Genomic DNA, 60,948 nt, shown 5'->3' with positions numbered 1-60,948 from the left:
AGTGATTGAGCGTGGATCTGTGAACCAGAGGATCGAGGTTCAATTCCCAGTCAGGGCACATGCCTGGGTTGCAGGCCAGTTCCCAGCTGGGGACACACGAAAGGCAGCCATACATTGATATTTCTCTCCCTTTCTCCTTCCCTTCCCCTCTAAAGATAAATAAAATCTTTAAAAAGAAACCCTTTCAAGTCAGTCAGCCAAGTTCAAATCTAGATTCTCCTTATCAGCTATTATTGAGTGCTCTGAATTTTCTCATCTGTAAAATGAGGGCGAATACCAGCTTTGTGGGCTATCTTATTTGATGTTCATAAAACTCAGCGAGTCCAACTGTGGCTCGTTTATGGTGTGCAACAGATGTCAGTTCCGCTCCCGTCCTACCCCCTCAGTTCAGCAATGATGTTGATCCATTTAAATGTCTCCGTGGATGTGAAAGCGAAGCCTCGCAAGTGTTTTATTTTGTTGCCCATTTGTTTCAGTGGAGCTTGATCGCCCCTTGGCATGGACTTGAGGCCCCTTTCCCTGATGAGTCGGAGGTTTTTTAACCCACAGAGTTTTGATTCCAAAAGAAGAAAGCTTTCTGATGGGATATTCAGATTCACCTGACGAAGGGTGAAAGGGAGCCTGTTTGGGGCCGAAGTCCTCACTCTGCCCCAGGGACACTGCTGTTTCTTGAACATCTGAGGCACACGCTCCCTGTGGGGACCTGGCAGCTACTGTTCCCCTGCCTGGGAAGAGAGCTCTTCCCCAGAGGAGCTGTGGGATTTGTTCCTCCTGTTCTTGGTCTTTGCTCCAACGTTCAAATGTTGTTTTCTCAGTGAGACCTTGCTTTACCCTCCCATCTAAAATTTCAATTCTCCCCTCAATAGTACTTCCTGTCCCTTCCCTGTTTTGTCTTATACCACTCGATATATTGAATATTTCATTCATTTATTGTTCCTTTTTCCCACTAAAATGTAAGCTCCATGAGGGCAGGGTTTTTTTTTTAAACCGAGGTATTCCCAGCATAGGGTGGTTCCTGGAGCACCGTAACTACCCCCTGTGTATGTCGCTGTCTTGTATTTGTGCAGCTGAATAGACACTCTGTTCCTAACCCCTTCAGCTGGCCATGTGGAAGGCACCCGCCACTGCAGAATGAGGCGGGCAGTCATTTTGCATCAGTTTCTTTTCTTCATCTGGATTCAGAGAAACTGAGAAGAAAATGTAGAGGAAGAAGAAGTAAATCCCCCCAAATCGGAGCCACCTAGGAGACTTCAGTTATCCTAAAAGGGAGCAGCTAGTTGCGTGAGTATTTAAACCACTGCTCTAAGAGTTGTGAAAGATCTCCGTTTAGCAAGTTTTAATTTGAGACAAGTGTCTTAAACTATTCTTTTAATTCCATTTGGTACACGCAATTTTTACTATTTTTCCTCTTATTTTTTCTCACTGGTGGGTTGCAAGCCCAGAGAAGAAGGCAGCGTTGGGACGGGGATGCTGGCTGTTGATGCACGTGCTCTGCCCCACCTTTGGTGGTGCTCTCCCAACGCCGACGGGGAAACTGGTCCTGGTGCCAGTTATGGTGGAGAAGAGACTGTGCTCCTGACACACTGTCCAGGAAGCTGACACTTACTGTCTTTATGGAGTGATCACTTTCAAACGATACTTTCTATGGAGAGACATTTAAAATGATTTGATTAGAGATGAAGACACACTGAGGGACCTGAGGGCATAAACACCAAAAGCCTTGTTTCAGGATAGAAGAGGAAGCAAGCTGAAAATATGTCAAAGGGGCAAAGAAACTCATGAAAGTTACCCAACTGCTACAATTATATGGGTAGTGTCCCATACCATATTTGTGTGTAGTGGGGAAGCGAAATGAGAATGAAGATTTGCCAAGCGAGCTCTGTATATTGGTTACCTATGTGTCACCTCTTTCAAACATCTACAGTCAGTCAATGTGGATAAGAACTGAGCACTGATGGTCAAAGTTATAAAGCCACACACACACATACACAGACCTAGATTTCAATCTGCCAATTTCCAGGCATGTGGTCTCCAGGCAAAGTTCTCTCACTCTCTAGGCCTCAGTTTCTTCATATGTGAATAAAGATGATAATGTCTGTCCTACACTGGTGTTATGAATAAAGGATTAAGATATGAAATGTACAATACTTACCATATAATAGCTTATCAATATGTGTAATTATCTTCCTTCCTAAACATGCTCATCTTAAATATTTAAAAAGTAATTCACCTTGTGCCTGTGTCCTCCAACCATACTTCCCCGTGTTCCCTTCCTTCATGGTCACACCCCTTGTTCTCCTTTTCCTCACTTCACATGCACTCACACTCACTAATATGCGTATACGATACCCTCCCCACCCATGGCTCTGCTCCCACGAATGCCACCAACCACCTCTTTGTTGCTATCCAATTGCCCTTTTTAGTTCTTATCTCACTTGTTCTTTAACGTAACTAGAGGATTATACATACACACCTGCCTTCACTTCTTTAAGTCACTCCTACAAAATGGTGCAGAATTTCTTCCTCTAAATGTTAGCAGGGTACAAAATGCCCAAAGACTAAACTATGCTGTAAACATTTTAGCTATAACAATGGTGTGCTAAAACAAGAATAAAAATTCAAATACCTACAGTATACAAATCAGATTGGCACTTTGAAAAACAATTACTTGGGAATATTTTTGTTACTTTTACCTCAGTTACCTTACAACCTATTTTGAAGATGGCAGAAATTCATCAAGGAATACAGAATCAGCAAAACAGTGCAGATTGAGATATCAGAGGTGCAGTGAAGTCATGTAGATGTTTCACGAAAGAAGGTAAACAGTTACTTTCACTCCATTCATTTACTTGGTATATACATCCCATTATTTACCAGGCATTTGTGCAGCTGCTGCGGTTATAATGGTGAAAAAGACAAAGTCCTGCTTCGGGGAGGTTACATTTTCTGACGAGAAGGGAGAAGATAAAAAGTACAACTAGTCAGCCCTGGCTGGTGTAGCTCAGTGGATTAAAGGGTGGCAGGTTTCATTCCCAGCCAGGGCACAGGCCGGGGTTGTGGGCCATGTACCCAGTAGGGGGCATGCGAAAGGCAACCACACACTGATGTTTCTCTCCCTCTCTTTCTCTTCCCCACCTCTCTAAAAATAAATAAAGTCTTTTAAAAGAAGTACAAGTAGTTTAATAAGAGCGTTAGGTAGTGATATGTGTTATAAAGAACATACTGATAAAAAGCACCTGGAAGGACTATGAGTATGGATCTGGAGCTATCATGTCCGTGCACAAACCCGGGCTCTCCCACTCAGCAGGCGTATGATGCTATATTTATTTTTAGAGAGAGGGGACGGGAGGGAGAAAGAGAGGAAGAGAAACAATGATATGTGATCAGTTGCAATCCCCCAACCAGGGGCCTGGCCCACAGCCTAGGTATGTGTCCTGACTAGGGATTGAACCCGTGGCCTTTTGGCTTGTGGGAGGACACCCAACCCATTGAGGTGGCTATGGGTTTTCAAATACTGTTTTCCCCTCTAAGAAACTCACATGGAGCTAAGACCTAAATATCAGGAAGGAGTTCAAACTAATAGGGATAAATTAAAACAACTCTGGCCCAAATAAAGAAGAATTAGACTGAAATGCAGCTCTGTTCTTTGTATTTCCATGTCACACAGTAAAAGAAATATGTGAAGATTGGACCACAGCAGCACCTTTCGTCACCCGTCTTCACATTCATCCGAGCTTCCTTCACTTAGCTCCTCGCTGCTTTCTCCTTCACTCTCACCGCTGCTGTCCTCTTCACTATCTCTATCATCTTCCTCAACATTTGGAGACTTCTCTGCCACGGAAAAAGAGAAAATTGCTTGATATGTTTCTTAATATTTCCACCCTTTGAAAAGTTATAATTCTCCTTGCTTCCCCCTCCACCAAGAAATACATATTTTTGGAATAAGAGAACTGAGCTGAACTTTGTTAACTGTGTATGAGTTTAAATTAGTAGTACAAACAAAAACATCTTACTGGCATAAAGATGTTTGAGAATTTAAAGTAAACTTAAAACTAGGTCTGTGAAAATATTTTTATTATTGTGAATGTAATTCTTAAATAGAATAAGTAAATTCTTAATAGAATAGGATAATTTAGAGGGTACTGGCTTTCCCTGGAATTGTGGGATAGACCCTTAACACGGGACAATTAGCATGTTCTGTTCCCTCCGAAGACTGTGGTACACGTCCAGGAAGCCTGCTTTGTTTGGGCAGTTCCACCCCACAGAGGACAGGAAGTCATCTTGACCATCCACGAAGGAAAAGCTGGTTTCATTAAACCATCCAAGATAACCACTTAGGCTTTTCTTAACCACTTCCTGAGGATGTACTTTGCCAATCTCCTGGGATAATGGGTTTTTAAATAGTGACTGCTCATAGTTCTGTGAGAAAGAAGGAATTCCAATTTTTAAATTTACCCATCAGCAACATTTCTTCAATAAGTGACAAAAACTCCTTGGCCTCAGGGTTTTCTGGTTCATAAATTAGGACTGAAAATGAACAACAGAAGGTGTGTTATTAACGTTCAAAGTGTTTCAGCCAACAGGCTCCTCAGAATGAGGTTGAAACTGCCAATCAGAGTAAGTGAAAATGCACAAAGCAATAAACATCAACAATTATACCATGGGTATATTTAAGTGCAAAGAGAAAATGCTCTACTTACCTTAGGTACTTTGTAAGAGAAATCTCATTCTATTTTTCTCATTCTATTTTCTATCTCCTGTCCAAAGAATCAACCTGTCACTATGAGGCTTCCCTCACAGGCCTGAAACCAAGCTGTTTCATAACTAATTCCACAAACAAGGCACACATACGGCAAAATATGGACACTTTGCTACTAAGGATGTGTGCCTAGAGTCTGTTAATCCCTCATTCACCTCAGCCTCCCAAAGTCTGCATGACATCCTTTACTAAAGATCTCATGGGAACACCCTGAAGACAAAGGAACAGAGTTGGTTTTGTTTCATTTTTTGTTTTTGTTTTTTAGTGCAAGCTCTTCCAAAGTAGAGATGCCATTTCTAAAAACCCATCTTTCAAACAGGAAAACTGATGTTTCTTATCTTTCCTCCTTAAAACGTTTACCCCAGTTTGCACCCCGGTCATTGCCTCCCCTGTTCATCAGACCCATTGTTTTCCGCACTGTTTATTCCCTTTTGTTGGTCCTTTATGTGAATGTGTCTGTGAATGTGAATGTGTATGTGAATGTGAATGTGTCTGTGAATGTGAATGTGTCATCTTCCCTTTGGACTATACCAACAGATTTTTTTAAGCCTTGTTGGTGTGTTACCAGTGTCCTACAGAGGAGGATGATTTACACCTTTTGTTTGAGAGTTTTCTGGACTATTTTATTTTTTAGATCTCTCTCTACTGTCTTCCCGCCTACCTTGAGTAGTCAAAATTCTGCATCATCTATTTCATGCTGTGGCTCCTGTGCAATATCTCGATGGCACCCAGGGGGCACTGAAGCATCAAGTGTGCTATCGGCCTGGCTACCAGTGAGAGAACTGTGGATGGTCAGCCAGGCCGCCCCCACCTCTTCCCCGCCCCCAGGACCAGCCCCCATGGCTTTCGTCCTGACACACCAAACCAGTGTCTTTATTTCCTAATCCACTACCACAATGCTCTACCAATCTGCGATAGCAGGCTGTACACATGCTCACAGCTGCTTCTGAGGATCCCACAGGTATTTATACATCTTTTAAGGTTTCTAATAAAAGTAACTTTTTATACATTTTAACTTGGAGTAAATCTTTCTCTGAGGCTAACCTTCTTTCTAGAGAGGGGGTTCTCCAACTCGCTCCTTGAGAGACTAGTTCCTTAAGATGTGAATACATACTTGGAAAACTAGGTTAAATAAAATTAACCAGGGAACAGTTACAGTAAGAGGCAGTTGAAGGATTTTATGAAACATAAACATGCTCATAACTATTTTGAATCTTAGAGAAGCAAATGTGGTTTCCCCAATTTATTATTCCTATGGGATCCTTTTTGGTAGGACATTTATTAATATTATTAATTTTCTAGTAACACACTTTAGAAAATTTCTTATTGCAATTAGGATTATTCCATGGGGTTAGAGTATGACACCAGGTACTCGCGTGGTTTAACAAAAACCGCTGGCAGCTGTTAATTTTCACAGTGAGAGAAAGGTGTCTGCATTGAAGCTTAGCCCAGCAGTATCCATTCCAGGTGATGAATCGAACATTCTTCTTACTCTTGGACAAGTTAGTAGAGTTTGAAAAAAAAGTAAGAGAAGCTTCTAGCACATGTAGATGGTATTCTGGGGGCTGTTTCCCAACCTGGGCAAATAAGCAGGGCCCAGTGTGGGCCATGAAGAATGTCAGATGTGAATCCAGGTTCTGCCACTGTCTAGCTGTGTTACCTTGCAAAAAGTATTTAAAATCTTGCATTGCAGTTCTTTCATCTGTAGTAATACTATTGGCCCCCCTGGGCTACTTTAATGAATCAATGAGATAATGTAGATTAAGTATTTAGTCCAGACCTTGGTGCACGATAAGTGTTGGACAAATGTTGATTATAATTTATTAGTTTTCCTGGAATGGTCTGGGCCTAGGGAAAGACTTGGTTCCTTCCTAAGAATTCAATGGATACTTTCTTCTGGCTGAAGCTAGGGCAGGGAGCCGGGGGTTCTGCTGCCCGTGGGGTTCTAAGTCTCTCAGGCCACAGGCTGTTCTAGGGTCGAATGTTGGTCTTGTTCACTGTTTACATCCCTACAGTTCCCAGAACAGAGCTGTAGCCCTCAAAACACTAATAAATGAAATAAATGAATAGAGACAACTGAATAGAAAGCAGTCCTTTTTTGCCTAGATAAAATGATATCTAGGCTAATAGGACAGAATGATTTATTTTCTACTGAAAAAGAAAAAAAGTTATAGGAACTATGTTTTCTGAAAATACATCTGTATTTGTGTTAGACTGACAATGATGAGAGCCATTGTGGTTTTCAGGCCACTTTCCTTGAACATTTACAGGCATCGCAGCAGATGGAACAGGTGCTCCAGGCTGACAGAACCCAGGGCTGCCTGGGAGCCGAAGTGTGGTGCCGAGAAGACCGAGCTGCAGACCCCTTCTTACAGGTGCAAAGACCAAGCAATAGGAAGACTGGCACAAAATCTCACAGTCATTCAAGAGATGAACTAAGATAAGTGCCTGGGACTCTTGACTTTCAGCTCCACTTAAAAATCACATTTCCAGGCTGCCGCTAATGCCTGGCAGGAAATGGCAGGAGCAGAGATACCAGTTCTGCATGAGACAGCAGAAAAATGGCTGAAGAAATATTAGGACCACATAAAAACTCAGTGTGGACGACATAAAATTCAAGCCTTCACCAACAGGTAAAATTTCTTGGGGGGAATGCAATACAAATTTTTCAAAGGCAGGACAGAAAAAGAACCCATGGGTGCGTGGGATGCCAGACCGGAAGCCCTGCAGCCAAACAAGATGTAAATGACTGCTGAAATCAGACAAGAAGAAAACACGCCAGGAGCCCGAGGCTTTGTTCAAGAAAATAAATTTGTAAAACATTTCTGAAGGGACAAGCTGCATTATTTCATATAAATTATTTCACACAATAAGTACATTTACTAATAAAATAAATATATTAGTCAACCATAAGAGCCATTTTAAACCTGATTGGTCCATAACAGTGTCTCTTTTCCAAGTCTTTGCCTATTTGACCAGAAATACAAGCTTATTAATAAAATGAGAAAGTGGAAATATAGTAGGAAATCACGGGCTTTCAACCCAGACCTGGGATCTCAACCAAACTTTACCACTCAGCAGCTGTGTGCCTTTGTGTGACCTAGTTCTCTTTGCTAGCCTCAGTTTCCTCATCTGTAAAGAAGGTTTAATAATACCAGCCTCACAGAAGTATTTGAAGAATTAAACAATGTAATATGAATGCTTCCCTAGTGGATGCTCAATCCATACATACATAAATATGTAAATACATAATCTATGTTTACATACATAAATATATAAATATCTAGAGAGAGAAAGGGGGAATGTCTAGAAAAGAGCTAGAAGCAGGAAAAAGGAGACAAAAGACTAACACTGTAAAACTGTACATTATATTTTGAGATCCATGCTACATGAAAAATTCCATTTGTCTGTTACTGTGAACACAGAGAGGGACTTTGGCAGCCCTCAGCCAAGTGTTCCTTTGGCACCGCAGCACTGGTACTTCCTTCTCCCTGAGGCAGAGTCTGCCTTCAGCTCTCCTTCTCCCTTGAACTTGCTTGGTGTTGCTAAACCTGGGCCTCTGTACCTTCATATCAACAGCTACTTCCTGCCCCAAACCCCCACCTCTGGGCCTCTTTCCCGTGTTTCCACCAGCCTCTTCTTTCTTTTGGGAGCAGTATTCTTTCCCAACTTGCTCCCTGGACCATGGTGCCTATGTTAAGGCCCTCCATAACTCCTTTTTCTAAAGCCTAGTCCTTAGTTTTAGAGGCCCATATTTTGACATAGAAAAATAGTGCACAGTGTTACTAGATGAGCCAGTAGAGGTGAAAACCAAACCAAATCTTGTCTATGTCAATCCCAAAGGGTTTTGAGCATGTGGGCTCTAATTTCTGCTTTCTTTGTAACTCCTGGCATAACTTCTGGTACAGATATGGTGGTTAGTATGTATTTGTTGGAAGGAAGATGGGAGTGAGTAACTTTAAAGGGGTATAACCCCATTAAGATAGATCATTTTGACTTTTCATCCCCATTCACCTGGCACTTAATGTGTATTCACTGGCTGGAGTCAGGTCAATAAGCATTTTATTAAGCACCTGCTGTTTATGCATCACACTGCAGGGCTGACAGCCAAAACTGACCGAGAGATGGGATTATCAGTGCATATATTTTGTAAGCCTCAGCCAGAGGCCTTCTAAAACTAATTGATGAATACTGAAAGATGCTATATAAATTTTCCCACAACTAGGCTCCACAGGAAACTCAGAGAACCAGGAGCTAGAGCTACAGTCCCTCACTTCTACCCTAGCCCCACAAAGAAAGGGGTTGTGGGGGGAAGAGGCTTGTGTTCCAGGCCATGACACCCACTCCCTGAGTGGGGCTGATGAGGCTGCTTAACCTCTCTCTGCTTCGGTTTCATTATTTATAAGAATAGAGGATAAATCCTTAGATGATTTATTCTAAGGATTCCTTCTGATCAAAAATTCTATGTATGGGCCACCAAAAATAGTTTTGAACAAAATATTTTATTTAGTGGCTTGTCCAAAGTGTAGGATAAAATAGGTAGTATTAAAGCATTCAAGAAACCCATTTTAAAAATTAGCCAGTGAGCCCTGGCTGGGTGGCTCAGCTGGCTGGAGCATCATTCCATACACCAAACGGTTTCAGGTTTGAACCCTGGCCAGGACACATACCTAGGTTGCAGGGTCCCTATCTCTGGTTGGGAATGTAGGAGAGGCAACCAGTTGATGTTTCTCTCCTCTCCTTCTCGCTCTAAAAATCAACAAACATTTTCTCAGGTGAGAATTTTTTTAAAAATTGCCAATGATTTCAGAAGTACTGTATCTATAGTGGGGACTCTGTGAGGCAAAAGCGAGTAGATGCTCACAATTCCTATACTACATATTCAGTTCATGGACTTTTACCATGAGACTGCAGTTTAACACCAGTTAATATTTTGAGTCCTGTTATTAATAAAGTTTATTGGAGAGTTGCCATTTCATTTTGAAAATTACTGAGACGTATTAGAGAAAAAGACAGGTAAAATAGTTGAAAACATTGTGGACTTCAACTGAGAGTGGGAATCTTTCAAAGTTGTGTAATGGACTTTCTAAAACTGAAAAATACAATCTTTGAAATTAAGAATTCAATGGATAGCAGTAAAAAAAAAAAACCTCACCGGATAGTTTTAACAGGCAATGAGACACAGCAGAGGATAGGATAAGTCAACTCAAGTACATACAAATAGAAACTATCCCAACTGAAGCAGAGAAATAATAAAAAAAGGAAAAAACCCAATACTGACTATCAGATATACATGGGACACCATGAAAAAAAGTCTAGTTTATGTGTAACTGAAGATCCAGGAAGAAAAGAGAGAAAGAGAATGGGGTACAAGTGACATTTGAAAAGGTAATGGCCAATAATTGTTTGAAGTTGATGAAAACAACAACCCACAGAATTAAGAAACCCTGCAAACCTCTCAAATCTCCCTTTGTATAAAGACAAAGAAAATCACAAGTATGTTGAACATCAGGTCAAACCACTATAAGTCAAAGATAGAAAGGAAATCAGTAGGATTATATTCTTCTACTCAAAAGCATCCAGCAGTTTCCCACTCAGAAACTCTAAGTGAAGACCCTTAAAGTGTGGAAAGGTGCAACGCAATCTGCACAACCCCAACTCAAAACCTGTGACCTCATGTCCTATCACACTTCCCATCGCTTATTCTGCTCCAATTACACTGCTGTCCTTGTTCATCAGGCACACTCTCATCTCAGCATATTTGCTATTAGTCCTCCCTGGAACTCACTTCTCCCAGATACCCACCTGCCTAGTTCCTCAACCTCAAGTCTTTGCTCAAGTCTTTTCATGAGGCTTCTGGGACCATCTTACCTGAAGTGCTTTGCCTCCTCCCAGTAATTCCTATTCTTTCTTTCCTACTTTATTTCCCCAAATAGCACCTATCTCTATATATGTTTATTATCTGTCTGACACTAGATATAAAGGCAGAATCATTATGTCTTGTTGGCTGCTGTATTTCCAGTGTCTAGAACAGTGCCCGACACATTTAGGCACTCAAATACCTTTGGAACAACTGCATGTTAAGTAAGGGTTGTTGCACGACCTGACACGTCTCTAAAACTAAAGGCACAGATCCTTATCATAAAGGTAAGGATTTTGACTTACCTTCATGGTAATTAGTGGTAATTAATTAGTCTCTTTCACTTGATTTCACTCAAAGTTAGTCTAGAAGTCTAAATTTGTCCTTATACTAATCAACCTAATTTACTTTCAAGAAATCACTGGGACACTATCAGGGAAATTCACTGGAGTTATGAACACCAAACCATCTTGTATACTATGGAATGTACTTAGAAACAAAGAGAAGATTGGAAAACAAAGTATTTTGTACTTACTCATCTGACATAATTTTTTAGCCAAACGGTAGTCTTGGCACATTTCTGCTCTTAAGAACTGGAAAACATTAAAACATAAAATTTTACAGAGAATTTAAGTGTCAATTATAAACTTTCAAGAAAATATTACATTCATGATTATTTTGCTTTTAACATTACACATATTTTTCCAGGAATGAATCTGTCAATCTCAATTCAGAATATTTAAGGACTTTTCATGGCAAGGCAACATATATGATATTTCTACTTTGCTGCTGCCACACGATATATATACTATGGAACAAGTTAAGAATACATAGGTTGATTCAACTGGCAGAGATGGTGAAGACATTAGCCATTTTAATATACTTTTGATTCAGATTCAGTTCTATGTGTGAGCCTCATCCATAATTACCCGATAATACTTAGTTAAAAATGTAGATTTACAATTTACATATGTATGTTCACTATTTTCCAGTATTACTCTCATACCATCCTTTTACAATTTACATATGTATATTCATATTTTCCAGTATTGCTCTCATACCATCCTTTTACTATTCCTCTTACATTTTTCTTATACAAAGTAATACATGTCTTTGTACATAGAAAATTTAAAAGCTAAATAGCTCTGTCCTGAATTTAAAGGGCTCTGTATGTCCACTATCCAGACATGTTTATTATTACATCTTCATGTACAGTTTCCATAAATGACCACATATATATACAAAAACTAGGATTGTTCAGTAACATTTTTAAAAATAAAAATCGTGTTCATGTTTACATATCATAATTTTCTCCCATGGAATTAACTATCCTTATATATATTTCTTTATCTAGGCTGCAGTTTACCAAACTAATATTTTATTATTTAAACTATGATTCCATTGCAAAAATTAGCCTACATTTAGATGATTGTTTTTGCTTGTGTGACATATTCTGAAACATATGTAGAGACACTAGTTCCATATGTGTATTCTCCAAGAGACATGAGCAGTGGGTCATATACAACAACAACAAAAAAAACAAACAAACAACACTTCTCACACATTTCCAGATATTTGATAAACACCCAGGGGCCATTTTAAAAAGCAGTTCCTTACCAGCTTTCTAAACTTTTCACATGGGTATTAGATTACTTAGTTTTCTAATGTAAATAAAACTCTTCTAGAGATATTTCTGTAAATAATTAATTTCATCACAATTCTCATTTATTCACACATTAATAATTCTCTTGTATTTAAAAAATATATTCTTGTCTAAGGTTAATTCTTATTTGTAGATTTCTTCCATTTAATTATCTCTGATTGATCTACATCATTTTTCAAATATCTAACTTAAACTGATATATTAATTTGATTTTATGTTGAATTATTAATTTGTTCCTTTAATTCTTTGTACTTTCCTTATGCTTATTTTACTCTTCTGGTTTCTGGCACTAATATTACATCCATTAACTGTTATTCTTTCTTGAATCATCATCATCATCAAAGCATTTGAAATTAAACACTTTTTAAATGTTTTCTTATTTAGTGTTATGGTTATAACTACTTTCTAAATAAGTTATAAGTTTAGATTTTTATTTTTAATTCATGAGTTACCTAGAAGACTATCTTTTAGCTTTAAGTAATTTTGTTAGTTCACTTATTATCTTTATATCTTTAAAGTTTTTATGGAAAATTTAAATTTAAACATGAGAAAATTGTAAAAGAAATACATGCCCCCAGTTCTCACCTTTAAAAATTAACATTTTACCAATCTGGTTTTATCAATATCACCACAAACTTTTGCCCCCTCTGCCTAGACTATTTAAAACCAGTTTATATATATGTCACCTCATTTTACTTTAAATTAAAAACCCAATCACATTATTGCTATCACACCTAACAAAATTAACAAGAATTTCTTAACATCAACTAGTATCTAGTCTTTTAAATGAAGTATTATATTAATAATACTAATCTCCTAAAATGAAATGGTGCATAGAATCCATTTCAAAGGCTCCTGCACACTGACCTATTTTTTATTTGCATTGATCTATTTTATGTTGTTAACATAAAATATATTTTCTCTCAATAGTTGAAAAGCCAGTGAAATTAAGCAGTTTGCACAATGGATATTTGACTAAAGACTTTCATGAAAATTACTTAAGGCTTCAAAATTAAGCTGAAGGCAAGTCTTTTAAAAATTGGTGTTGTATTAAATTACTTGTGACATCCAAAATAATGCTCAAAAACTAAACTCAAAACGTGAATTTCGACAGGATCTTGACTGGAAAATAATTCAGTTATAAGTCATTTTAAAGACAAATTGGGAAGTCTCAATTTTAGCATACTGTATTACAAAACTGTTGTTAATTTTCTTAGATGTGATAAGGGTATGATGTTACTTTAAAGAATGAACTTATGAGACCCATGCTCAAATTTTAGGGGTGAAGTTTTATGATGTCTGCAACTCACTTTCAAATGTTCCTTCTACTTCCACTTTGCTGAGAGTTTTTATCATAAATGGGTGCTGGATTTTATCAAATTCTTCTATATCTCCTGTTATGATCATGTGGTTTTTATTTTTCATTTGGTCGGGAATCATTTATTTTTTGTGAATATTGTGCTTACCTTGCATCACAATGAATCTCAGTTAATCATGGTATATGATCTCTTTGATGTATTGCTGTATTCAATTTTAATATTTTTTAAAGATTTAATTATTATTTTTTTTAGAGAGAAGGGAAGGAAGAAAGAGGAGAAACATCAATGTGTGGATGCCTTTCATGGGACCCTTACTGGGCACCTGGACCCCAATCCAGGCATGTGCCCTGACTGGGGACTGAACTGGCACCATTTGGTTTGCAGGCTGGTGCTCAATCCACTGAGCCACACCAGCCAGGGCAGACCCAGCTCTTGAATTCATTGATTTTTTTGTATTTTTTTTTTAGACTGTATGTCATTTATTTCTCTTCTGATCTTTATTAATTCCTTCCTTCTGCTCACTTTAGGCTTTGTTTGTTGTTGTTTTTCAAGATTGTTTAAGTGTAAAGTTAGATTTTTTGTTGTCTTTTTGCTTTTTTAAAATATTTTTTTATATAACCATTGTCCAACTCTTTTTCCCATTTGACACCTCCACTTAGTACCACACATTCCCTTTGGCTTCCTCCTCTCCTTGCTTAGTTCATGTCCATAGGTAATGGATATGTTCTTCTTTTTTTAAGGTTTTATTTATTTGTAGACAGAGGGGAAGGAAAGGAGAAAGAAGGAGAGAAACATCCATGTGTGGTTGCCTCTTGTGTCCCCATAATGGGGACCTGGCCCAAAACCCAGGCATGTGCTTTGACTGGGAACAGAACCCACAACCCTTTGGTTTGCAGGCCAATACTCAATCCACTGAGCCATGCCAGCCAAGGCTGCATATGAATTCTTTAGCTACTCCATTTCCCGTACTGTTCTTAACATCATTGTCTATTCTGTACCTACCAATTGGTTCTTCTTAATCCCTGCATCTTTCCCCCCATCTTCCCCTTCCCCTCCTAATTGATAACCCTCCAAATGATCTCCATATTTATGTTTAGGTTTCATTTTTGCTTGTTTGCTTAGTTTTTTAGATTAAATTGTTAACAATTTTGAGCTGATTACCATTTTAATGTTCATAGTTTTTATCTTCTTTTTCTTAAATAAGTCCCTTTAACCTTTCATATAAAAATGGCTTGGTGACGATGAACTCCTTTAACTTTACTTTGTCTAGGAAGCACTTTATTTGTCCTTCAATTCTAAATGATAGCTTTGCTGGACAGAGTAATCTGGGTTGTAGGTCCTTGCTTTTCATTACTTTGAATACTTCTTGTCAGTCCCTTCTAGCCTGCAAATTTTTTTTGAGAAATCAGCTGACAGTCTTATGGGAACTCCTTTACAGGTAACTCTGCTTTTCTCTTGCTGCTGTTAAGATTCTTTATCTTTAACCTTCGATGTTTTAATTATGATGTGTCTTGGTGTGATTCTCTTTGTGTCCATATCATTTGGGACTTTCTGTGCTTCCTGGACTTCTATTTCCTTCACCAAATTAGGAGTTTTCTTTCATTATTTTTTTAAAATACATTTAAAATTTCTTGCTCTTTTTCTTCTTCTTCTGGCACCCCAATGGTTTGAATGTTGGTATGTTTGAAGTTGTCCCAGGGGCTCCTTAGCCTATCCTTATTTCTTTTTCTTTTTTTGTATTCTTTTCTCTTCTTGTTCTTCTGATTGAATGTTTTGTATCTGCCTTGTGTTCTATATCATTGATTTGATTTCTCAGCTTCATCCACTCCACTGTTGATTCCCTGTACTTAATGTAACCTTCATTTCTCCCTGCGTCTTTTTTATGCTGTTGAAGTACCTAATGAGTTCCTTTAGCATCCTATGTTTCTTTACTCTGCTTCTGATAGATTGCTTATCTCCATTTTGTTTGTTTTTCTGGAGTTCTGTTCTGTTCTTTAATTTGGGCCATGTTTCTTTATCTCTTCATTTTGGCAGCCTCCCTGTGTTTTTTTCTTTGTATTAGGCAAAGCTGCTTTGGTTCCATCTTAGGAATGTGGCCTACTGTAGAAAAGTGCACCCATAACTTGGATGGGGTGGAGCCTTAGGTAATCTTAGTTGGTCAACCATATGAACGAGGGTGATGGAGTCTCAGATATGATGTCATGCTCTGTGGCTCTGTGTGGTGAAGGGCTCAGAAAAGGGACAAGGGCTGCTGCCTGGCCTCTGGAGTTTTGTCCTGGAGAAAGCTGTCCCTTGGCACTAGCCCTGATGCCAGACACTTCTGTTTCTTCCCATATGACACTGGAGTGCACAGGGAGTGAGTCTGTGCAATTCTAATATGGTTGTGGGCCCTTTAAGTGACGCCTGAGAATTCCACAGATTCTTCTGACCCCCTCCAATCCCACTATTTTTTGCAACCAAAAGTTATGGAGACTTAGCTTCCTGGCACTGGAACCCCTGGCCTGGGTGGTCTGGTGTGGGAGGGGATCCCTCCCTCCTAAGGTATCCCTCCTGATTTTTATCTACCACAGGTTAAGTGTGGGACTGCCCTTTCCATGTCTCCAGGTCTCCATTCCTCCTACCCATATTTAAGACTGTGACTTCTTTAAGTTTTTAGTTATGTCTTCCATACAGGTTGGTTTTCTGATGATTCTGGGTAATAGTTGTTTTGTATTTAGTTGTAACTTTTTTGTGGTTGTGTTAAGTGGCAAGCTGTTTACTTATGCCTCCATCTTGACTAGGTAAAGTTAGATTGTTTTTGAGCTTTTTCTTGTTTGTTTGGATAGGCTTGTAATGCTATGAATTTCCTTCTTAGGATTGCTGTCCCTGTGTCCCACAAATTTTGGATTGTTGTGTCTCATTCTCAATTGTTTCAAGGTATCTTTTGAGTTCTTCTTTTACCTTGTTGACCAATTAATTGTCTAAAATCATGTTATTTAGCTTCCATCCTTGTGTATTTTTCAGTGTTCTTTTGATTGATTTCTAGTTTCTTAGCACTGTGGTCAGAGAAGATGCTTAGACTTCTCTTTGAAGTCTAATTTTGAAGTCTATTGAAGTTTATGATTTCAATCTTGTTAAATTTACTGAGACATGTTCTGTGTCCTAACATGTGATCTATCCTAGAAAACATTTCATGTGCACTTGAAAAGTAAGTATATTCTGCTACTTTGGGATGAAATACCCTGAAGATATCAATTAAATCCATCTAATCTAGTGTGTTGTTTAAGGCACACCATCTCCTTGTTGAGTTTGTCTGGAAGATCTATCCATTGATGCAATTTAGTGTTAAAATCCCCTGCTATGACTGCATTTCTCTTGATCACTCCTCTTATGTCCATCAAGATTTGTGTTACATATTTAGGTTCTCCTGTGTTGGGTGCATAAATGTTTACTAGGGTTGTATCCTCTTGTTGGATTGTTCCCTTTATCATTTAGTGTCCTTCTGTGTCTCTTACTATAGCTTGGGTTTTAAAGTCTATTTTGTTGGATATAAGTATTGCTTCCCCAGCACTTTTTTTCCCCTTTCCATATTTCCATGAAATATCTTTTTCCATACCTTTACTTTTAGTCTGTATCTTTCGAGATGAGGTAGATCTCTTAAAGACAGCATATATATGAATCTTGTTTTCTTATCCAAAAAGGCTACCCTTTTTGTTGGAGCATTTAAACCATTTACATTTAAGGTGATTATTGATAAATATGTATTTATTACCATCTTTAAACTATTTTCCTCTACTTCTTCTTAAAGAAAGCCCTTTAACATCTGTTGCAGTACTAGTTTGGTATTAACAAACTCCTTTAGTTTTTTTGGGGGGAAGCTCTTTATTTCTCCTTGAATTTCAAATGATAGCCTTGTTGGGTGAAGTAGCCTTGGTTTGTAGATTCTTGTTTTTCATCACCTTGAATATTTCATGCCAATCCTTTCTTGCCTGAAATATCTCTTGAGAAATCACATGACATCTAATTGGAACTCCCTTGTATGTAAGTCCCAGCTTTGCTCATGGTGCTTTTAGGATCCTCTTCTTCTCTTTTAAACTTTGCCATTTTAATTATGACATGTCTTGGTACAGTCCTGTTTGGGTCCATCTTGTTTGGGACTCTATATTTCTTGGATTTGTATGTCTTTTTTTTTTTTTTTATCATATCAGGGAAGTTTTCAGTCGTTGTTTATTTGAATTTTTGATCCCTTGCTCACTCCTTTTTTCTTGTATTCCCATGATGTCAATGTTGTTATGCTTCATGTTGTCCTAAAGGATTCTTAAGTGTTCTTCATTTTTTAAAATTTTCTTTTTGTTGCTCTGCTCAGGAATTTTCTACCTTGTCTTCTAAACCAGTGATTCAATCCCCTGTTTCATCTAACCTACTGTTTATTCCTTCCAGTGTATTATTTATTTCAGATACTGTGTTTTTTAGTTTTGACTAGTCATTCTTTTATTATTTCTGGTATCTTTTTCATGCTTTTGAGTATCCTTATAATCATTACTTTAAACTCTATATCTAATAAATTGCTTGCCTCCATTTTATTCAGTTCTTCAGGAGGATTCTCTTGTTCTTTCATATGGGGTCTATTTCTTTGTCTTCCATTTTGGCTGTTTGTTGTTTATTTCTATGTATTAGGTAGATCCACAAAGACTCTGGTGTAGACCTATGTCAGACACTGCATGTGACTGGCCCTGAGCAATCTGTTTGTATCTATCAGTGACCCAGAGTGTGTGGGTCCCTCTGCTGTGCCTATTTGTGTGCAGAAAGATGGGATGGCTTTTACAAGCACCCAGCCCAGCTAAAGTCTCAGAGCTTCAAGAGATCTGCTTTAGTTGTTAAACTTAATCACTGAGATAACCTCCGGGTATACTCCTCAGCTGCCCAGCTTAAGTACCACAGGGCAGGAGAAGTAATTCCTATGTGCAGGGCTTCTGCTTCCACTCAGGCTGATGTCACTTGGAGGGGAGTGCTCTGCCTGGGAAAGGTGGCCTCTGCAGTACAGGGACTGACCCAGCACAGGGATCCTGGCAGGTGTTCCTTCAGTTCTCTCCCCAGAGCCACCATCCCCAGACTCTCCTCACATGTCTCTAGTTCATTCTGCCCTCCTTCTGCTGGAGTCCAGGTTAAGAGGCTGCAAATGGAATTTTGTGTGTTGGTCCTCTGATAGTCTCCAGCCATCAATCACTGGTGGACAGAAACTCTACTGCTTTTCATGGTTGGAGGTTATCTGGGTTCCTTTCCTGACACTGTTGCTATAGGTTGGGGAGCCCAGCTTCTGGTTTGGACTCAAAACTTCTTAGGGGCAACCCCCTAGCCACTGAAATATCCTTCTAGAACTTTAGTTACTGTCTGTAGGAGCCCAGTCATCCCTTTTGCTCCTCCTCCACATTTCCTACCAGCATTGTTGCAGTGAACTGGTTTCTTCTGTCTGCCCGTTCAATTCTGTCTAGTGTTCAATTGGTTATTTAGGATGATTTCTCTACAATTTAGTTGTTTTTCCGGTTTGGTCCTGGGAGGAGGTTTGTGCAACTTCCACTTAATTCTCTGCCATCTTGGATTTCCAGACACCTTTTTTGAAACTATTTGACAACATAGCAACCTTTCAAATATAGGAAATAACCTGGCAACCTAGAACTCTCCAGCTAACACATCCTTAAAAGAAGGTGAAATTTAGACTTTTTCAAACAAAGATGAGATAATTCACAGCCAACAGAACCGAACTACAAAATATACTAAAGGAGTTTTCCAGGTAAAAGGAAAATAGTATCAGGTGATAAGTTGGATCCTCACGAAACTATAAAGAACACCAGAAATATGTTCCAAAAAACATACCTTCCAATTAAAAAAATCTCACAGGGGTGTCCAACCTGCATCCTGTGGGCCGCAAACATCCCAGGATGGCTATAAATGCAACCCAACACAAAACTGTAAATTCACTTAAAACATTATGACATTTTTTTGTGATTATGTGTCACAATGTATTTGATGTGTGGCCCATGACAACTCTTCTTCCACTGTGGTCCAGAGATGCCAAGAGGTTGAAAACCCCTGTGATACTTATTTAAAACAAAAAGAAAGTATTGTGAAGCTTGTAACATATGTAGAAGTTAAATGTATGACAACAATAATACAAAGGATGAGAAGGGGAAATGAAAATGTACTATGACGGAGTTTGTACAATATACATGAAGTTGTGTAATTTTACCTATAGACTGCGATAGGTGAGGTAAAACAGTTTTGTTCTCCACAGATTATCAGTAAATTTCTGATAATCTATGATAATTTCTGATACATGACGTTGTGTAATTTTAAGTAAAGACTGCGATAGATGAGGTAAAACAGTTTTGTTCTCCACAGATTATCAGTAAATGTTTATGTATAATTTCTGCACGTGACATTGAAGGCTTCAATGCCATTGCACATGCTGGTTCCTGTCAGGAATGCCATCAACTCTGGTTACCAGATGAATGTCTACCCTTTCCTCTTCCTGTAAGTTTCTAAAACTTTTATCCTGTTTCTCTGGTTTTTCTTAATTACTCACTTAATCCTCCCTGTTCCCAGAGAACTTCATAAATACTGCAACTAGCACATATTTCATTTTATTACAAATTGTTATATATAAATAACATATGTCTATTAGTTCTCAAAGGTAGGACATGTCTTTCTTATTTATTTCTATATATTCCCAGTGACTAGCATGGTGCCCGTGCTTTGTGTGGAAAGCATTCCTTTAAACAGTCCTTGAAGGCTTTGGTACCAAAGCCTCTCTTATTCCTGCTTCTGCCTGTTCCAGACTCCTGTGAGTCACTTGCAGAATCTCCTCTCACACCTACCTTGGTCAAAGTCATGAGAGGGATGAGTAGCCTGGTAAGCATCTGGACATGGGCAAGGATCTTTTTACCATTTTTTTAAACTTCAAGGTTATATACTATTATTTTAATATTTTTACATTTCTAAAATTAAAATGTACAGGTAAAGCTTACTTCTGCCATTAATTCTAATGGGGCATGAGTATCACTAATTGGGTTACTGTCTTCATTATCTTCATCACTGGTGTCATCTTCACCATCATCATCATCATCTGTTGATTCAGACAATTTATCATCTATATCCCGAAGGCAATATTCATTATTTTTCTCATGCTTTGCAATGACTTCATCTTTGCCCACTTCACCTAAAACAAAGTACAAAATTAATCAGTAAATGTTTATATAAGTTCAGAAAATTTAAATTGTTACTCCCAATTTATAATGTAATTAGTGTACATGTTTCCTATATAGCTTCCTGTTCTGGAGTTTTGTTTTGTTTTTCATGACTAAACAGCACTGATTTCCATTTTCAAAAAAAGGTAATAAAACTGTCAGGTGAAAGAGGAAACAACTCATACTACTATCATTGGGCTGATATTAATGTTGTTTGGTGCTTGAAATTTTAATAAATGGAAAAGTCTTAATTATAATTTCAAGAAAAAAGAAATTAATGCTATCCTAGCTCCAGAAATATATTTCCTAAATTGTTCTTATAGGAAGGTAAATACCAAATAAAGAGCTTAGAGAACAAAAGACTGGAGAGGCTAAGAAGCAAATGATCCTTATGTCAGTCATGTCACTCTTGGATACTTGAGAATAAAGTTCTTTTTCTCTCAATACACACACATGCAAACTAGGTAAAAACACACGTGGAGTATTGTAAATATAACATTACTAATGATTTCCCTTAATGTCAAGTCACAGTACCTATGACTAACATAGATGACTGAAAAAAGAAAAATTCAGCAACACTGACCGACGACCCATGCAGTACCTAGCACTATGCCGAGTCCCAGGAACACAATAACGAATAGTCCTTGATCTTGGAGTACTTGCAACTTTAACTGAAGAGTCATAAACAAAATGGATAATTATAAACCAGTATGGAAGGGCAGTGATGAAGGTGTGTCCTAGGTAAACAGGAGAGCAAAGGGGGCTGTATCCCAGTCTGGAGCGTGGTCAGGAACTGTCCAGTCTGAGTGGACTAGTCTTTCTAGGGAGAGGGGACAGTGTGGGCCAATGCAGAAGCAAGAATATGTATGGACTATAGCACTTTGATGATGCTTTAGGGTCAAGGTTGAAGCTGAAATGGTGACACATGTGGCTGGAAGTGTGGGTAGGAACAAGACGAATAATATAGTCTTGTGGGCTGGAAACCTTGGGGTTTATCTTAAGAATGAAGGGGCTACTAATACAAGATTTTATGTAAGAAAACAAATATGATCAATTTTGCATTTCTGAAGAAAAATCTGGATAGCAGGGTGAAAAGCCTATTTGAGGGGAGACAAAAAAAAAAGATTATAGTTCTCTTTTAAATATCCCGGTAAGAGAGATGATAGGGTACTGGTAAAACAGAGATGGAGAGAAAGTGACAGAGAAATATTTAAGAGATAATCTCCATGGTACAACCTATTAGAACATTTTCCAAACTTTAGTAATTCTTATGCCTTCAGCCGTTTTGCCATGTGAGTGCCACCTATACTAATTACTTAACATTTTTCTTTGAATCTACTTTTTTAACATAAATTTTGTCAATCATAAATACCATCCTCCATGAAACTGATGTATTAATAAAAATAACATCACAATCATAACACATTAAATGCCATTGCTCTTCTGAACACTGTATCTATTAATTCATTTAATTCTCTCAACATCCCACGGAGGTGTGTTTTGCTTTTACCCCATTCCTAGAAGAAACAGAGAGACTGAGAGGTTATAATCTGCCCAACTTCACACTGCTAATGAAGTGGTGCACTGGGGAGTCAGTTTGGCTCCAGAGTCCATATTCTTCACCACATCTTATATTACTTTTTTTCTACTCAAAACATGCTACTATTAAAGTAATCCTTTAAAAAGTTTACTACATGTTTCCTAAACTTATCTCTTTGGGAAACAATACTGAATGAGCATACAGGACTCCGTTGGCCCCACGGATATCTCTGCTTGAAACTAACTTGTGCTACACCGTCCTTTTCTTGTAAGATTTTGAGTATCGGGGAAGTTTTGTGAGATGCCTTCTTTAATGGGAGAGTGGCCAGGAGCTACTCTAAATAATGTAGAAACACCTGCATTAGAAGAAAATGAGCAAGTCTAGAAGAGCTCTAGAGAAAACAATGTTAAGAGAACACAGACCAAAAGAATTAAAAAATTGGTAAAACTCTTGAACCTAAAGCAAATTCATGACTCTAAAAAGAAAAAAAACCCCTGCTTCCCTGAAAAGGGATACCAAGTCCTTCCCAGATAAGACGGTTGGGCCATGTGAGCCATCTACCTGCGTCTGTTTCCTTTACAGTCTCCATCAGCTCACAGCCACTCACTCTGATCTTCCAGTGTGGACCCAGCCTATTCACTGGCTCATCACACTGAGGTCATCAGGGGAAGGGCATTAGGTGATGTCACAGAAATTGTTAATTCACAAACACAGAGCTTCATGAGAGATTTCCTCATCCCTAGATCTAAGGCAGTCCTCTCCCAGGTGCCATTTAGTAACATTATAACACCTATCACAACCTATATTGTATTGCTTTTTTGTTTGTATTTACTTTATATTATTTGTTTACTTATTTATAATAGTTGGTTGTCCATCTCCCACTAGAATGTGAACGTCAGAAGGGCAAGAACCTTGCCTATTTGCTAACTATTGTATCCAGTGCCTGGCACTCAATAAACTGCTGTTGAAAGAACAGAACTTGTTAATGTTTTCATTTGGTATTTTAATTCATTCTAAAATTTAATGCTCTATTATTATCATTTCATGTAATTTTTTCCCACAGGGCCTACACCTGACTGCATATCAAAACCATCTGGTACGTGAATTAGAAAAAGTACCAATTCCCAGGATCCTCTCCAGATCTACAGCGTTGTTAAAAACTCCAAAGGCTCTGGTGAAAGAGGGCTGAATTGGAAGCAACAAACAAAAAGACAAAACCAAGAGTTATTACCTGTGCTTTCTTTTAAGAAGGAAGATGACCATAGCTTAGACTGTAGATTTGTTTCTGTATCTTCATTTTCAATACTCTTTGAAGACACTCTATTTTCGGTATTCTTTAAAGAGACCTTATTTCCAATACTTTTTGAAGAGACTTCCTTCCTAAATGTTAAAATTAATAGTCAAAAAATACTTTCCTAGATCACAATTCTGTTTAAGGCTTTATATAGGTACATGCATATTTAATATAAACACACAGTATAATAAACCAACAATAAACTAAACTATGTCTGGCATTTGCCATTGTTATGATTCTTAGAATTTTTCATAATTCTTTAACACAGAGCATATAAGCAATCAGTTCTATGAATGGCTTTGGCACATCATTATGACATATATAATAGAATAAAAGGATTTAAGGAATACTAGTCTTTTTTTTTTTAAGTTTGTAAATCAATTCTCACCATTGCTAAATTGCTACACTTATGGAGAGAGTGCAACACTAATATTAACCTTTGGTCTATTGACTTCCATTTGTCAAAGTGAAGTTATTTATGGTAATAATGCCTCTAACCATTTTTAAAAATATCAACTAGTATACTCTAAAAGATCTGTTATTTAAATTTGGTTACAATTAAGGAAAGATTCAAATTTTTTCCTTTTTGTAATATCCTTTGGAAACGGAAGATATTTCACTTAGTATCTGCTAAGGTTAGAGAGTGAGTCTAATTAGACAGCTATCTCACCGGAATGGATCTACACTACAGGGTTTTAGGGTTGAGCACTGGGCACATTCATGAAACGCCCCCAAATTTCTACTGGAATTAAACAAGTCTTTCAGGAAGCTTGTATTTCAAACTTTGGTTTAAAGTGATTTATAAATTTGTCAAACATGGGCCCAAAAATTAATTAAAATTTACTTTTCCAAGAATGTCTTAGCTCCATTTATAGAAACTTGTGTTGCTGACATATAAAGTTTGCTGGCCATCCTTGGTCTTCGTCCAAAGAGGCATTTATTTAAAGTGTAAAAATGAGAATAAAAAAATAACTTGTCATTTGTTTCAGAAAAGATAAAACATGCTCATGTAATAACACACAGCTAAAATGTTTCGGCCTCCAGTACTGAGTGCTGTGGGGCTGCCTCAGCCACTTCCCCGTCCAGCTCTAGATATGCTCAAAAGCTGGACCAGAACCCCTAACAGACCAAAGGGCCAAGATCTACAGAATTTTGTCCAGCAGTAAGTAAAGATATATTTTACCTTTACCACTGAAAAGTTTGTTAATTAAGTGCAGTTTGTTGAGTGGATAAAATCTTTCCCACATGGATCTATGGGGAAAACGATAAATGTGAGTTTTGTGTGCACGTCAATATGAAACTCATGGTTTATAAAATCCTTGTGGCTTGGACCAGAATGAAGAATCAATCAGAAAATTAAGGCAAAGAACTGGTGCGAAAAGGAAACTTCTAGTTTCCCCCAACCCAAGCTTAATAGGTCCTTTTGGCAAATTCCACTTCCAGTCAGATTATGGAGCCCATAAAGGAGTAGAAAGTAGAATGTGAAGCTAATTAAGAAAATTCATCAACTTCACAGGTCATACTAGTCCTCAAACAAAGGTGCCCTGTGATTTTCTAATTTCTTACTTGACCATTTTTTCCCCAGGCCTGGCCCTGTTTGCCTCCAATTATGTGTAAGGTACCTGAGATGACAATGCCACACAACAGTGAAGCTTATTGGCTACACAAATGATCCACTTTGAACATCCAAACAACACCCAAACTCTTCTCTGCAAGCATATTAGAGGGAACAAGATCACCCTACCCTTTTAAAAAGTAGTTTGATAAGAAAATGCCATTATTAATGAAATCAGGAGAAAAAGTAGGCACTATGCTTTTCTTTTCTATTTTGGCCCATGCTGCCCTTGATTTATCTCTGAGATATAATTACCTCAGAATATATATCTATATCTATCTATCTATCTATCTATCTATCTATCTATAGAGAGAGAGCATGTATATCTCAATCAACAGAGAATTTATTTTTTCTGGTTGTATATAATATTTAATCTGCAATAAATAAATTCTCATCACTGATCTGTTATATATCAGTCTCCCTTTAATATAAAAATAAATATTTAATATACAATTTACAACAAAGCCAAGGTAGATTCTTATTTTAATTTTTAGGTGTGACAGTGTATAATTAAAATACAGGGTCTGACACAATATAACACTCCATTTTGATTACAAAATCATCAGCATGTAACTACATAACAGTATCACAGTCAAGCACATTATATATTTTAGGTGAAATGTTCAAATTAAAACTATAAATTATTTCTATCAATATTTTAAAATATATTTTATTGATTATGCTATTACAGTTGTCCCAATTTTTCTCCCCTTTCTCCCCCTCTGCCCTCCGTCCCCCCACACTCAAGCATTTCCTCCCCACTTAGTTCATGTCCATGGGTGGTACATAGAAGTTCCTTGGCTTCTCCATTTCCCATACTATTCTTAACCTCCCCCTGTCTATTTTATGTCTACCTATTATGCTTCTTATTCCCTCTACCTTTTCCCCCAATTATCCCTCCTCCCCCTCCCCAGGATAACCCTCCATGTGATCTCTATTTCTGTGATTCTGTTCCTGCTCTAGTTGTTTGCTTTTTAGGTTCAGTTGTTGATACTTGTGAGTTTGTTGTCATTTTACTGTTCATAATTTTTTATAATCTTTTTTTTTCTCAGATAAGCCCCTCTAACATTTCATATGATAAGAACTTGGTGACCTGGCTGGTGTAGCTCAGTGGATTGAGCACGGGCCTGCGAACCAGAGTATCGCGGTTCGATTCCCAGTCAGGGCACATTCCTGGGTTGCAGGCCAGATCCCCAGTAGGGGACACAGGAGAGGCAACCACACATTGATATTTCTCTCCCACTCTTTCTCCTTCCCATCCCCTCTCTCTAAAAATAAATAAATAAATAAAATATTAAAAAAAAAAAAAAAAAGAACTTGGTGATAATGAACTCCCTTAACTTGACCTTATCTGGGAAGCACTTTATCTGCCCTTCCATTCTAAATGATAGCTTTGCTGGACAGAGTAATTTTGGATGTGGGTCCTTGCCTTTCATGATTTTGAATACTTCTTTCCAGCCCCATCTTCAAGCTGCAAGGTTTCTTTGGAGAAATCAGCTCATAGTCCTATGGGGACTCCTTTGTAGGTAACTGTCTCCTTTTCTCTTGCTGCTTTTAAGATTCTCTACTTATCTTTAAGCTTGGGCAATGTAATTATGATGTGCCTTGGTGTGTGCTTCCTTGGGTCTAACTTCTTTGGGACTCTCTGAGCTTCCTTGACTTCCTGGAAGTCTGTTTCCTTCACCAGATTGGGGGAGTTCTCCTGTATTATTTTTTCAAGTGAGTTTTCAATTTCTTGCTCTTCCTGTTCTCCTTCTGGCACCCCTATGATTCAGATGTTGGAATGTTTAAAATTGTCCCAGAGGTTCCTAAGCCTCTACTTACTTTTTGAATTCTTGTTTCTTCAACTGTTCTGGTTGAATGTTTATTTCTTCCTTTTGTTTCAAATTATTGATTTGAGTCCCAGTTTCCTTCCCTTCACAGTTGGTTCCCTGCCTATTTTTATTTCGTTTTGCATAGCCTTCACTTTTTCCTCCATTTTTGCAACCATAACTCAACCATTTCTGTGAACATCCTGATTACTAGTGTTTTGAACTCTGCATCTGATAGGTTGGCTATATCTTCATTACTTAGTTCTATTTTTGGAGCTTTAATCTGTTGTTTCATAAGGGCCATATTACAGTGATCCCTCACCTATCTCAGGAGTTATGTTCCAAAGACCCCTGTGATAGGTGACAATCCTCAAAGTAGCAGCGTTATATTTATTTTATTATTTATATATATTTTAAGGCTTTATAAATCCTTCCCACACTCTTATAAACCTTTCCCACACTCTTATAAACACTTCATATGCTCTTAAACACTTTCTATACTCTTAAATCTACATATTTCAACAATATATAAAATTCTATGTGGGTACTCACCAGTGAAGTATAGTCATGCCTTGCTATATCGCAGTTCACTTATTGTGGCTTCACTGTATCGTGTTTTAAAACTGAGATACAGTGAAGCCGCAATTAGGGAACCATGATATAGTGAGGGACGACAGTATTTTGTCTTGTCACAGCTGTTCTGTTGTAAGGGGTGGAATCTTAGTTATTTACTAGGGCAGGGCAACCCAAGTCACTGCATTGTGGTGCTTGTGGGGGAGGGTTACAAGAGGGAACAATGCTACCTGTTCAGCTCTTGGCCAGCTCTTAGTAACTTCCCCTGTTACCCATAAGCAAATGGGGCCCATCCCATGCTTACTCCCAGGTAGGTGGGATTGTGTACAGTCTAGTACCCTGTGGATCTCTCCAACAAACTCTCTGGTGAGACCTGGAGTTTCTTCCACTGTCAAAACCCCCACAGGTCTTTACCACTAGAGGATTTGAGGCTTTATTTCCCCACACTGAAACCATGAATTGTGCAGTCTGTCTCGCTCCTCAGTTGCTCCTCCTGGTTTATCTGCATGCAAATGTGGGACTAGGTGGTCCACCAGGTGCTGCCTCACCCCCCCAGCTGCCTCCTTGCCTCCCCTCTGCTCTGTCCTGGCTGCCCATGTCCACCCCTCCTACCAGTGTGAATGAATGTTTCTTCTTTTAACTCCTTGGTTGTAGGACTTCCATACAATTTGATTTTCTGGCAGGTCTGGTTATTTTTTTATTTTTAAATTTGTTTTTGTCCTTCTTTTGGTTGTGCAAGGAGGCAAAGTACATTTACCTATGCCTATATTATTATACCCGCAATATTACCCTACCAACCTCACTCAAGCAGGTGTTACTTCTGCCAGACCCTGTATATGTTGCATTAGGTGAAAAATTTCCTAACTAGTAATATTCACAGTAAGCCAAAATAATATTAATTTCAGTAGAATTCTACCAGAAGAGTACTTATCAACTTGTCAATAACTTATCTCTATGAATGTTTTATGATCAACTTTCAAAATGTAATCTTCATGGGAGAAATGCTAGAATTATTTCTCAGGTGGTAAGAGATGATCATATCAGGAAGGGCTTTGAAGAATTATCATAATTAGTGCCTTGAACAAAGCAGGTACTTAATATTTACCTACTAAATTTAAACTGGATTCTTTTTAACACTAATCTCTTCAACTACTTGGGGTGATTATGAATTTTCCTTATTTAGTAGTAACAAATCATCACATAGTAAATAAAGAATCTGTTTATAAATATTCATTTAAAGAGATATTCTGAAGGAAATTAGCAAGTATCAAAGGAAAATAGAAATGAACAATGAAAATTTTATAAGTAAAATACAGAACACTTGGTATTTAAAAATTTAAAAGTAGAAGTCAATATTATCTATCTGTACATTTTTATTAAAGTTCCTTTTTCATTTTAAATGTCCTTTTCTCTAGTAACAATTGCTTTGACTGAAGCAAAAAAGCTAAAGTGCTAATCCATGCATTTCTGGCCTTTCAAATTTAATTGGGTGACAAATGATTGCATTATCTAGTTCTAATTGCTCAAAAGGCATGTGATAGATCAGTTGCACAACCAGAGACATTTTCTTACTCTGACATGGTTTCATTTGGTTTAATGACCACTTTTTCTGAAAGAGAAGAAAAAAGAGCCTCAGTATTTTGTCAATGGTGATGTTCATAACAGAAATTCCTCACTGGCAAATATTTAGGCACTTTTTGAATGACAGACAACATAATAAAGGATTTAATTGCTAAATCTTTCAACCACACTTATCCACCCCAGAAGACTATCTTCTGCATATTTAGGACAAAATGGTATTCAAACATAGTCTTTTTAAGTAATAAATAATTTACCCTTTGGATCAAATACTAGCAGTTTGCCATTCTGAATATATTTTTGTGCCTAAAACAGAAGCAGAAATAAAAGCCAGCATTATCATTATTATTTTCATGTGAGGTATTTGAAATAACTTACTCAGTCTTTATATAAACATTTCTGTTATCAAGATTAAAAGGTAATTTTATCTAAAAGTAATTATTCAGAAACTATATAAATTGATGGTAAGATAGAACTATAAGTGTCCTAAAAAGTTTATGTACTCTTACCTTTACAACATCTGTCTTTTCTAGATAATTTCTGCAAAAAACAAAAAATGTACTTCATAAGTCTTTAAACACTTATATGAATTTAGAACATAAAGTATAATGCAGAACTTGTTTTGTCAGTAGAGTATTAAGTATGTGCTTTGTTTTTGTATTTAATAGCATTATTTCCATCCTAACTGAAAAACCTCAATCTTTTGGATTATGAAATTAGGTGTAAAAGAAGTCTAGAGAAATTAACCCCTTCTCCCCATTTTACCTTGGAGTCTATGTAAAATTAACTATAGGAATGATTTTGCATGTTAGAAAGGTGATGTATGAGTTCCAGCCAAGATGGAAGTGTAGGCAGAAATGCTTCACTTCCTTGAACAACCAAAAGAAGGATAACAACCAAATAACAACCAGAACTGCCAGAAAATCAAACTGCATGGAACACCGACATCCAAGCAGACTGACAGCATCACAACACAGCAAAGAGGATTGCTCTGCTCTGGTGAATACCTAAGGCTTCACCCCTTACAACCTAACAGCTGTGCCAAAACAAAGAAATATGCCCCAAATGAAGAACAGGTCAAAACTCCAGAAAAACAACTAAGTGACGAGGAGCTAGCCAACCTATCAGACTTAGGAACCTATCAGGTTCCTAAGTTCCTTAGTTCCTATCAGGCTTAGGAACCTCTGGGACAATTTTAAACATTCCAACATCTGAATCATAGGGGTGCCAGAAGGAGAACAGGAAGAGCAAGAAATTGAAAACTCACTTGAAAAAATAATACAGGAGAACTCCCCCAATCTGGTGAAGGAAACAGACTTCCAGGAAGTCAAGGAAGCTCAGAGAGTCCCAAAGAAGTTAGACCCAAGGAAGCACACACCAAGGCACATCATAATTACATTGCCCAAGCTTAAAGATAAGTAGAGAATCTTAAAAGCAGCAAGAGAAAAGGAGACAGTTACCTACAAAGGAGTCCCCATAGGACTATGAGCTGATTTCTCCAAAGAAACCTTGCAGCTTGAAGATGGGGCTGGAAAGAAGTATTCAAAATCATGAAAGGCAAGGACCCACATCCAAAATTACTCTGTCCAGCAAAGCTATCATTTAGAATGGAAGGGCAGATAAAGTGCTTCCCAGATAAGGTCAAGTTAAGGGAGTTCATTATCACCAAGTTCTTATCATATGAAATGTTAGAGGGGCTTATCTGAGAAAAAAAAAGATTATAAAAAATTATGAACAGTAAAATGACAACAAACTCACAAGTATCAACAACTGAACCTAAAAAGCAAACAACTAGAGCAGGAACAGAATCACAGAAATAGAGATCACATGGAGGGTTATCCTGGGGAGGGGGAGGAGGGATAATTGGGGGAAAAGGTAGAGGGAATAAGAAGCATAATAGGTAGACATAAAATAGACAGGGGGGAGGTTAAGAATAGTATGGGAAATGGAGAAGCCAAGGAACTTCTATGTACCACCCATGGACATGAACTAAGTGGGGAGGAAATGCTTGAGTGTGGGGGGACGGAGGGCAGAGGGGGAGAAAGGGGAGAAAAATTGGGACAACTGTAATAGCATAATCAATAAAATATACTATTATTTAAAAAGAAAACCAAGTGATGTATTAAGTTAGCTTCTAATTCTATTACTATTTTGATTTTATATAACTCGGTCCCTAGATCTACATCCAAATCAATCAACAGCAGGGTAAGGAATCACTTTTCCTACTGTGCCGACCGTAACAATCATAAATTCAGTTTGGCTCATGTTTACCCCACCTTTTTTTTTCTCCCACTTCAACAAAACAAGATGTAAGCCAAAGTATATGATACATTCCAGATCATACATGTTATGAAAAATGCCTTTATAGAGTGCATATAAGCCAGAATAAGATACGGTATTTTTAATAAAATATTATTTCAACCAATATATTTAGAAATTAACCTCCAGACACATTTAAGAATATAATTCTTACTTTAAAAGTACCTTTATGTGTTTTTAATACCTATTAGTTAAATGTTTTCTCTGTGAACCTTTACTTTTCCTAAGCTACCCCCCGAGAGACTGATTTTCCTATAAATTAGCCTTTTATGTATTTGCCTAAATTTCATTCTAATTGTGAGGAGAAAAATCAGCTCATAAGGTTTTTAATGTATGAGAGAGGCCACGCTTAAACTTGCCATAGGTATGAATTTACTTGTCTCTACATTCTCAAGTAGACTTTTCAAATTATTATTAGTAATACATACCTAGGGATTTCTGGAAAACAATACTTAGGGCCAAATCTGTGGGCAATAAAAGAGAAGTTTCATTATTTTGTATTACGTTTTTCTCTTTTTAAATCCAGCTCCCTCACATTGATCTGCACTCCTGAATAAGCAGTAGAATGTCAACTTTTGCCTCAGGCTTTGTTTCTTGAGCAACCCTAACCAAGCCAGACATTATATATGTTATTATTATTATTTTATTTCAAAAAATATGTTTATTGATTTGAGAGAGAGAGGAAGATAGAAAGAGACACTGAGAGAACAGGCCAGAGAGAAACAGAAACATTGATGTGAGAGAGAAACTAGATTGGTTTTCTCCCATAAGTGCCCCGACTGGGGAATGGACCACAACCTGCGTTCGTGCTAACTGGTAATCACACCCCCAGTCCTTTGGTGTACAGGACGATGCTCCAACCAATTGAGCCACACCAGCATGGGCTGTATATTATTAACTTGATTATCCCTCTGAGAAATTCGCAGAGAGCTAAAGTCTATCAGAAAAGCAAGGCATCATTTTAGGAAAAAGTGTTGAAGACCAAACTCAAGAATAAATGATTTTACTCGTAAATCTCTAGCACAGTAGACAGAGCTCAGAAGCTAAAAACAATGCAAAAATGAACCAAATAAGGCCCTTAAAACAAAAAAATCGAGGATGACCTCTCTGGAGAAACACTTTCACTCCAGGGATTTCCACGATCCTGTGTGTTGACATAAGACCACCTGGGGAGGCATCTCTTTAGTTTTAGAGCCTTCCTCTCCTTGTTGGCTCTAGGATATTTATGGATTGCTAGTTCACCCTTTCCTGGAAGAAACATCAGTGCATATAATTTTTATTCCATTTTCACCTGGTAATAGGGCAGATCCTAGCCTTTGATGGAAACACAGGCCCTGCGAGGTCTTCTTACTTAAGATTGAATCCCTATGGGGCAGTGAAGAGTAACACTGAAGAGTTGGGACTCTTGAGTGACAGAAACTGGATTCATATCCGAGCAAGCATGGGTTAGTTACTTATTTTCTCTAGGCCTCAGCTCCTCCAACTGTAAAACAGGGATCGCAAAGGTGCCAACCTCATTGGATCATTATAAGGATTATATAGGATGATGTAGGTAAAGTGTTTAGCATAGTGCATGGCACATAGAAGGGACACTGTAGAAACTACCTGAAAAATTGGGAAGATGTTCTATGGGGCTGATTAAGATTGCGTAGGGAAAAAAGGGGGCTTTACTGTGATTGAGACAAGCAAATTAGCTTTGAAGACTTTTAATGAATTAGTTTAAAAATCACACAAGCCCAAAAGTAATGATACTTGTTTAGAAAGATTTTTCTAAACAAGAGTCCCAAACAAGATGGTGGCAAAGAAGACCACAACAAGACACAGCATAATTAAAATGCTGCAGGTTAAAGATAAAGAGAGAAACAAAAGTAGCAAAAGCAAAGTAGATAGTTACCCATAAGACCATTCGCTGATTTCTCAAAAGAAACTTTGCAGGCTAGATGGGACTGGCAAGAAGTATTCAAAGTAATGAAAGGCAAGGACCTACAACCTAGATAACTCTATCTAGCAAAGCTATTATTTAGAATTGAAGGGTAGGTAGTGTTTCCCAGATAAGGTAAAGCTAAAGGAATTTCATCATCACCAAGCCATTATTATATGAAATGTTAAAGGGATTTATTTAAGAAAAAGAAGACCAAAAACTATGAGTATTAAAGTGGCAATAAATTGACAACTATCAACAACTGAATTGAAAAAAGCAAACAGGCAGAACAGGAATAGAACCATAAATATGGAGATCATTGGAGGGTTATCAGTTGGGGGGGGGACAAAGGAAGATGGGGGGGAAGATGCAGGGATTAAGAAGTACAAATTACCTGGCTGGTATAGCTCAGTAGATTGAGTTCAGGCCTGCGAACCACACGATCACAGTTCAATTCCCAGTCAGGGCACATGCCTGGGTTGCAGGCCAGTTTCCTGCAGGCCAGTTCCCAGCAAGGGACTCACGAGAGGCAACCATACCTTGATATTTCTCCCTTTCTCTCCTTCCCTTCCCCTCTAGAGATAAATAATAAAAATAAAATCTTGAAAAAAAATCTTAAAAAAATTTTTTTAAAAAGTACAAATCAGTAATTACAGAACAGATGGGGGGATGTTAAGAATAGTACAGGAGATGGAGTAGCCAAAGAACTTATATGCATGACCCGTGGACATGAACTACGGAGGGGATTGTTGGAGGGAATGGTGGGTACTGGATAGAGGGGGCAAAAAGGGAAAAACTAGGACAACTATAATAGTATAATAAATAAAATGTATTTTTTTAAAAAGAATATGAGTCTAGAGTGGCCAATAGCCATGGTTCTAGCCTTTAAGGAAAAAAAGTGGCCTGAGAGTGAAGCGGAATATACAAAAGAATCAGGGATGAGAGATGATGAGATATGCGGGGGTGGGAGGAGGCAGAGACAGAAGAGACAGAGGATGTTTGAGTCCTTTTTTCCAGCTCAAGCTCTGCCTTTACGACAAGCCAATTAAATTCTCCTTTAGCTAAAACAAACTAGAGTTGATTTTTGACATTTCAAGACAAAAGAGACCTTGATCAATATGATTCCTACTCCTTAAAACCAAAAGAGGCTAAAGTACCTGATACCACGTAATAAGAACTACGTATCAGAATTAAGATAGTCTGAGGGGGCACAGAGTGAAAAGTGGTGAATTCTATCTGCTATAAGAAGAAAGATTGAATCAGGCTTCATGATGAAGCTGACATTTACTTAACCAAGTCAAGACCAACAGTCAATCAACGAACAGGGAAGAGAAGTCAGTCAATGTCTGTGTTAGAGAATGTCTGTATTAGAGAATGTCTGAGAAAGTCATAGAATGTCTGTATTAGACAATGGCAATAAGTGAAATCGGAATGTATGTGGAAGCAAACTTTAAAAGTCATTAATTACCAGGTGCTAAGGATTTTGGGCTTTAATCAGTAGGCGATGAAAAGCAAATCAAGCCTTTGAAATTTTGTGGAGAGTAAACCGGAGACAGAATGTAAGAGCTCCTTTCTCAAAGAAAGGTTTGAGAAAGGTTCTTGTCTTTTTAGCTATATTAGTGTAGAGTTTTGTTTTCAAGTTAAAAGGCACCATACTCCAGTTAGTTTAGGCCACAGATGGCAAACACAAGGCCCATGGGCCGAGTCCAGCCCTCCACCTTGTTTTATCTGGCAGCAGCACTGAACTCTCGATTAACAGTTAAGGAGTAGTTACATTTATACAGTCCTAAAATTACATGCAGCCCTTTGAAGGCAGCTGTGAGGCTGATGTGACCACCAGTGAAAATAAGTTTGACACCCCTGGTTTAGGCAAAAAAATTAAAAAATAAAGAAGGGTTGGCTCATAAAATTCCAGAGTTGAATACCCAAGCTGTGTGGAATTCAAGACACAGTGGATACAGCTGTGTTCAAGCGGGTTGGCACTTTCCCTTGTTCATTTCAGCTTCTCCTTGCTGGTGGGCGTCATTCTCTCTCACTGTAGGCGGGTTTTCTACACATGGTGCAAAACTCACAGCAATGCTTGAGTTATATGTGATGTAGTGCCAGCCTTTAAGGAAAAGGTGACTCTCAAAAATAAAAAACTCTAGTCTGGGGCCTAATTACTTTAGATAGGTGGGTTTTTTTGTTTTGTTTTTGTCTACAAAAACAGATAAACTCAAAACACCTTAAAAAACAATCTCTAGGATCTAGTGCACTTCATGTGATATAATCTGGTGCTCAATAAATATGTGCTGGACTTCCGCCAAGATGGAGGCATAGGTGGAAACACCTTGTGTCCCCGCCCAACCAAATCTAAAAACAACAGTTTTAACAACAATAAACGCAACTAAACCACACAGAAAATTGACAATACGGAGTCAGAAAACAATGAAATGCTCAGCTAAACTGGTAAGAGGGGCGAAGCCAGCAGAGGAGCGGGTTGGCCAAAAAGATCCCTGACCAGGGTGGTGCAACCGGGGTGGTGCGCAGGCAGCCAAAGGCGCGGATCCCAGGTGCGGACTAGCTACAGGCGGACACAGGGAAGAGGTGCGGCTGGCTGTCTGCGGTCGGTGGAGCATTTGCGCGCAGATAAACCAGTGAAGAGGCGAGCATTGAGACCCCACGGCGCAGGGCGGCGGGCTCACACATTTCCACTCAGATAAACAGGCAGGGGCGAGTGGTAGGACGGACTGGGAGAGCAGAGAGGACCGCCATTGTTCCCTCTCTGACCCCGCCCCCACATACAGCATCAGAAACAAGCCACCTGGGTGGCCCCGCCCTGATAAACAACTAAGGTTCCGCTCCTCATACGTAACAGGCACAAACAGATAAAAACTAAAAACATGGCTCAAGACCAACTCAGAGCCCCAGAGCTGATAAATCTAAGTGATGAAGAAATGGCCAAACTTTCAGATGCACGGTTCAAAACACTGGTGATCAGGATCCTCACAGAACTGGTTGATTTTAGTCACAAATTAGAGGAACATATGAAGGCTAAACTAATTGAAATGAATGGTAATGCACAGGAAACCAATAGTAATGGAAAGGAAACTGGGACTCAAATCAAGGGAGTAGACCAGAAGGAAGGAAAAAATGACCAAACAGAAAAGAATGAAGAAACAAGAATTGAAAAAAAGGAGGAGAGGCTTAGGAACCTCCAGGACATCTTTAAACGTTCCAACATCTGAATTATAGGGGTACCAGAAGGGGAAGAGGAGCAGCCATCAGTGGAAAACTTATTTGAACAAATAATAAAAGAGAACTTCCCCGTTCTGGCAAAGGAAATAGACTTCCAGGAAATCCAGGAAGCTCAGAGTCTCAAAGAAGTTGGACCCAAGAAGGAACACACCAAGGCACATCATCATTACATTCGCCAAGATTAAAATGAAGGAGTGAATCCTAGAAGCAGCAAGGGATAAGGGGACAGTCACCTACAAAGGACTTCCCATCAGACTGTCAGCTGATTTCTCAAAAGCAACCTTACAGGCAAGAAGGGGCTGGAAAGAGGTATTCCAAGTCATGAAAACCAAAGACCTACAACCAAGATTGCTCTATCCAGCAAAGTTTTCATTTAGAATGGAAGGACAGATAAAGTGCTTCTCAGATAAGACCAAATTCAAGGAGTTCATCATCACCAAGCCCTTATTATATGAAATGTTAAAGGGACTTACCTAAGAAAAAGAAGATAAAAAAAGATGAACAGTGAAAGGACAGCAAATTCACAGTTATCAACAACCACACCTAAAACAAAAGCAAATTAAGAGGACAGCTAGATCAGAAGTGAACCATAGAAATGAAGATCACGTAGAGGATTAGCAACAGGGGAGTGGGAGGAGGAGAAGGGGGGAGAAGGTACAGAAAATAAGTAGCACAGACAGTAGATAGAAAATAGATAGGGGGAGGGTAAGAATAGTAGAAGAAATACAGAATCTGAAGAACTTGAGACACATGTCCATGAACTAAAGGGGGGGGATGGTGGGAGAGGGGTGTGCAGGGTGGAAAGGAACGGAGGAGGGGAAATAGAACAAATGTAATGGCATAGTCAATAAAAAATTGCTAAAAAATAATAAAAAAATATGTGTTGAATGAATGGACTGGGAAGGAAAAAAAACAAGAAAGCAAAGGAAAAGACTGTATTAAACTAGAGCTTCACTGTCCAATATGGTAACCACTAGCCATAAGTGACTCTAGAACACTTGAAGTAAGTTCAATATGGACACTGGACAATAAAGGCTCAGTAGCAAAAAAAAGAATATACAATATTTTGTACCTTCCATTTTCTAAGTTCACTAACCAGCAGTTATTAGAGCCAAATAGGTTTTACTTGGATTCTACAAGTTTCAAATAGAAACTTTTATAACATGAATCACCAACATTTAAAATCAGATTTCACAAAATTCTTAAGTTATTTGTGTAATATTGGAAGACATTTTTTCCATCCCACTTATACGATTCTTTTATCCGTTTGTGCTGTTTGCTTTTATAAGCTAACCTGTATTCTAACAGGTGAAGAATGAATGAATTACTAATATCCAGCTACACACTCAGGCCCTACAACTGTGGTGAGGAGAGACGGAGTTGACTAAGCACCATCTCCATCAGAGAGGAAGAAAATGGGGCAACAGGAAGGGACATGGGGGCAATATTTCATTGCACAGTTAAATGTGTATAAGATGGCTTCAGTGATAATCTATTACGTACATTCTTATTTAAAAGTAGCCACATGTAAACTCTGTATATTTCCTTTACAACATAAGGTAGTGACCAGACTCTGAAGTCAGATTGCCTGTGTTCAAATCCCAGCAAATTGTGACCTTGGGCAAATTCCTTAACCTCTTTATGATTCACTTTCCTTAATTGTAAAATGAATATAAAAATACTTAATTGTAAAATGAATATAAAAGTATAAATGAATATAAAAATAGAGTTATTGTGAGGGTTAATATAAATAACTAATAAGCAATAGTAGCACCTGTCTTCTATTACAATTATAATTATTACAACTCCTCCTCTTCCTGTTAATATTATTATTATCTACAGCCTAGCAGGGAAAGTGCTGGAGGTAAACTCTGACTTAAGGAGACCAGATCTAAATGCACAATGAGATCGAATGGGGCACAGGAGAGGAAAAACATTGGAGGTTTAGCTCCAAGGTGGTAGTAGGAAGCTCTGGAATTCCAGAGTGGGGCAGTGGAATTTCTACAAAGGCATTGGAATTCAGCTCTGGTAAACTCTTAAAGAGCCGTGTTGTTGTTTTTCTGAGATTAAAAGAAAAAAATTTCAATTAGCAAAAAATTAAAATAAAAAAATTAACACTCATTTGGGGAACAGTGTATTTGGTTTTCAGGCAACAGAAACAAATAAAAAAACATTTTCAGTGTTTTTTTCAGATTTATTAAAAAAAAAAAAACTTCCAGGAGTCTCTTGGGGTAAGAACAATTCAGTTCACCTATGCCCCCTAGAAAGTCAAACGACAGGTTTATAATTATGCTATGAGTTAGTTTAAATGCTAATAAAGCAGGATAAAGTAGTCTCAAGTCCACACTATGACTTTAGAAATTCATATACATAAATTTGAATTTCTCAAGGCTGAAGACTGAACCTTACAAGTGATCCGTTGTCCAAGCCCCTCATTTTACGAAAGGATGAAAATAAAGCCTGCGGAGGTGAAATAATTTGTCCAAATTCCACTTAAATTTTTTATGGCTAAACAAGTCATGTCAAGCAGGAGAAAAAAGTTGAGTCCAACTTTTTGATGTCTGTGGGCCACTTTGTGAAATGTAATCACAAAAAATGTCAGTGTTAAGTAAATTTAAGATTCTGTGTTGGGCTGCATTCATAGCCATTTCGGGCGGCATTTGGCCCTGAGGCCCAGGATTGGACACCCCTGGTAGAGAGTTACAAAGTCTTAACTACAGCCAAAGAATATGCTCCTATTGGCCATTAAGCTGTTTCGAAAAGGAAAAAAAAGAAAGAGAAAAAGATAAGAAATGTTAAAGTGGAGGGAGTGGGACAAGGACCGACGGAAGTAGCAGAAACCCCCGGATGGAACGGAATGTAGCAATTTTCAATTGAGGGGGCGCAGAGAGGAGGACCTGGCACTTGGGAATCTGTAGGTAGGAGCATGTGGCGTGTCCAGCCCATCACAACTGCCCCGTTCACACACAAACTCACGTAGACACTAATATCCTTTCTCCATGCCCAACTACAGCCAGAAGAGGAAACCAAGTGTGAGGTGCACCTCCAGCCACGTGGATCCTACCTTCTCTTGCGCTGCCTCGGCAGCCGTGAGGCCCAAGAGCCCAAACCTGGAGGGTCCAGAGAAGTCTCCGGGTTCAGGCGCTGGGCCTGGGTGGTCCGAGGTGAGAGATGAGTCCGGCTTCACGCAGGGATGGGGAGAGGGAGACCCGAGTCGCCGCGGCCCCTTACCCGCTCGTGGCCTTCTCAAGCGGAGCATCTGAAAGGCACTTAGCGAAGGCCAGGCGTTTAGCTGGCGTTTCGGGCGGCTTTTCCAGGGAAAAGCGTCGCCATGGAGACGATACCGCTTCCTGCTGGAGCTCCGGGAGCCGCGGAGGTACGCGACGGAAGGGGCGGGGCTGAGGTGGAGCGACCTCGGGGAACTGAGGGGTGTGGAGGGGGCGGGCCGCGCCTGGACACTGGAGGGCGCGAGACGGAGGGGGCGGGGCGGGGAGAGCACTGGCCCGGGCTGAGGGGCTGGGCGAGAGTGGGGCCGGGGCGGAGTACGCTCGGAGAGTCTCAGAGGGTTCTGGACGCGAGACCTGGGTCCGAGAGAGCCCCGCGGTTCTGGGGATCTCGCGGTGTAGCGAATTGGGTGCATACATCTTCGGACGGAGGTCCGCACGCGCACGAGTTACTTTGAGAAGAGCAGAGGGGAGGGGAATTGAAATATCTTTGTCCATACCTGGTCTAGTTACTGGCGGGGAGAGAGAAAAGGGTGGGGTGGCCTCGTTAGTGGTTTAAACTTGCAACAGAAGCTTTGATTTGGGAGAGAGGGTTGTTCCTGGATGTGAATGAACAACTGTCCCCTGCAGGACTTGGTCCCTCAACCTGAGGTCGCCCTAAAAAGATGAAAGGTTTCTTGGGAAATCTCTGGACGCCAGATTCCCCAGAAATTAGATTCCAGGGATTAGAACCAGGGACTCTCCTCTGCCACGAGCCCGGGCCAAGTCCCGGGTGAAATCGACATTGGCGAATGGAAGGTTATACTGCTTAAATCACTGTTTTGGTCACAGAAGGGGGTGGGGAAGAATATGTATTAGAAAATTCTAACTGCCCGGCAAGCTTGGCTTCTAGGAAGTAATTGGCTGTTTTTTCTCCACTTAGTTGGGGGAAGTTACTAAGGATCGATTTGTTGCTAGGCAACGTGTTTTAGGTGGGGTTTGTTAGAATCAAATCTGGATTCGATTTCATTGAGTAGCCCTGATATGAGTTATAATTGCTATTTAACCTTTGGGCTTAGGTACCCGCTGGGAATATGTACCTTGGTAGATGGTTGTGGGCTTCAAATGACATGAAATGTATAAAGCTCTGACACGTAGAAGATGCTTAATAAGTGGCAATTTTAAATTTATTATTAATACTATTATTAAAATAAAACCAGTTGGACCATTTCAGGAACCAAAAGTATGCAGAGATTCTTGTTATTTAAATTAAAATTTTTAAAAAATATTTTTACCTGAGTAGGGGAAGAGAGAGAGAAAAACAGAAACATGGATGTGTCGTGTCCTGACGGGGGATCAAATCCTCAACCCTGGAGTTTCCAGTCGACACTAACCAACTGAGCTGCCTTGCTAAGGCTCAGTTATTTTTACATTTTCTTAGTCATCTCCCCACATTCACTCTAAATTTCCTTGGAACTTTGATGGAAGGAAGAAGAAGGCAAAGGAATAAAGCCAGAATGTAAGTTTTGTAAAGAATGCAATGAAGGCACTGAAAATATTTCACATCCCTAGTTTGGTAAGGACATAAGTAAACCACTATCTCCTTCCTCTATTATAAGAACACCCTTATATAGCAGATGTCGAAAGTTTGCAAATTTTTTTTCATTCAAACAGAGCAAAGGGAAATTGCTATTTATATTCCCCTCATTATATTTCTTGACCAATATTTTAAAGAACATTTGTTTTGATGTATTTGCTTTGTACTGATGAATGTACTGATGTCTGATTGGCTATTCCCATTGTCCTACTCCAAGGAAGTAAGAAAACCCCAGCTCTGATTACGTTTCCTCTTCCTACCTCTGTTCCTCCCAACAAGTCCCTTTCTTCCTCCCAAGAAGATCAAGTCCATTTGTAGAATGCAGTGTTTTCAGTGTTTATTTTTTGTTCTTGAAAGAAGGGGCAAAAATGGTTTAATGACCTTTGAGTATAAAAATATTTTCTCCACATGGAGGGTGGTTAGATCAGGCTTCCACTTTGGGCCTCAGGGTGGGGGTAATATACACCACCTCCCCAGACAGCTCAAAACATGAAATGAGAGAAAATAAGCCCCTGACATAGACCCTGGAACATGACACTTGATCAATAACTTAGCTATTCTTACTATTTCTACTATGATATTATGTATATGAATAAAGGGTGGCTGTAAGGATTAAATAAAGATCATTAAGGTCCCAGTGCCTATTTGAATGCATGATGGTTATTTCTCATTGAAGAAAAAACAAATCTCATCTTTGTATAACTTTGGAAATAATTCTCTAATCTCTGTAAGTTTTGTACAGAAGTTACTGGTTTAATTCCCAAAAGCAAAGTACAATTTAGCTCTGGCTCATGCATTCAGGTCGCTGGATAAATTACAGAAATTATGAATTAGTGAGGGCTTGTTCTAACAAAATGATAGGGAAAAGCCAATCACTCTTATACAAATATTGAATTACCCTATAACAAGTACCTTTTACTGAACTCCACAGTTTTTAATGAATAAATTTTTATTACATATCTGATAGAGCATCATAAAAAATGTTTAAAAACATTTAGTGTTCTGATTATAAAAGCAGTACATACTTATGATAGACAATTTGCCATGCAGAGAAACAAAAAATAAAAACCATAGTTGATCATTTTACCCTTTTTGTGTCCACATACACTTGTAAGATTCATATTAGATATTGTACACATTATTATCATGCCTTTTTTCTTAACATTCTCTCTAAAGTCTTAACATTTCCCCAATGTGTTTTAAAAGTCTTCAAAACATTTTAATGGTCATATGTAATACAAGTAAACCAATTTACTCATAGTTATTCAACCAGTCACCAGTTTGGAAAGTTTCAAGTTTTCTTCGGTGATTCATCCTTTCAAGAATATTTATTGAGTTCTTATTGCATAGTAGGTGCTAGAATAAGTAGGTGCTAGGAATAAGACTTAAGTGGTGAACAGTAACTGTAAATATAAGGTTTTGATGAACATCTTTGTAAATAAATTTTTGATGGCATCTTTCATTCTTATACTGAATTCCTGGGACTATGACAACTTCAAAACAGGATTTTTTTTTTTCTGGTTCAAAGGCAAACTTAAATAAAATTCTGAACTGTAAAATATTAACTTTTGGAAAATTGCCAATAGACTTAATATTTATTTTGTGCAAAGTGTGAACCTACCCAGAAGATGCTTTCTCCTTTAGTGACTGTGAAACATCAAGGGTGGTTGAAGTGTATTGACTTTGGCTTTTATCTCTAATTCTTTCCAGGATTTGCAGGTTTTCTCAATAGTGTGAGATTGTTTGAAGTCTATGCAAATTGCCCCACTTCCTCCTCTCACTCAGAGATAAAATGTCAACTATTTTATTTCTAGCTTTCCTCTTGTAAACATATGGTTTTTCTACATTTTTTTCATTTACCTTCCTGTGTGAAATATTTTGTATCCTTACACTTTTTTAACTTTCAAACCCGAGCTATAATATACACATTCCTATATGGTACTGATATACCCTGCAGTTAATTTTGGTCAAGAAACATCATTGAAATTAACCAATGTATTTAGAGAATTTCATAATAAAGATTATTCATTAAAAGTAATAATTACTCCCAATATACACCCTCCCTATTATTATTAGACAATTAAAATGTTTCTGTATAAGGTTGAACCATATAAAATCGTCATTGATGGGTTAAAACATTCAAATGACAACTTCAGGTGGTTCTATCTATATCATTAACTAGTTTATGATTTTTCAACTTTCTCCAAATATTGACCTTTCTGATTATAATACAAACAATTCTTTCATCCTTACACACGGTTGTATTTGCTTTGACATTCATAAATTCTGAATCTAGTCAGCAGAGTATCATAAAGTGTTTATTTATTATTTCAGAGACAGTAGAGGGAGCCTGTAGCCAAAAGGTTGTTATATTAGGCTTCACATAAATGATGATTGTCTTTCAATTCTTGAGTGGATGAATTTAAATATTATTAAGAGTATATATATATATATATATATATATATATATATATATGAAATGGCAGCCTTTAAAAAAAAGTTGGTTGCACCTTTAATATGATAGGGAGGGAAAGGTTGGCTGTCAGTTCAAGCTAGACCCCATCAGGGTTCCTGCGGGACTGGCCAGATTCCCATTGTCCTCTGAGTAATGCTGGAGATAGCACACAGCCGCCGCAGTGACAAATTTATGCTCCACAATTTTCCTCTTTCAACCCATAATGTAGGTCCCCCATTTCCATGGGCGTTACCTCCTGATTATTTTATCAGAACTTCAAAAATGTTGCCATTCCCAGTCATCTTATTAAAGTGTCTGTGGTTTAGTCGACTGCTTCCTCCAGACATGTAAGGAGGTATTTTGATCCTGTCTTGAACTCATATCCTTCCAGGAAGGAATAAATTACTCCTTTCACAAAGCAGGGATTTTTGTTGGCCTTAATTAAAGATGCAGGGTTTTGTTTTTTTTTTTTGCTGACCTCTCCTCAACCATCTTTATCCTCATTTTTTTGTTAATTGCTCTGGTCCTAGTGTTATAAAGAGGTCCCCAAGGTAATTGGTGGTCATCATTATTCTTCACTGTGTAGGGAGGGCTCCAAGTCCCAGAAGTCTGGCAGTAAGATGGAGAAGCTCTCTATTTAAAACCTAACAGCCCATACGACATAGGTAGAATCAATTTGCTGCAGCAGGGTTTCCTAAACTGGTGTTAAGAGGAAATTCTCCTGGAATGTTAATGACATGCAGAGAAAAAAAACGCATCCTGGGGAGGAAATGAGTTTGTAAACTTTTAAAAGTTTTGTTGTTTAACTGGGAACTCTCAGAGGCTTTAATATGCTAATGTACTTGGTCAGTCTCTCAGAGGGAGATTTTAAATGTATAGCCTTTCTCAAATTTATTTGACCAGAAAATTTCACTCCTTTTCCTAGGGTCATTTGGGAACGTCCTAGATACCTCCTCTGTGATCTGAAGCTAGCTCCAAGTGAGGAAAATGGCCCCTGTCTGTCTCCAGCTTCATCGGGAATCAGCTAGCCTAAAATTGGAAAGGGCAAACAACTCTGGGAATTTTAACCAACTGTATATCCAGGTGAAGGGTCATAATGAAAAAACTCAGTACAAGTAGAAGGATTTTTCATAGAAGCTGGAAAAGAAAATGTTAGGAAAAAATATCCCATGAGAATGTAACCCTCTTTTTTTGTTGTTTTCTTTTACTACCTCTTTCCCCTCAATTACTAAACAAGCCTTAAGTCACATAGCCTTAAAACAAAACAAAATCAATAAAAATACCTAAAATACTTGGCACTAGAAAGTGCTCTCCTCTTTTCTACAAGGACTGTGTGCGCGCAGGCGCCCATATTCCAGTTTTCAGCCATCGCTCAGTACAGCTCTGCCGACTCTGCAAGGTGCAGCTGACACAGGTTCCCTGACAAGCAGTGTCAGATTCAATGGGAGGACTTTCTGGTTCTTGCCTTACTAAGCTCCCTGCTGCATTTGACAGACTTCTTACCCCAACACTTTTTTTCTTTTTCATTTACAGTTGGCATTCAAGATTATAATGGTTTCAGGTGTTCACCATAGTGTACATTTATCTATCTTATGAAGCGATTCTCTTAATAAGTCTAGTTCCCATTTGGCACTATACATAGACTTTTCACCCCTTTTTGAAACACTTTTTTAAAAAGCATTTGTGCAGCTCATTCTCCCAGTTATTTGTGGGTTTCTTTGTGGAGTGTCTGCCTATGCCCACCTTCTAAAATCTTGGTGCACCCCAAGATCCCTTGCCATTCCACCAAACATGGTCTTCCTGGGGGCGCATCCCCATTTTACCACCAATATGCCCACTGGGGTTAAACTTTACACTGAGCTTTAGGTTCATACAATCTAACTACCTGCTGGACAGACACGCTTCCTTAGATACGCTGCAGGCATATCAAACTAATACTGAGCTTATCACTTTTCCCTTTGCCCCAAATGTCCTGTGACCATACCTTCGTGTCATTAAATCCAACAGGAATGTCTCATCTCACTTAACCTTTCAGCCATATTTGATACGGTTGGCATTCCTACATTCTCAAAACACTCCTCAGTTTCTGTGGGTCAGTTCCTTGTTGCTGTGACACTACACCTTCTGGTTTTCTTCCTCTCTCTCTCCTTCTCTGGCTACCACTTTCTCTCTCTCTCTCCTTCCTCCCCCTCTCCCTCCTTCCTTCCTTCCTTCCTTCCTTCCTTCCTTCCTTCCTTCCTTCCTTCCTTCCTTCCTTCCTTCCTTCCTTCCTTCCTTCCTTCCCTCCCTCCCTCCCTCCCTCCCTCCCTCCCTCCCTCCTTTCTCCTTCCTTTCTTTCTTTCTTTTTCTTTCTTGCCAGCTTGTTTCTCTACCCAATATCTAAATACTGGAGTTTCTTAAGACTCTTCCCTGGGCTCCTATATCAGTGGTCTTTTGCTGCATATCAAAACTTAATAGCTTAACAATAACAACTATTTTATTGTTTCATGATTCTGATGCTTAGGAACTTGAATTTGGCTTGGCTGAGGGGTTCCTGCTGCTCTTGCATATGGTCGCTCTGGCAGCTACAGTTATCTGATGATAAACTGACACCTGGATGATCTAAAATGACCTTACCCATAAGTACAGTGGTTAGTGATAGCTGTCCCTCTCATTGTCACTTACCTTCAAGAAGGCTAATCTAGGCTTCTTAACATAGTCCCAAGGTCAAGAACAGAGCTGCAAGGCCTCTTGATATCTAGGCTCAGATTCCCACAATGTTACTTTTACCATATTCTGTTGGTCAAAGCAAGTCACAAATCTGGTCCAGACTTAGGTAGGAGAAACTCCACCTCTTAATGAGAGACAAAATCATGTAAACAGTCATGTAAATGGGGATGACAGAAATACATGCCCATTTTTTTTTACTATATCTTGTATTACTACCTCCTTTGCTGCTTCTTCTGTATTTCCTAACAGATTTAATCCATTCTTTTGGCTCATTGTCCATTGATATACTATCAATGACTCCCTAACAGGTCTCCTTCTCAGACCTCTCCTCTAAACTTATACAGCACTTGCTTCCTTGACCTCCTGCTTGGATATGTCAATGACACTTCAACTCAATAGCTCTACAAATGCATTAATGACCTCCCACCAGAACTGTCATTCTGTTTCAGTGTTCCCTATCTTAGTGACTATAACCATTGACAAGAAGACTGAACAAATCTCTCTTCCTTATTCCCCACCTTCATTCCATAACCCGGTGAGGTCATTATAAGTCTTGAATAACTCCCCACACCACGTGCTTTTTTTCACTTTCACTTCCACCACTTTATGCCCACCTGCCAGCACCCCTGCCTTGGATTACAGCAACTCTTTCCTAAAACCGCTGCATCCATTCTTACCTCCTCAACAAATCCCATCTCAAAGAGCAGGCAGTATCTTTTAAACTGCCGTTTAAGAATTTTTGCTCAAGATGACAAACTAGGCACATGTATTTATCACCTCATCCTCTCAATACCTTTTTAAGATAATACAAGGATGAAAAAGGTCTAAATCTACAGCAGAAAGGATGGGAGTGGAGCAGTGACTGTCAGACTACACTTACTTGGAGAGTATGATGAGTCAGGAGCTAAAATAGACAGAAAAATACATTACTCTAGAATCTAGTAGTGCACTATTACTATGTTTCCTTTCTTCCTCATCTTTAAATTCTTAAAACCACTTGCTTGGTTAAGTTCGCAACCCTGGTTAAATTCAGTTCTCTACCTTCTTCCTGCCTGTATCAGGCCAGCAGGCTGTGACTAATGGAACACGAGTGACTAGTTTCATTTTAAATTCATATGGTTAACCCCAAGGGGGTCATCAGTGTATCACTGAACCACATGTCCTTGGTCCACCTGCTCTCCCTCTCTTCTATACTGGTGGTCTTCAAATGCTGGTTACATTCCAAAGAAATTGCTTAAGGGAACCAGCTACCAGATCCTCACATCTGTATGGACTCTTCTCTAAAACTTCCCTGCATCTCCTCACACTTTATAAAAGAAAAGTGTACCTCTCACCCATCTCAAATCCAGAGGTGACCTCCATGATGTAAGAACCTCATGGGCCAAGATAAAGGGCAGTTGCCTTTTGATGGATCAAGATATATTTCGGATTTCTTTCTCTGCTCTAAGTGTATTTCAGTGAAAGTAAAACTAGCATTAGAAATGGGAGGTTTTGACTCCACTGAAATGTTTTCAACTGTGATACATTGTAGAGTGAAGTGGTGGAAGTAATGACGTTTTTGTTGGAAGACCCAGCCTCCTCTGTCCCCACACTGTTGTCAAGAACATTTCGCGGTCCTGGGCAGAACCCAGACCAAAGAGCATTGGTGGAAAAGTATTGAATGCTGAAAATGGCTTCCTAAATTCACTTAAACATGAACAAATCTTTTTTTTTAAGCTTTTCTCAGTATTTATCTTTAGGGCCAAGTTATTAACTAGAAAGAAAAAAATGTGAACAGGAACTCAGTGTAAGTTAGTAACAGTGATGCATTTTGGGACTAATTTTTAAAAGATACATAAAAGTTAAAGATAAAAATTTTATGTGGTTTCTTTTAGACTGGGTGAACATTATTAAATAATCTAGTCAGTACCTATGTTATTGGGTTGGCCAAAAAGTTTGTTTAGTTTTTTCCATTTGGTGGTTCTAATAGTGCTTGATTGTCTTTAACTTCATTTCAAAAATTTTGTTAGATTGTATTGTGACAGCTGTCATATCAGCATGCATTTAAGAAAAATTATCAAAGTTGGTGAATTTTTGTGCAGCCATTTTAGTATTGAAGTTGGAAGAAAATATGCAACATTTTCAGTGTATTATGCTTATTTCAAGAAAGGTAAAAACACAACTGAAATGCAAAAAAAGATTTGTGGAGAAGGTACTGTGGCTGATTAAACATGTCAAAAGTGGTTTGCAATGTTTCTTGGTACTACTGACGTTTTGGCCAGATAATTCTTTGCTATGTGGCTGTCTTTATGCATTGGAAGATGTTTAGCAGCACCCCTGGCCTCTGACCACTAAAAGCCAATAGCAGTAGACAGCTAACATACTCAAAATATCCAAATCAATAAAGTTACTGGTAAAAATGAAAAATTTGTCTTTATGGAAAAAACTAAATGGACTTTTGGCCAGCCCAACATTAGATAATATCATAAAATATTTCAATTATAGTTAATCCTTATCTTATAAAATGTTAAATATTGTTTACCTCCTATTAAAAATGTAGTTGCTAGCTTCAAATTACTTTTTTTTCAGCTGGCTATCCATTTCAATTTCATTAAATAAATAGAAAAATGTGATTATATATTGTCTATTAAAATTAATGAAGTTATTTCTAATTTTTATTTTAAATCTGTATTAAGTTATTCTCAAAATCAGAATGCCAAAGGTCAATATATGCACATAAATATAATGCTATTATTTAAGTGAACAATAGGACAATAAGAATGGCAACTAGAAGTCATTAATAGTAGGACTAATTAAGCAAATAAGATGCATGAGAAAATATAACAATAATAATTTTCACCCTGGCTGGTGTGGCTCAGTGGATTGAGCTCCAGCCTGGGAACCAAAGGGTCACTAGTTTGATTCCCAGTCATGGCACCTGCCTGGGTTTGCGGGCCAGGTCCCCAGAAGAGGGCACGTGAGGGGCAGCCACACATTGATGTTTCTCTTCCTCTCTCTCTCTCCTTCCCCCTCTCTTTATAAACAAATAAATAAAAAAAATACATAAATTTCTTCTTGTCCTTTGATATAGCAATTTATCTTATTGCTTTTTAAACTCTGTATTAGATTTTTAAATTTTGTTGGCTATGTTGTTATATATTTTAAGATATGTAAACATAAGATATTTAAAAGCAACATAAATACTGTAGTGCTAATTTAATAGAAATTACCTATATTAATAAAAAATAACAATGATCGCCAGAGCCACCACGAACTAGGAGAGAGCATGAAATAAGATTCTTCCCTGGAACCTCGGAGGGAGCACGGGCCGGCTGACGAATTCATCTCCGACTTCTAGTCTCCAGAACTGAGGGGAGAATTTTGTTTGTTTTCAGCCACCTGGTCTGTGGTACTTTGTTGTGGCAGCCCCCAGCCACCTAATACAGAGGCCAGCATGTCTGTTCCCAGATTTCCCCACGGCACCTCTTAGTTCCAACCCGTAAATCAGTACGTGTAACTTTACTCAGTTCCGTAGAACCGTAAGAGGAATGACAAAGTAATGTCTGTTAGTGCTGTGTGCCTAAAATAATGCTCTGGTCACTGTTTCCAACTGGAGGTTGGTGTCTTTGGGAGACAAAAATCTTTCGATCGATTGAGGAACCTTGTGAGGTTGTCTCCATGTGTGTTTTCACAATCTTCTTTTCTGCCATGTCCAACCCCAAACCATTTTCTGCACACTGTCCAGCACGCTCGGTTTGGCTGTGTACCCACGTGATCCATGTGTATGTGTTCTTCCTTCTGTCATTCAAGTAACAGTCACTCAGCCTCCTTTTCCAGTTATATCTGGGTCATGTTTGTGATATTGCAGTTCCCATTTTCATGATCTGAACTTTTTATAAAACATTGTCACAATATTCACATTATTAAAAATTAACCTAGCACTACCTCTGTTATAAGCAGTCTGACTCCATTTTTGATGTTTGACTACCAACAGCTTCAGGCTTCATCCCTTTCTTTTCCCTGATGACCTACAATTAGGAAGGCAAAGCTGTGAACAGAGCCTGGGTGCTCTCTCCTTTGGCGTCCGTGGGAGAGTCATACCACGCAAGCCTCTACCCACACTAGGGACCCTTACTCCTCCTCCTGTCCTCTTGCCACAGTAAAAACTCCAAGCCAGTCTGTCTCCTTTGCCTGTTGGAGATGCCTGCCTGGCTTTCCCCGATGGATCTGAATGATACACCTTCCACAGCCTCTTGGTGTGTGCATCAGTTTCAACATCCAAACCAGAGTTTGGGTGGGGATCCATCCTGATCATTCAAGGTGGCCACGATGATGTTAATACAAAGCACAACAGGCAATCCACAGTCCTAGTCAAACATGGACTGTTAATGCCATGACAACACACACTTAAGTGCACCCCAATGTAACTCAAAGTGATGTGATAAGAGATGACACATTAATGTGGATTGCACATCATGATTGCTCACGTCAGTGGTCAGGGGAAAATCAGTGATGGTGACTACTAAGGCAGATAGTCTGTGGTGTATCCATTTGATACACAAAACAGTGCTGCTTTTGGTCCATGCTTTGTTTGTTTAGTCACTGTACAGGTTTTGTACTTTCCAGCCTCCAAATTCTGCACCCATCACTGAAAACCAGAACTTTTTGCATCTTTGGGAAGGGTTTCCCAAACAGTAGTTTCAGTGCTAAAGTGGGAAGTTTCCATGAGAGACCTTATACAAGAACTGCTCAGCTGAACCCTCTCTGACTCCTAACAGACAGAAACCATGAGTGATGGTAATTAATTATTGTTGTTTTTAAGCCACTAAGTCTTGAGATGATTTGTGGTACAATAATAGATAACTAAAACAGCAACTCAATCAGCAAAATTTGTGTCCTTGATTTTTTTTTTAACCTCAATACCTTTCCTTTCCACTGGCTTCCCATTTCTCCATGTGACGGCCCTGTTCTAACATGTACTCAGGGCAATGAACTTAGCATCATTCTTGATTCCATTTTTTCTCCCACATCCAGTTGTTCACCAGTCATGTTGGTTCTACCTTCAAAATATATCCAGATTCTGACCACTTCTCATATATACTTCATGCTATCACTTTGCTTCAAGCCATCATCTCATGCTTAGATTATTTCAACAATCTCCTAATTAGTCTTCTTTCCTTGCCCCATTCAGTCTCTTCTCAACAATACCCAGAGTGATCCTGTAAAAATGTATATTAGGTCTTGCCACTCCCTGGCTCTAAACCCTCTCAAGGTTTCCCATCTCTCCTAAAGTGAAAGTTTAAGTCCTTACCAGGACTTACGTGGCCCTATATAATGTCTCACCACCACTTTTTTTAGTCTCCTCTAAGTCTCCCCCTTGGTCACTCCGCTCTAGCTACGTAAGCTTCCTTGCTCTTGTTCAAACATGGTAAGCACTCTCCCCTCTCGGGGCCTTTACTTGCAATTCCCTTTGCCCAGATGACTGTCTTTCACCCTCACTTCCTTAAGGTTACCTCCCTGGTGAAGCCTGGCCCACCTAGACTACCTAAAGTTTCAGCCCTTTAGTCTGACTCCTCCTATTCTCTTTCCTTGCTTTACCTTCTTAGTGCTTTTCATTATCTGTCATGCCATATACTTTACATGTTTATCTTACTGCCTATATCCCTACTGAAATGAATGCTCCATGAGAGCAAGGATTTTTGTCTGTTTTGTTCATTGTTTTATCCCCAGAGCTTAGAGAATAGTGCCGGAAACAAAGAAAACCCTCAATAAACATAGTTCAAGGATAGTTATGATTGTATATACACTGTATATTGACTTTCAAGGTCAGAATCAGCACTTAGAAAAATAATAAAAGATAGTCACAATTGCAGAACAAAATTTAAGTGCTACCAAACCTAAAAATGTACAAGTATGACGTAGAAGCTTGCAGGTAAAAGGGGAGGAAAAGTGAAAAGAAGGGAAGGAAAACCAGTATCTTCATCCTGCCAGATATCAGAGTTAAGAGGTATTTTCTCTGGTGGTTCAGGGAAATAGTTATAAGCACAAAATTGAAAGTTTAAGCACAGCTGAACTCAGAACAATGAACTAACTGTAAGAATACAGGAGAAAGGCATGAGTGATAATACTAAGTTGTAGTTGTAAGTCAATATTTAATATTAGCTTGTTTTAGCCTGAAAGCAGCCCAAGGCAAAGCTTAAGGCTTTATCAGGTACGATCTCAGCTCTGCAACAGCTAGAGGAAAGGGAAGACAGGCAGAGAAGGACTGGTAGCAAATACAAGGTGATGAATTACCGCCCTGGCCATTGGTTCTTCCGCAGGTGACCACTCTGTCAGTCACAAAGGACCTCTTTGAATAGGCTGTCTGAAAATATTGTGTCTGGAACAGTTCATCAGAAGGAGAAAGAAAGAGAAAATGTATCTGCTAGCTCCCTTTATCTCCTGTGTTCCACTGGTCAAAATTTACTATCTGGAGAGTGAACTCTCCTACACATCCAGGTGTGGTGTCACCTGGGCCCTTTGGCAGATCTGGGTATGTGGCTTGATGACTTCCTGCAGTGGAACCGAAAGCTCAGACTTAGTTGGTCACCACTGGGATGAGCGAGGCAGGGAAACCTGAGAGGCAGGGAGAACAGCGAGTCTGAAGAAGTCTAAGCAGGCACAAAAGTGTCCAGTACAATGTCCAAACTTGGCAAATCAAGAGTGCCAATTTAAAAATAAATAAATAATGTATATTTTAAATATGTATATCTTAAATATACATATTTAAAATACTTAATTTTATAGTATATACTTTTTTTTTGGAGATGAGAAGGAAACTACCAGAAGAATAAAAACAGAAAAGTGTTCAAGTGGTTGCCCCTGGGGGTGGGAAAGAGGTCGGTGAGCAGCATTTGCTTATTATTACTATTAGTCCTTCTATACACTTTTTAGTGCATGAATTACATTGATAAAATATTTTTTTAAAACCTCAAAAACTAGGTTTTATCATTCCCTTTCCCAAATTCTTCAATGATTTCCCATTGCTTCATGGGTGATTAAAACGTGTTGAACAACACTGTTTCCTATGGGAATATTAATATTGCTGCAATCTATATAGTCCAAATTTATTCTATAACAAATGTACTACTCAAATACCAGTGTACTGGCCTGCCACAGGTACAGACTTAAGGGAAAAAAGGTGCAATGTCCCATCTTGATTTTTGGAGGCCTCAGTTCTGTACTAAGGTGTCTCAATATCAAGGCCTCCTGGCCCTGCCAGCAACTCCACTGCACTTTCTGCTCAAGCCGTGTTGGTCATTTTTCTGTTTCCCAGATCCTCTACTTTTTCACCTCAGAGCTTTCGTATCATGATGCTTCCTTTACTTCCCATATCTTCTCTCCCCGCCCCATCCCCAGACACACCAAGTCCAGCATTTACAGAGGCTCAGGTATCCACATATCACCTACGCATTAGGTGATACCTACTCAGGGTCTGCTTTTTGTGTGTGTAATGCTTACTCTATTATTTCGCTTACCATCTATTTTTTAAGTTGATAGCTTTGCTAACCTAAAGACATTTATTTAATAAGTAAACTTTATCTGCTAACAAAGATGGAAAACCATTGTCCCTTGTCCTAAATTGCACAAAATAAATACATAATACGGACAATAACAATATATCTCTGTACCACCAGTCATTCATGTAACATGCTTCGCAACACCCTGGTTTAGTTACCTGACTTTTTCTCATCTTTGCATTAATAACTTAAAGGTCACTTTTTTTTCAAGGAAATCTCTAATTCTCTGGGAACAAGCTCCTGCATTGCTCCTAGACCACTGCTGCATATCATTTTGAGATTAGTGTACTTTTAGTTAGATATTTATGACACTTTTAAAGTGTCTTCCTCCCCAACTGGGTTTAAGCTTCATGAAAACAGGGCCTGTGTTAATTTTGCTCACCTTGTGTCTCCTGAGCTGATCACAGTTCATGACCCATTGTTAATGCTTAAAAAATACTTACGGAATGAATGGATGAATACTTGTATTAGATTATCACCTGAGATTGACCAACTTCCTTTGTGTTTTTCCCATGCCCATCAACCCATCTTCTAACTACAATGGAGTATCCTCAAATTATTTTTGAAGGGAAGCAGAGGAAAAGTAAGTGAGGTAGGAATGAATGAGTAGACGGATGTCACAAAGGGGGTGGCCTGGAGTGGCAAATCACGGTTACCAGATATGGCTGCCATGGTACCTGCTATTCCATGTGTACCTGTGCAAAGGGACTTTGTCATGCACAGTAAAAGGTGAGTCTGATTCCCTCCCCTTAAATCTAGGTTAACCTTAGGAATTGTCTTGAACCAACAAATTTCTTTTTTATAAAAAAATTATTTATTTAGTTTTAGAGAGAAGGGAAGAAAAGGAGAAAGAGAGGGAGAGAAACATCGACTGGTTTCCTCTTTCATGCACCCTGACTTGAGACCAAACCTGCAACCCAGGAATGTGCCCTGACCAGGAACTGAACCAGCAACTTTTTGATTCAAGGGACAACACCCAACCAACTAAACCACACCCGTCAGGGCACAAATGTGACTTCTAAGGTTAGATTAGTAAGGACGTGCAGCTCCCACCTTTCTCTTAGACACTCATTGTCTGGCTGCCCCTCCCAGGATACCCCCTCACAGAGCCTGGCCACCGTGCTGGGAAAAGCCCGAACCCAGTTGAACCCAGTAGAGCCCAGTCTCCAAGTGAGCCCAGCTCAGGCATCGGTACCTGTGAGTGAGGCAGCCTCCAGGTGAGCCCCTCCCTTAGTTATTCGAGTTTTCTGGCCAAGGCCTCAGACATTGTGCAGCAGAGACCTGGCATCCCAGTTTGCCCCGTCTGAATTCCTGAGCCACAGGATCTGTGAGAATAAAATAACTGTTGTTTTATGCCACTGTTTTGGGGTGTTTTTAATGCAGCAACGTAACCAGAACAGTTTGGTGCCTGGAAGTGGGATTCTTCCATAACAAAAACAACAACAAAAAACATTAATCACTGGCTTTTGACTCAGTAGCAGAAAGAAGATTGTGGAAATAAAGGAAGACTAACCAAATGAGGACAATGAAAAGCTATTCAGAACTTGTTATAGCAAGGGAATCAGCCACCATCACTTGAGTTTTGGCAGACACTCAAAAACAAGGAGAGGAGTGAGATGGTGGAAAGAAGGGAAGACTTGTATGTGCCCTGATTGGAGGGTGCTGGCCTGGGGCAGTTGTAGGTGGGCTGATTAGAAGTGGGATGTCCCATGTGATTGGTTAGGATGTATATTTGGCCTTCTCTGGTTTGTACTAAATTGGGAGCAGGGATAAAATCGGGGAAACTGTTGTTAAGTAGTTTAACCTGGTCATTTTGGTTTGCTACAAACAGGGGGTCTTGTCTGTTGCTGGATCGTTGCTAAAGGTAGCAGCCTGGCTCCCTCCAAGTCCTACGACAGCAGGCGGGCTTTCTGGGCTGGTGACCGCGGATAATGGGTTGGTTTCGTGGGCTGGTTGCAGCAGACTGTGGGTCACAGTTTCATTTTTATAAGTTTCCTGTTCATTATCTCTTTGCATATGCTAACTCTCAAGGTCAAATGGCCTTTGAGAAGTTAGTGAAATCAGTCTGGACTTTGAGAAGACTGTACAGGAAAGCTTGGAGGAGGAAATTACTATTGGAGGGTGGAAATAAGAGGAACTTGCTAAGTAGTAGCAAAATGTTTATTAACACTGTTACCTTCAGTAATGAAAAAATAGAAAATATACCAAATGGAAGAGGATTTGGCTAAGAAGATATCCTGGCAAAAAGCCGAAAGTACCAACTGGTTTATTTTAGTTATTGGTGATAAAATATGGCTAGAGAAAGAGGAATGCTTCAATTTTCCAGCAAAATTTAGAGGAACTATAGAAGGCCCAAGTCAGTCTTTCTAGTCAGCAAAGTGTTCTCAAAGTAAGGAAGGTCCTCAGGGCAAAGGTCGCATCCGGGGCGCTGTCAGGAAGACAAAGTCTCAGAGTAAAGATAAAGCCAATGGTGTGACGTTAAAAATCCCAGAAAGATTTCAGATTGTTCTCATGAGCCCTTACAGACAGATAATTGGCACTTTAAGGAGCTTAAGACACCACTTGTCTCCTTAGGACACAGGTCTTCAAATTGCAAGGAGCTGTGCTCAGCTGTGCACCTGAGAAAGGCGCCTGAGAAAACTTACCAGTGCAAGAGCTTAACTATATATAGCAAGATCTTGGACTCTGAGTTGAAACAAACTTTAAATATATTGAGCGTGAGGCTTTGGGGATCTTAAGGGAGGGGTGAGGTCGTTTTGTACGTGGGAGGGGTGGGAACTGTTGTTGCCAGAGCAGAGACTGTGGCAGGTGGTACTTTTCCAAAACTGGCAGCAGCATGACTGTTTTGCAATGTGAATTTACTAAGCCCCCAACAATGAATTTGCCTTTTTACTTTTCCTTCCCTCGAACTCAGTGCTTTGCTTACAATCAATAAAATATAGTAGAATTGTTATCAGGGGACTGCAAAGTCTAGGTCTGAAAAGGCCATGGAACTTCTGCCTGTTTTCAAATCCTCCCTATTGAGATGGATGGAGAATATCAATTTCAAAATATTCCCCTTGGGAACCCAGTTGCCATGTTCTGTGAAGTCCAAGCCACATGACGAGGTCAGGTGCTCTGCTTGACAGACTCTTCTTGAGTCAGACTTCAAGTCTTCTTGCTTAGGCACCAGGCATGTCACTGAGACAGTCTCCAGGGGCATTGAGTCAAGTCCTCCTGAGTCATTTCCAGCTGAGATCAAAGACCATGTGACACAAGCCACCCCCACTGTGTCCTGTGTGAATTCCTGTCCTGTAGGGTACGGGAGCATAATACAATCGTTGCTATTTTATGGCATTAAGTGTTGGGGTGGTTCCAGTTAGTAACAGATAAACCAGAGCACCTGGCTATATGCACCAGTGTTGATAAGAATCATGCAATTTTCAAACAGGAAAGCATCTCAAAAGATCATTCAGTCCTACTCCCTTATTTTCTAGATGAGGAAACTGACCCTCATAGAGTTACACGACTTGTCTAAAGTCATGCCATTAGTTGGTAACAGATCAAGAGTCTGAATTTCTCTTCTGTACCCATAGATGTGTCAACCATGTATGGCAGTCTCCTATGAACTGGAACAGCATCAGCTGTTTGGCTAGGGACAGAATCTTCCCTGAAATTCCAGCTCTCTTTGACTTCGGGTGAACCTTTAAGCTGAAAGCTTTCCATGGAACCTGCCCACAGAGAAAGCCCTGTGTATGGGTCACTTTAGGAGGCTGGCCAACTTGTTTCTTCCTTTCCCAATCTTCCCTGGTCTCTATCCCTCTCCTCCCAATGGCTTCTCCCACTCTACTATTTTCCTCCATTTTCCATTTTCAACGCTGTGGACTGAAACCTTGAGTATCAACCTGTGGTCCTGAGAGGCAGTGGATTATGCTTGTAATTCACCAGGTGCTGACTCATAGCAGAAGAGAAAGGGATCATCCAGCTGGTGGGTGATTATCAGAGAATGCCAGGATATGAAACAGAGGTAGAGTGCCCAGCCAACAAGGAGATAACTCATAAGGCAACTCATCAGGTACCAGGGGTTCAAAGTAGTTACATTTGGAAAACTCTTATTTCCCACCCATTTATAAATGAGGAAAGTGACCTCAGAGAAGTGATTTGTCTGTGATAATCCAGGTCTTTGTGCCTCTGTGTGGCTCTCAGAACTGAAATCCCCCCAAATCAAAATGGGTAGTTGAATTTTTTCCCCTTAAAGGTCTTATCTGTGCCAGTCAAATATAAAAAATCACTGGTATTCAGCCCTGGCCAGGTAGCTCAACTGGTTAGAGTATTGCCCTGATGCACCGAGGTTGTGAGTTCGATCCCCAGTCAGGGCACATACAAAAGTCAACTAGTGAGTACATAAATAAGTGGACGAACAATACTCAATGTGTATCTCTCTCTTTCTCTCTAAAATTAACAAAAAAATCACCGGTATTAAAAGAGTACATTTTTTAAAGTCACAAATTTGGACTAGATAGTGACATTAAATTATAGTGTTGAGGGTACCCTTAAATGGTATTCCACAAGTGTTTAATAAGACATATGTATCTTCTCAAGAGTGGTGCTTTAGAATGTATATAGAGGGAGGAAAATCTAAATGAGGACATTCCATATAGAGAAGAAGACATAGGCCTTATGAAGACAGTATAGAAACTCAGATTTTTAAAGCCTGAGTGAGGAAGGTACTTGGGGAAGTTGAACAAAACTCAAGTGCAGAGACTGGCAGTCCTGCTCCACTGGGGAGCTGCAAGTGGAATGGAACCATCATATTCAAACCTGGTAAAACCGTTGTTTTTGGTTCTATGTTTATGTTTCTGTGTTTTCTGAAAGCTTTCACATTTCCAGGAAAGAGAGGAGGGATTTAACTAAACATGCAGATGGGCTGGAGAACAAGAAGGTGACGTTACATGATCAAGGCCAAGGACTGGCCCATTGAAATCACAGTTCTGCTTTTAGAGTATGAATCCTTTCAGAATATAACTAAATTTTGGGTCCATGCTCCAGAGAAATGAGTACTTTAATAAATTTGCATGTTGTCCATTTATATAGACCCCACGTCCATCCATCTCTTGGTCAGACATATTAGGATAAATGCAGAGAAGAGAACGTCATAAAGCAGTGAAAATGGTGAACTTCATCTTCTATGTTTCAAAATGAAAAAATGAGCCTTACTGAAAAGGTTCAAGAAGTAAACTATAGAATAGTTGCACGTAAGTACTGCAGTGTAATACTATTTATGTAAAAGCAAACATTTGTGTTATGCATACAGCAATAGTTTTTTGAGTGCTTGTTCTAAGTCATTTAATGTAGATGATCAAATTCATCGCCACAACAACCCTATAAATGAGGTGCTATTATTATATCCATTTTGCAAAAGAGGAAACTGAGTCTTTGGGAAGTTTGTTTGCTTGAAATCCAGTAGCTATGTGAGGTGGAGGTAGTTTACAGACCCAGGGGGAGATACACACTCAAACTGGGAGCCGCACGAGGTTAGAAACTATATCCAGCACGTGTGGCGTCTAGAATAGGGCTGGGCTCACTGCAGGAGATCAGTAAGGATCTTTTTTGTTTGAATGAATGAACCCAATGTTAACAGTTGTTACTCATGAGGAATGAGGATAAAGTAGCCCTTTTATTTTCTACTTTATATTTTTTGTTTGAGTTTTTATGATGAGTACATTGGCAGAACACTGTTAGTATTCAACAGGTATCTATGTGCTTTTCTGTATTTCCCATTCCCCATACATCTAGGTATATTCATGGGACTAGTTCTTACCAATGAGTGGAAATAATGTGTCTCCTTCACTTGAAGGCAGTTGAGAGACAAGGATGATCCTGGGGGACCATCTTTGAGGCTGCTCACCACAGAGACTAGCAGTGTGGCTGAGATTTCATTTGCCTGTGTGACCTTACAGAGCAAATAAAGATAAATTCCAGGTTGTTTTATAATTCAATGAAACTATTTTTTTAATTTGGTTATATTGTATCTTTACTGCCCACTCTACTAGAATGTCAGCCTCTTGAGAACATAAAACTTATCTGTTCTGTTCACTGCCATATCCCTAGTGTCTAAAGCACGGACGGCCCCATGAGAAGAGCTCCATAAATAGTGAAATAAACGAATAATGGAATGCATGAAGACTTCTAGGTGCCTGAGCATGGGCAAAGCTGGAAGGCAGAGATGGCCTTTTCCATAGCAGCTCCTAAGTGGGTTCCCGTTCAGCAGTGAGAACTCATTTTGAGGACTCCAGCAGACAAGAGCCTAGGAGGAGGTGGAAAGGTGACACCGTGTAAAATCTTTTAAAGGGATATAATTCACAGCTGCCACAGGAAGACTCAGCAGGAGCACTGCTAATAACTGTTTCTAGAAGCATTGTGTGATTTATGAGTTAGGATATTGGTTAAGTTACTGTAACAGATGCCAAGTAACAATGGCTTAAACTAAATAGTTTCTTTCTCTCTAATGTAAAAGGCCAGCTGGTAGGCAACCCAGGAAGGTTTGTTTTAGGAATATAGCCTGAGACCTTGCATTTGCAGAAACATCCCAGGTAATTTTCATACACATAAAAGGTTGAGAGCCAATCCTTTGGCAGCGTGGGACTAAACTTTCTCTTGATGCTACTTCCGGAGTCTCCTCCCACTCTTCCCGACCCTTCACCATTTCTCCTTCGCTAGGCGGCCGAGTTCCCCTTGCGGGTGCTCGGGATAAT

The 60,948-nt window shown here is 39.1% G+C and overlaps 1 protein-coding gene across 1 annotated transcript; it reads right to left on the bottom strand.

Moving 5' to 3' along the window:
- Positions 1-2,844: 2,844 nt before the first annotated feature.
- ERICH2 (glutamate rich 2) lies at positions 2,845-40,072 on the bottom strand. The gene is made up of 8 exons (XM_053665025.1): positions 39,777-40,072; positions 29,745-29,775; positions 29,230-29,266; positions 23,596-23,744; positions 20,606-20,796; positions 11,155-11,212; positions 4,456-4,527; positions 2,845-3,831 (listed from the first exon to the last, which is right to left on the bottom strand). Exons 1-8 carry the CDS (start codon positions 39,969-39,971, stop codon positions 3,710-3,712), a joined length of 855 nt encoding a protein of 284 aa, XP_053521000.1. The 5' UTR covers positions 39,972-40,072; the 3' UTR covers positions 2,845-3,709.
- Between the last annotated feature and the right edge of the window lie 20,876 nt (positions 40,073-60,948).

This window comes from Artibeus jamaicensis, unplaced genomic scaffold (assembly GCF_021234435.1).
Source record: "Artibeus jamaicensis isolate MK-2021 breed Jamaican fruit bat unplaced genomic scaffold, CSHL_Jam_final contig_391, whole genome shotgun sequence".
Classification (NCBI taxonomy): Eukaryota; Metazoa; Chordata; class Mammalia; order Chiroptera; family Phyllostomidae; genus Artibeus; species Artibeus jamaicensis.
Note: the sequence above shows the minus strand (reverse complement) of the source record. Positions and strands in the feature narration are given on the sequence as shown.

Bases quoted from the DNA above. Each gene is read 5' to 3' on its own strand.
- ERICH2 (XM_053665025.1), bottom strand. From the start codon at position 39,971: ATGCTCCGCTTGAGAAGGCCACGAGCGGGTAAGGGGCCGCGGCGACTC. The intron at 29,776-39,776 runs GTAGGATCCACG...TGTTTTTTGCAG, and splicing joins CCGAGGCAGCGCAAGAGAAG to AAATTATCTAGAAAAGACAG. The intron at 20,797-23,595 runs GTAATAACTCTT...ACTTTGTTTTAG, and splicing joins CTTCTTAAAAGAAAGCACAG to GTGAAGTGGGCAAAGATGAA.